At 36.0% G+C, this 72,089-nt stretch overlaps 2 protein-coding genes across 3 annotated transcripts; one reads left to right on the top strand and one right to left on the bottom strand.

The window, feature by feature from the left end:
- The first annotated feature begins 30,817 nt into the window (after nucleotides 1–30,817).
- Nucleotides 30,818–48,696, top strand: LOC105061075 (calcium/calmodulin-regulated receptor-like kinase 2). 2 transcript variants are annotated; one of them, XM_010945025.4, is made up of 8 exons: nucleotides 30,818–30,998; nucleotides 35,142–35,527; nucleotides 40,462–40,615; nucleotides 42,987–43,113; nucleotides 43,976–44,061; nucleotides 44,144–44,215; nucleotides 46,558–46,761; nucleotides 47,874–48,696. In XM_010945025.4, the coding sequence occupies exons 2-8, from the start codon at nucleotides 35,208–35,210 to the stop codon at nucleotides 48,189–48,191; spliced, it is 1,281 nt and encodes a 426-aa protein (XP_010943327.1). In that variant the 5' UTR covers nucleotides 30,818–30,998; nucleotides 35,142–35,207; the 3' UTR covers nucleotides 48,192–48,696. The 2 variants fall into 2 exon arrangements, with proteins under 2 accessions (XP_010943327.1, XP_073113228.1); XM_073257127.1 differs by lacking the exon at nucleotides 44,144–44,215.
- Nucleotides 48,697–52,413: 3,717 nt separating this feature from the next.
- On the bottom strand, nucleotides 52,414–56,668 carry LOC105061076 (phosphatidylinositol 4-kinase gamma 7). Its single transcript, XM_010945027.4, has 2 exons — nucleotides 56,477–56,668; nucleotides 52,414–55,103 (listed from the first exon to the last, which is right to left on the bottom strand). The coding sequence occupies exon 2, from the start codon at nucleotides 54,824–54,826 to the stop codon at nucleotides 52,877–52,879; it is 1,950 nt and encodes a 649-aa protein (XP_010943329.1). The 5' UTR covers nucleotides 54,827–55,103; nucleotides 56,477–56,668; the 3' UTR covers nucleotides 52,414–52,876.
- Nucleotides 56,669–72,089: the final 15,421 nt, after the last annotated feature.

Below are 72,089 nucleotides of genomic sequence, written 5' to 3'. Positions count from 1 at the left end.
TAGCCGACCCCTTCACTAAAGCCCTGGCAATAAAGGAGTTCGACAACCACAAGTCGAAGATGGGTATTAGATACTGTGCCGAGTGGCTTTAGGACAAGTGGGAGTTGTTGGGAAATGTGTCCCAAAAAGCCAATCGTCAAGCTGTTGACGGTTGAGCAACCAAGTAATATAATTGATTTGTTAATAAATAAAATATATTTGGCATCTTCATCATAAGCTTTCATCTTCTAATGAACTCCGTTGTTATGATGAAGTCCTTAGGACTATTTAGATTCGATAAAGAGAGGATTTATCGATTAGTTCTTAAAACTGTTCACGACCAAATGATAGGCTGTTAATAAGGACGACAGCTTCTATCGAGCATAGGTCGCTGTAGGCCATATGGGTTGGTTGTCCTCTTAACCAAGGAGTGTGGAGACACTGGTATGGCATACAGGTGAGATGTAAGGGTACATCATCATTGAACGTGACCAACTCCAGAGCATTCTGCTGTCGAGAATGTTTCTGATGGGATATAGGTATAAGTGTCCCTTAGACTTGAGATCGCCTCAGTGACTTGCAAGCAACTCACTGTGCTTTGGTACTGGACTAACTGAATTTCTAATTCAGGGACGGAAGGCTTCTGGGCATAGTCAAGTACTTGCGAAGTCAGAGTGTGATCGAGATGGGATTGACCACTCCAAGAGTTGGAGAAGAATGAGTTGCTGTATTTCAATTTAGCAAAACCTTGGCCAGGGTAATCCATCAGATGGATTTGATATTTTGAAATACAATGTGGACAACCTGATCAGAGTTGACAGTTGAGCTCTGGGGTGTCCTATGATCATTTTGGTCAAGGGGATGAATTATATGAAAACTATATCCGCATGGGTTCTAAGGATGTTGTTCTACACATTCGACCTATCCGAACGTCGGGTACCATTGCTAGATGGTCACTTCGATTGGTATAGGAATTTGTTTCTATGCTACGGGCTTAGGTTCGGACCTATGAGGTCACACACATTAGAGTTCATGATCCGATCGGATGGTTGATCAACGATTAAGAATCATTATAGGGTTAAATAATCAATACGATTGACATTTAACCCAGTGCAAGTGTTGCAGGAGGATCGATTAGCAATTTGATTGCTAATTGGCTTAATTTGATTAAGCCAATGGGCTGAGATTAAGTCTAATTAAATATGATTTAATTAGATTTGGTTTGGGCTTGATTGGATCAAGTCCAATTGGTTTATTGGATAAGCCAAGTGCAAGGAAAGACTAGTCCTAGTTCAACTAGGACTTGGGTCAATCTAATTTCTAATTTGATTAGAAAATTAAATCAGATTTAAATCTAATTTAATCTGATTAAATTAGGTTCTTAATTAGGTTAAGACCTATTTTAATTGGGTTGATCAAATTTTGATTTGATTTGGTTGGGGAAACCAAATTAAAACAAGTTATGAGACAGAATCCTAGTAGGACTAGGATTCCACCTTGCGCCACATAAACCTTCTCCACGCCCTCTCTCTTATTCAACACCAATCTCCACTTATTCTGTGTGACAAAAGCCCTCTCCCAGATCTCTCCCACGTTCACAAAAGGTCTCCTCTCTTCTTTCTTACATGGAAGGTGATTTGGATCAAATCTAAAAGGAATAAGTTTGGATTTCGAATTCTATGAGATAGAGTTTTAGAAATCCAAAACTCTTTCAATTTTGCACCGAATTTATCCAAATTTTTTTTGGAATTTTCGTGGCTTTTAGGGTTTACATTGTACACCCTTTTCTGGTGATCTATGCAGGAAAATATGGAGGAGGTGCTCAAGAGTTGGGCGTCCCTTAACTTGCCATGTTTGGATAAGCCTTGACTAGGTGTTTGACCTAGACAAGGACTCTATCATATCTCTCTATATAAGACGAGTTTCTTCATGAAATTTTAAGGAGAGATAGATATTTGAGAGGCCTTTCTGCCATCCAAAAATCATAGAGAAATACCTTTGGGTCATGGAGATATAAAAGACGCAAGTTTGGGTGTCTAGAGAAAAAAATGTGAAGAAGAAGAGGGTCTTCTTCTAGGGTTTTTATTTTCATATCTTTCCTCCTTCCATCTTGAGTTTTCCGAGAGCGTCTCAGATCTGAAACTCCTCCTTCTACTTTCCATCTTTGGAAGAGTCCAAATCAAGAAGAAGGAGGCACCTGATCAACCATCAAAGAAGGATCAGCGCAGTACTAGCATACTGTGCTGATTTCCTGAAGCAGGACTTCTGATCGAGATTCGTGGGCTCGTGTGGACGACTCCTAGAGGCCGGACGCGTGTGCGGCTTGCAACATCATCCTTAAGCCCAGATCAGCGAGGTTAGAGTGTCTAACTTGCAAGGTAATAGATCTGATCTATTATTTAATACATACATTAGATGTAGCTAGTATAGAAACATGTTGATATGATCAACATGTAGTTCATACTATATTTATATATATTTTAATTTTTGATTTAATGCTATGTAATAATCATGTAATAGGATCTTAGATCTAGGGATTTTCTGATCTTAGAAAATAAATTTTGATTTATTTTAGTCTTCCGCTGTATGATCTTGAAAAAGTTTCAAGATCTAACCCTGAAACCCTAGATCTGGTTCCTACACGAAAGTCCTCCAATGACTATGACTTTCATACTGTCTAATCTCTCTCTCAGCGCATCCTAGATGAACCAATTTTTTTTCAGTTCAAAATACCACAGATGGAGCCATACAATGGCTTTACCGATCCGATCGACTATCTGGAGAGCTATAAGGCTCTCATGATGATTTAGGAGGCAACCGATGCCCTCTTATGCATGGACTTTCCAGTAACTATGCAGAAAGCTGCTCGAGCCTGATATTCTGGACTTCAGTCAGAGAGCATTAACTCCTTTGAGCAGCTTGAGCATTTTTTTGTGGCCCACTTCAGCACTAGCCGAAGACCGTCACGGACATCAAACAATCTCTTCTCAATCAAGCAAGGTGAGATAGAGACATTAAGAGATTTTGTGGCCCACTTTAATGCGGCCACACTTGAGGTCAGGGATCTCAATGAAAACATAGCTAAATCAGCAATGGAGAGGGGTCTGAGAGGATCTAGATTCACATATTCTCTAGATAAGACTCTCTCTCAGACCTATACTAAACTTCTGGAGCACGCGCACAAATACATTCACACGGATGAAGTAGCTTCTGACCGACGTCAGATAGATAAAAAAGGTCAGAAGAAGAAACAAAAAAAAGTAAAACTCTGATCGAATCAAGTAAGCCGACTATCAATAAGCGAGCTTCACCTCGACGACGGAGTCTGAAGCCGAATAACTATAGCAGATATGACTTCTATACTCTTCTTTCTGCTCTCCGTGCACAGATTCTGATGGAGATCGAAGGAGAGAAGTACTTACGACACCTTCCACCAATGAAAGTGCCATCGAGGAGCTGAGATAGGAAGAAGTACTGTCGATTTCATTGTGATCACGGTTATGATACTAGATAGTGTATCTAGCTCATGGACGAGATAGAGGTCCTGATTTGATGAGGTTATCTCGAAAAGTTTCGACGAGATCACCCGATTCAATCTCCCACTGACCAACAATCTCAGCCACAAGCTGGGGAGACACTCAATAATCGACCAATGGTAGGAGTAATCAATATGATCTCTGGGTGACAGAAGAACTGGAGGAAACTTTTGAAGAAGAGTCGGCGAAGAAACGATGACTCGACAATGTAATTATTTTTTTGAAAGAAGATATTCGGAGAATTCAAACTTCTCATAATGATGCTGTCATTGTCTCAGTAATGATAGCAAACTATGATGTAAAAAAAAAATTTAGTGGATAATGGAAGCTCGACGGATGTTTTATTTTACTTAACTTTCTTTCGAATGCGACTACTGACTGATCGACTCAGGAGAGTCTCGACGTCATTAATCGATTTTACTAGGGACACGATTACTGTGGAAGGAGAAATTACTCTCCCATTAACCACAGGAACTGAACCATAGTAGAGTACTATTCTCGTGACATTCATGATTATCCGAGTTTCCTTGGCTTATAATGCCATACTTGGATGATCTGGACTTAATGCTCTGAAAGTAGTAGTCTTGATATATCATCTGCTAGTCCGATTTTTAATAAAAAATAGAATCAGAGAGATGTGGAGAGGTCAACAACTTATCCGATGTTGCTTTCTAGTTTTCACACAAAATAATCAACCTGAAAACTTTTTGTCCGTTGATAAATTGGACTAAAGAAAGAAGAAAGGGGTAAACTAGCCAAACAATTGGTTTCCATCCCACTAAAAGAAAAAGACCTTAAGAAGACAGTCCAAATTGGATCGCAGCTGTTTGATCCGGAGCGGCAGCAGCTAATAAATCTACTCAGAGTAAATATCGATATTTTTGCTTGGTTGACTACTGACATGCCAAGCATTTCTTCGAAGGTAATAACTCATCAGCTAAATATTGACCCAAAGGTTAAGCCAGTAAAATAAAATAAAAGACCTTTTATCCTTGAAAGGCAGAAGGTCATCGATGAAGAAATCGACAAGCTTCTTGTAGCTAGCTTCATTAGAGAAGCAAATTATTCTGATTGGCTCATCAATATAGTAATGGTAAGAAAAGCTAATGAAAAGTGGAGGATCTGCATCGACTATACGAATCTGAATGAAGCTTGTCCGAAGGACAGTTTTTCTCTGTCGAAAATTGATCAACTGATTGATGTAACTTTTGGACATTGACTTCTGATCTTCAGGGATGTCTTTGCCAGTTATAATCAAATTCGGATGGCACCTAAAGACGAGGAGCACACAGCCTTCATAACCGATAAAGGCATCTACTGTTATAAAGTAATGCTATTCGGTTTAAAAAATATCGGAGTGACTTACCAACGGCTAGTCAACAAGATATTCAAGATGTAAATTGGGCGAAATATGAAAGTCTATATAGATGATATGCTAGTAAAAAGCCCTCAAACTACTGATCATGTTCGAGATTCGGAAGAAGCTTTCAGTACACTTCAATGACATCAGATGAAGTTAAATCCGACTAAGTGTGCATTCAGAGTAATTTCTAAGAAGTTCTTCGGATTCCTTATATCACAATGAGGAATTGAGGTCAATCTCGAAAAAATAAAGGCTATCATCAACATGAAGCATCCAAGCTTCAAGAAAGAGATACCAGCTTAATGGAAGGATCACCGTACTTAGTTGATTCATATCAAGATCGACAAAAAGATGCTTATCTTTCTTCAAGATCTTGAGACAAGCAAATGACTTTATATGGTCAGATGAATATCGACAATCTTTTGAAGATCTAAAAAGATATTTGGCATCTCTATCGCTACTCACAAAATCAAAGGTTAGAGAAATATTGTATCTCTACTTGACGACTTCGACGGAGGCTGTTAGTTCGATACTTGTCCAAGAGAATGAAAATCAAATTCAATGACCAATCTACTATACTAGAAGGTGCTTCACAATACTGAAGTAAGATATTCAAGTACGGAGAAGATGATCTATGCTCTAATCATATCATCACAATGACTTCGTCCATACTTTCAAGCACATTCTATCATCGTCTTGATAGATCAACCGCTGAAGATAATTTTATACCAACCTGATATTTCAGATCGAATGATAAAGTGAGCAATAAAACTCAATAAATTTGATATCCAATATCACCTATGCCTATCGATGAAGACACAAGTTTTGACTGACTTCATCGTCGAGTGTATAATATCTGATAATAATCCTGAGGATGAATCTAACGACAAAATAAAGCAAGCTATGACTCCCAAGCCTGACTTAACATCGGTATGGGTGCTACATATTGATGAAGTATCTAATGCACAAGGCAATGGAGCTGGTCTCATTTTCACCAATTTCGAAGGAGTTATAACTGAATATGCCCTTCGATTCAATTTTAAAGCTTCGAATAATCAAGCCGAATATGAAGCACTCTTAGTCGGCTTAAAGATTGTCAAGGAGCTCGATATTGATAGCCTGAAGGTCTTCACTGACTCAGTTGATTGTTGGGCAGGTCAAGGGTGAATTTGAAGCTCGAGACCCCATTATGATGAAGTATCTTTAGAAGATGAAAGATCTAACATCAACCCTGAAATATTTTGAGATCTTTCACATCTCAAAGATAGAAAATGCTCAAGCCAATGCACTTTCGCGACTCACAATCACTTCTTTCAACTCGCTAGGTCGGACATTCGTCGAATGTCTTGAATAGTCGAGTATTGATAAAGTCGAAGAAGTGCTACAAATTACTGATGAACCAAGCTAGATGAATCCGATTATCCAATACTTGACTGATGGAACTCTACCTATAGATTTTTCAGAAGCCAAACGACTCAGATGGATGGCCTCGCAATATATTTTGATGAATGGTCAACTATATAAGAGGTCGTTCTTTCTTTCCTTACTGAAGTATTTGGGACCGACAGATGCCAACTATGAACTCAAAAAAATTTACGAAGGAATTTATGAAAATCACTTGGGGGTAAATCTTTGGCTTACATAGTCTTACAATAAGAATATTATTGGCCTACCATGAAGAAAGATGCAGTTGAACTTGTCTGAAGGTGTGAACCATAACCCTTCACACAATGGACGATTGACATACTTGGTCCTTTCCCCCCGACATCTAGTCAGAGAAAGTTCATAGTGATCGCTATCGATTACTTTATCAAATGGATGTAAGCTGAACCTCTAGTATAAATCACTGAAAGTAAGATGGAAGACTTCATTCAAAAATCAATCATATACAGATTCAGTCTACTACATACCATCATCACTAATAATGGTTGACAATTCGACAACCAGAACTTCAAAGAGTTTTGTGTGAAATTTTACATTACATACAAACTCACATCAGTCGGCCATCCACAATCCAACGGTGAAGTGGAAGTGACGAACCGAATAGTTTCATATGGACTTAAAATCAGACTGAATGAAGCTAAAGACCTCTAGGTGGAATAACTATATCTGATCTTATGGACATATTGAATGACTCCACACATACCAACAGGAGAATCACCATTCAATCTGGCCTATGGAACAGAAGCGATGATTCCACTTGAGATCAGACTACCATCAATAAGGATAGGACAATACAGTGAGCTGAGCAATTCAGAATGTCGAAGAGTCGATCTAGATCAACTTTTAGAAGTCCGACAGTAAGCTCGAGTTTGAATGGTGGCATATCGACAAAGGATAGCCTGATATTATAATGTAAAAGTTAAATCGAAAGTCTTCTATCTATGAGACCTGATACTAAGAAAAGCAAAAGTCTCAAAACCTCTGGATCAGAAAAAATTATCTCCGAATTGAGAAGGACCTTATAGAATAACCAAGACACTTAAACTAGATGCATATCGATTGAAAACTTGAGGGAATAGCTATTCCTGAAATATGGAATGCTGACAACTTAAAGATGTATTATCAATAAAATTATTCGCATATATAGTATATAGAATAAAATATTAAATTTCAGAATCATAAAAATTTCAACCAACTATAAAGTAATAATAGATTGATAGATGGACGGTCAATTTTTATCGACTATATTTTGATTTTTCACTGTAAAAATCGATACATCGACTATATCTCGATTTTTACTGTAAAAACTGACATATCAACTGTATCTCGGTACCGACTATATTTTAATTTTTCACTGTAAAAGTCGACTCTAATCGAACGACTATTGATGACGACTTAGTTTTAACTAAGTGGAATGCTATGCCAATACGATCCAAGTCAAATTAGAACTCTACCGACTTGATTATGGTCAATCGAAAGATATTCGACTTGCCACCATTTATCAGATAACTAGACATACTGACTTGACCATGATCGATCAAAAGATATTCGACTTATTATCATTTATCCTAATACCTAAAAGGTATGTCAATTAATATTTGACTAACGGACGATTCTATAATTACTACCGAATATTTGACTTGTTGATCGATGTTTAACTATCTGACTATGATTCTACAATAATGAAAGTATACACAAGGAAAGAAAGAATCTGCACTTAAAAAAATTTTCTTTCATTCATTGAAAAAAAATTATAAAATTAGACCGAAATTTGATTACAAAAAGAAAGTGAAAATGTTACATCGATCATCAATTGTTGTCTTCGTCTCCTTGGCCCGACGCAGCTTCGGTGACTGGAATAGCTTCTAGTGCAGTCGGTGCTTCATCTTCAGTCGGCGCAGCCCCTTCTTCAGTAGCTTCACCTTTCGGGGTAGGATGAATGATGCAGCTTAAGTTCAGATCTTGGTATAACTTTTCGATCATATCTCGACCGTCTTCGTACTCGACGCAGTAAGAGGTGAACCCACCTTCGAAGATTTTTTCCTTGAATTCTTTCGAGTTCTTGAAGTTCTCGATGGCTTGGTTCAGAGCTTCCCTTGCTGACTCTGCTTCAGCTTTTGCCAACTCCGTGTCAACTCTTGCGGAGGTCGACTCAGCATCAGCCAATGTCAGGATGGCCCGATGCCTTTCGCATTCGGCTTCAAGCTCGTCAATGCATCCATCCCTCTCTCACTGGAGCCGATGGATGGAGTGCTTCTTGCTCTTGATCTGTGACTCAAGAGACAAGATATTCTGGCAAGCCGACTTAAGTTCGACTCCGGAGGAATGTAGATCGACGGTCAAATATGAGACTTCTTTTTGAAGCTTTGCCTCCCGCTCAGTCACCGTTTGGAGTTGTTCGAGAGCAGTCATCTTCTCAGTGTTGACGATCGCCACTTTGTCCATCCAGGACCGACGAAAGTCAGCAATCTTTCGATAGCCGATCTCTAGGTCGTGCATGTTGTGTGCCCACTGAAAGCAGAAGATGAATCAAGTCAGATAAAAAAAAAGATATATTGAAGAACTTATCCGAGTATCATCGGATAGAAGGAAGAAAACATCTCAGCTACTATCCAGTTCTTCCTGTTCTCCCCATCAGTCGGGAGAAGAGTAGCTTGGATGAGCCGCTTGGTCAATGTCGGATTGGCCAAGGCCAACTCACCCTCAAAAATTCTGATGTCAAAAAGAACAGGATGGCTCGCCGATGATCCATTGTCTGCCGAAGTCATCGGTGCCTTCTCCCGATCTCCTGTTGGCAGCCTTGCACTCGAGAATGTAGAGAAGTCGATGCTCGACTGTGCCCGAGAATATTTCACTGTCGGGACATCTGGAGTAGCCGTGGATTGTTCTGGCTCAGTCGTGACTTTCACCTCGGTCCGAACTTTTGCTGATGGAGCTGTTGACGGTATTGCTATAGCCCCATCTCCTCCTACTGCCCCATCTTCAGTGGACGACACCTCAGGGAGCATTGTCGGGGCCGACAATGCCAAAATTGGCTCAAAAACTGACTCCAACAGAATGTCAGATTCCCTCGTCGGTGCAGATGGAGTAACTAGCCGACCATTCTTCGACGGTCGGGAGGATCCAACTTCAGATACTGCCTTTTTTTTTGACAGCATGCTAATGAATATCGACAGTCGACACTCGTGCCCTCAGCTGCATAGCTACAATCAGAACAAAAAAATCAGTACAGTTAGAAACAAACAAAAATAAAAAATAAAAGTGGTCAACTATGCTATACCTAAAGAGGTGACTGAACTAAGGTCGGCATTGTAGAGAGTTTGTTCGGTCATTAGCTCTCACTGTGGTGGAACTGTCATGTCCTTCAGTCGGTAGAAATCTTCTCGATCATCGACCTCCATCTGACTATTCTCGTTGGGGCCGATCCTTAGATCACCCCAGTACGAAGGAAAGTTCTAGGAAAAAAGAGAAGAAACAAAGAAAAATTGGTTCTTCCATCCATGAATGGACAATTGAAGATCGGTAATGAAATAGAGGCATTTTCTCAGATTGAAAAACCACCAACCCTTGGCCTTAGGACGAGGACAAAGGACAAAAAAAGTTCGAAAGAGAGAAAGATGAAGCTCAGTCGGTATGAGTCGACATAATAAAGCAAAATTGATGATCAGCCAGATGGAATTCAGAGTCAGCTGAGCAGGACAGAGACCATAATAGTCAAGAAGATTCCAGACAAACTCCAAAATCGAGAATCGAAGATCGACCCGAAGGTCTTTAACATAAAATACGACCTGACCTGGAAGAGGAGAGTTAATCCGACTGTCTGTACTAGGAGCAAAGAGCTGATACTGCTTCGAAATATGATATTGCTCCCGAAGTCGTTCAACATGGGGCCTGGATAAAGAAGAAGCCTCCATTTTCGGATCCGAAGGAGAGTCGTCGGTCGGATTCCCCGACCGACTATCCCAAGAAGAAGAAGCCCTAGCCATAAAGATGGAAAACTAGAGAAGAAAATCCTAAAATGAAAATCCAAAGGGGAGAAGGACCCAAGGATGAGAAAACTTGATCTGAAGCAAAAAAGGGGTACCCTGGAGCTCCTAGCACTGGGGCAACTCTCCGACAGAACCTTCCACTGCAGAGGATGGGGACAAATGCAAAGTAAAAGTTGACTAAAAGCGACCTCATATATATAGGATCCCTCAACGGTCCAGATAAAATTGGCCAAATCTGATCTTCTCAGATGTCGACACGTGGCAACATCTAGATCGATCATTGGTCGGACGGTTCGACGCACCTACTTCTGATCAAGCCACCTCACCATTATCCGTGTGAACAGCGTCGACCCAATAATGTTTGGACACATGACCAAAATCTACTAGTTAAAATCAAATCGTCTGGATGTCCTGGACGTCGAATTATCTTATCGAAATGACAGTCCAATAAAGGCCAGCAGCTGAATCAGAGCTCGAGGCAACATGTGACAACTCCTTTCGTCCAACGTGATAGACCATGTGATAATATACACATTGGACCATCTTGGACTTGAGAGTGGGGGGCAACTGTTGGGACCATTCAACCGACCTCCGACTCCGACTCTACATCGATCTTATGAACATATTACTCTGACTAACAATCAGTTTACCGACCGACAGTCGGTAATTATCAACCAACAATGGACAACTCATTTAACCTCCAACCAAAGACTATCGGCATATCAGAGTTACCGACCGATGCTCATTCGAATCTTCAGGAATACCAACTTGCCACTATTACTGACATATAGTCGACCTATCTTCTCAACACACCTAACCATTATAAATGGTTATTGACTACGTATCACAGTCATTAGTGGGCATAAATAACCCATTAACTCCATAATTATGGTCTGATAATTTAGCGTCATAAAAAGCGGGACCATGTGCTCGACGGTTACATCAGAATCATTTATAACAGGAGGAGATAAATGAACAGCACGGATAAGATAATTTTAGGCTGAGACTCTGTTATTTCAAAAACTCATTATCTGCTGTTCACCACTTTTCATTAATTTAAGCATCGAAGGATTCTCGCCGAATATAATTCTGATCTGGGAGGATTTTATTTTGCAGGTGTTCTTCACCGACGACAGGAGATTGACCGATAGGGGATTGGCCGCAACATATTCCAATGTCAATCTTTTTTTTAAAATATCTTTGGACATACATTTTCTTAGTTGCTCAAACAAATAGAATGTTCTTGATAAAGATATTTAGGATTGGTAAGAGCACAAAAAATTGACAAAATTCCAGTGAAGGTGCATCCTTTGTTGGTGATATTGCATTTTCCAAATGATCTTCACACTTCTGACAGAATTTTTTTGAAGTGATATAATTTAGCGATTGGCATGGATTTCTTTTTTTTGGAAAAAAAAATCTTGTATATGTGATAGAAGAAGATACGTGCTTGATTCAAAAAAAAAAATGCTCTACTTCGTGCTAGATGTCGTGGTGTGTGCATGCACGCATACACGCACGCACACACAAGTGCACGCGCGCACACACAATCTTGATATGAAATCGGGATTCCTGCAGATCCAAATAAAAGAAGAAGACCATTACAAAATGGCTTCACAATTCCATTTAGATATTATGAATGGAATGTAATGCTTTTTAAATTAAAAATACAAGCAAAAGATGCTTACACTTATAAACATCAGTTGATCATGTTTTAGCAGATCTTTATAACCAATACAAGTATTCATAGACACTAATCATCCTAAAACACTAAGTAAATACAAAGTAATTGGAAGATGGGCAATAGACATTGTGGTGGTGGAATAGAGGTTAAATATTGGATAGAAAATAGGATGAGAGAAAGGTTGTCATGGAGAAGGGGTGGTTGGAAGGTTTGGATGAATGGCGGTATGCTGAGGTTTGGATGAAAGGTGGTATTATGGTGGTATGAAGGTATTATGGTGGAATAAGTGATATCAGAAGAGAGAGGAAGATGATTCAGTGATGCAGTGCAGGCAAGAGAGAGAGAGAGTAGAGAAGCGGACTAAGAGAGAGATCGAGTGAAGTGGAGCCATTGATGGGTGGCGGGGGGGAGTCGAGCTATTTTATAGACATGCAATGGAGGGCTCCTCCAAATTTGAAATTCTTAAGTCTGGGACTTCAAATGGTTTGAAGTCTTCACTATTATGGATGTCACTTTAGGTTGTTTGAAAAAAAATCTTATTATAGCTATCATTTCTGGTTGTCCAGAATTCTATTGTAGATGTTGCATAGAATCTTGTACAGCTCATTATTTGGTTGAGCTGGATTTATATGTTTGTCTTTGATTTGACCATTGTTCCTGTTTTGGAATATGGTTAGTTTTGCGTGGTTGTCACATCTTGCCAGTTGGTATCCCATCAATTATTTGATAGGAATTTGGCTTCAATGTTGCTATTGTTGTTGGTTTTGTGGGTATGTTATGTTTCTTTTTCTTTTTTGTGAATTTGCCACGATCAATCATTTGGCTTCAGATCATATTTTGAGAAATCCTCTATGTTAGATAGGTTGGTGATGTCTTCATCTTCTCCGTGCTTGAGGGGTGAATAACATCATTCCTATTGGCGAGGAAGATTGTCCTAACAAGTTTTTACTATTCTGTATATAGGGTGCTGGAGAATTTTGATAATACATTTCTTCATATATACATCATATTAAGAGGCTAAGGAGATTCTTGAATCATTTTGAGTATAGTTTTGTAGAACTCTATTTGGTGATCATATATATGGTATTAGAGCCAGTTTATTGAGGTAGACAAGAGAATAATGGAGAAATAATATTTTTCTCCTATCCGACTCCAAGTCGCATAGCCAATTTTTTGAGCTAGTTTATTGGCCATGTTTGGCATAAGCCGTTAATAGTCCAGGGGGAACATGCATTATTTCAAAATAAATTTTTGATCAAGATCTCATTCAACGTGCTCATCCTTTAGAGATGAAATCATTAATAGAGAAGATATTAATATGAAAAATATTTTAAAAATTGATAATTAATCTATTCCAAAAGTCTCAAAAAGCACGATCTATAAGCATAGAAGTTTCAAAATCATTTCAGATTATACAATCAGAGCTATTGAGCAAATAGTTTCACTAATGAATGAGCATGAAGTTATTTCATTATTGTCTGAAGAAATAATCAAAGCTCAAAAATCTAAATATGAGTTTAACTGTATATGATTGGTTCAAGTAGCAATCAAATCATTAGTTAGATATAGAACCAATATAGCCATAGTACTATGTCTTAGAGATGGTATATTGGCAAACTTTTATAACTCACTCCTGGGCATGATTGAGATGAGCCTGTATGATAGACTGATTTATTTTAACTGCAACCCCAATATATACAACCATCAAATAAATTACAAATATCATGAAAGCCTTAGAGCTAAATACCAAACTACATGGTTCAAAATGTTGTCAGCATCTTATGGCCTATAACAATTATTTATAGGGTATATTATAAGGCAACAAACACTCTGAATCATATAGGTACAAAAAACAAAAAAATCATAGGAAGAACAACTTATTTCCAAACAGACTCAAATACGGAATATATTCATATCCCAAAAATGTTGGTGTTGCCTAACAGGACAACCCAAGAAAGAGGAGGGGGGGTGAATTAAATTGTTAATTTTTTTTTTAAATTTAAGATAATATATGCTGTGCAGAAATATAAGTAAATAGCAAATGCAATGATTAACTGAGCTAAAACTAAATGCAAAAAGGAAAGGAGATCACAACCACACAAACACAACAAGTTTACAGTGGTTCAGTGTACCTCAAGCACCTACATCCACTCTCGAAGCCACCTCTTGAAAATTTTCACTATAATCAACCTTATTACAGTGTGTTTATTTTCACTGGACTCACAAACAAATTCAATTGATTTTAGCTCAGGTCAACCAATCAAAATCCTTACAAGTCTTGTCCCAAGGCTTCTCAAACTAATTCTAGTTTGATATAAATTTATCCTTTCAAATTTCAACCCTAGCTAAAACTATTATAGTAAATTAGAAATTGAAAACAGAATGACAAAAAAACCCTTAAGGAAGGTTGGATTGTTGTCATTGAAGCACGGTGGTTGGAGACTTGAATATCAGCAATCAATGCTCTTTGTTCCTCTTCTTTAATGCTCTAAAATATTAAGAGGAATGTAGTTGGAAGTTGGTGGACACTCTTGATTAGCTTTGAATGTAGATTTCTCTCTTTTAGTAATGAATAATTTTTTTCTCTCTTTCCTTAGCTTTTTTTTATCTCTTGATGATTTCCTCCAACCTTTGAGTGATTTGGACTTGAAACTAGCTATTTGTGACAGTTGGAGGTAGAAAATAGCATTAGAAGTTTTTTTTGATCAAAAAATCATGTCTGAAAAACTATCCATTGAGGCTGTCAGACATCATCGAGTCGGCTTGAATTGACCTCAAGTCAGCTCAGATAGTACTTTTCAAAATTTCAACATTCTGTTCGACTGAGAGAGCTAGCTCGGATCACTCTTCAAACTGATTCGACAGCTTCCTCCAAAAATCGACGTTCTATTTTTCTGAGAGAGCTGGTTCGGATCTGTCCTCGAGCTAGCTCGGCTTGCATTTCTAAAAAATCAACTTTCTGTCAATCTGAGAGAGCTAGCTCAGTTCCAATTTCGAACTAGCTCGGCTCGTAGAACCAAAAAATGGCCTTTCTGTCATCTTGAGAGAGCTGACTCGGATCTACCTCGAGTCGATTCGGCTGCATGCCAAGCCAAAACTTTGGAGACGTACAATGCCAGAGCTGGCTCAATTTCTAATAGAGTCGGCTCAACTTCCTCCAAGTGATTTTTTTTATGCCAAGGCTCTCCAAACTCGATTTTTCTTAACTCAAATGATTTTCAATTAAATTTAGGGTCTCCAAATAGCTTTTTTCTTCTGTAAAAATATTCTTTGCCATACTTGAAAGAATATTAGTATCAAAATATGCTCTAATATTTTGTGATCATCAAAATCATTTTCGATGGCAACAGTTAGTATAGGACCAAATCAATCTCCCTGAAGATTGGCTCCTAGAAAAAGTAGCTCCAGCTCTTCATATAGAAAACAGTATTGTAGAAGCAATTACTATACATCCAGATGAAGATGTGGCAATAAGATTCCAAAGGCTAAATCTCAAAGACAGTAGTAGAAAAATGAGTTCTACTATTCTGTAAGGAGTCTCTCGTAGGAATTTATGCTCCTTGATTGCATAACCAGGATGTCTAAAGTAAATATGTAAGGAGTGAGAAACATGCAAAATGTATCGCAACCATACTATATTAAGACACACAATAGCCAAAATAGATCCTCGCCTGCTATACATGGATGTCCTCTTTTATCACCCACATATTCTCAGATAACAAAAAATCAAAATCCAAAATTATATGCTATTTCAAAAGAATTTGAAATAGATAAAGATAGATTAAAAAAATTATTCAGAAAAAAAAAGAGAAAAAAAGGAACATAGTTTTTCGAAACCTTTAGAAAAACCCAAAAGACAAAAATACAAGAAGATTATTATAGTTTGATTAAGAGAACTCAAGCCCATGCTAATTTCTTTGAATGTTTGAAATATACACACAAAAAAAATAATATACAAAATTCATTCATAAAAGAAATAGATATAATAAAAAATAGGATAATAGTTTCATGGTAAGATGGAAGGGCATGAATTCTCTACCATGCATGCGATGCAGTGCATGGAATGGTGCATCGCACACACTGTCCATCACACGATAGATGGCTACACGCAGGTGTGCACAGTCATGTGTGCTGTGCACCGTATCGTGTGCTGCACAATAGAGGATCCACAGTCAAGATGGAAAGGATAGGGTTATTGAAACCATCCACCCACCTTTATAGAAAATCAAAATTTCTGTAAAAAACATATAAGTAACAACCTCACATTTCTTTTTTAGTAAAATGGGGTATTCATATAATACGAGTATGAATATAATCCAAAAGATCAGAAAGAAGAATGTCTCGAAAATCAAATGGCAAAATAATAAAATCCAGTCTACTGCCCCCCCGACGTGATCGACAACAAAACTCACCATCCAGTTCGCTGTGCTATTCATCCCATGGTAGACGTGTCTAACATCCACAGGGGCACACTTAGTCAACAAATAATGAATGTCATGGACAAGAGGGCTAGAGACAGTGGTCCTCCCCCCCCCCGACAGTGAATCCAGCTCACCATCATGGTCGAGTCCCCCCACCATTGATAAGTCCACCATGAGAACAAGCCTCACATAGGAGATACCCTCCCAAGCAGTATGCAACTTAGCACCAGGGACAGTAAATCTGAGAAGATGGACCCCACCAGCTACAATGAAGCGAGAATCAAGGTCTCTGATCACAAAACCAGCATTGTCGTAGTAACTAGACATGTTGCCTTCGAAGTTGACCTTGAGAAAGGATAGAGGTGGGGGCTCCCAAGTAATCAACACCGTGCGGCATGCTCTAAGAGCAGATGGAGAGTCCCAGGAGTCCCGACTCCTTAGGGTCAGCCTAGCCGATGACACATCCAAAATCTCAACAGCCTGGGCTAAGGCCCTCTCTAGCATGAATTTTGCTGATAGCCATCTCACCTAAAATAGCCCTATGTTCCAAGCCAGCCAAATCTGGTAAGTAACATAAGCTGCTCTGGTGCCCAAAGATCTCATAGTGTCAACCTTCATGCTCTATGCAAAGTCTCCAAGAAAGCAATGTTGGTCTGCTCCCTAAGAGTCACCACTAGCAAGAGCCTGACTAATTACCACACTTGGACTATCCATAAGCAAAAGAATAGGATGTGGTACGTTATGTCATCCTCTAATCCATAGCAAGGACAAATTGGTGGAATATTCATCCCACGGGCCCTTAGAAGAGCTCTAATAGGAATGCAACCTTCCAGATAAAGAGGCAAATCATCGGGTGGACACTAATCCTCTAAATCTAAGCACCGTTAAGCCTTTGAAGCTCTCCTATAAAGTTCATAAAGGTACTTGGCTGCCACCTCACCTTTTAAGATCAAGATGGAACCACAAGAATCTTCGATGGGAAGAGATATTAAAAATATTATCGAACAAAATAATTTTACAAATTAAAATCTTAAAATGATAGGTGATCAATTAATCAGGATAAAAAATAAAAATTGGTCAACTAGATGAAACACTAATTTTCAAACCACATGAAATCCCTCAAAAATATGTACCACAATTAACAAAACCAGATATAGTGAGAGAAATAGATAAATGGCATTCAAAATAAGAAATACTACAAGACTTAATAATCTAGGATACTATTGAGCAATCCTCAAAAAAAAATCAATAGCCATTTTAGATCAAACAAGTGAAAGTGAAAGTAAAATAGAGAAAATAGTAAATAATATGGAAAAATTAAAAGTAAATAAAAATATAAAATTAGAAAGATTGGTAAGAATTATTATTATTATAGACTGACTCCTTCAGATATACTTTTTGAAGAAAAATCTTAATTTAGGCAGTTATATTATTTTAAAAATATAGACAGAATGATAGAAGACCACATTCTTAATCTTTTTCAAGAAATGACAATGGCCAGCACTACTTATAAAATAACATAAAATGCTTCAAATCATGCAATAGCCCAAGCTTTGGTTGCTTTATTTACTAGATAACTTAAAATATAGTGGGATCATTATTTAGAAGATCTCGATAGAGAACATATTCTTATTGCAGTCAAAAGATCTATAGAAGGAAAAAATATAAAAGGTGAAGATGGTTTAGATATTCAAGATACAGTGACAACTTTGATCATTGCCATAGCTAAATACTTTTTAGGTGATCCCTCAAAATTAAAAGATAGAACATTTAAAATCTTAGCAAAACTAAAATTATAAAATTTTAGATGGTATAAAAATATTTTTCTTACCAAAGTCATGACTAGAAGTAACAGCAATCAAAGTTTTTTGAAGAAAGTTTATTGTAGGACTTCTAACAGTATTTGCTAAAAAAATTAAGACAAAACTTAGAGATCAAAATAATGAAAAATACCTTATGACCAACTCACTTATGGAGATTTAATTAATATCATCAATAATGAAGGACTACTCCTTTGTAATAACCTTAAGTTAAAATAATAAATTAAAAAAGAACTGATAACAAGTAGAAAGGAATGAGGATTATTATGTGAATAATCCAGAAACAATCCTTTACGAAAATCCTCAAAATATAAAAGTATAAATAGATATAAATCTTATAAAGGCCATCTAATAAAAAGAAAACCTCTGTCCAACCGATTTTATAAAAAAAAAAAGAGATTTAAAGAAAAAAAGCAAGAAAAAAAAATCTAAAAAAAACATAAAACTCCAATCTGTATGAAAGATAAAGACATTACCAAAATAACTATAAATTAAAAATAAAAATAAAATAAAATAAAAATAAATGAATTAAATCTTAAGGAATCACTCAAAAAATAACCAGTAAAATTACACCTCAATTTGGAAACAGAAAATGAATCGAAAGAAATTTTTAAGAATTTTATAATATATAAAGTAAACATCTTCTGAGAATAGGTCAAAAAAATAAGTACATCTAATAATTTTTAAAATTTATAATTATATTTTTAATATTTTAATCAATTTTACAGCCTAATTCATGTCGTTAAACAATCCATTAATATTAACTGAAATCTGATTACTGTACCATTATAAATATTTGAAATGACTAAACTAATCTTGAATAAAGGATTAAAAAAATTCTTCCTACTTCCTCCGCCTCCTCGGCATCCTCCGTCCCTTCTGCCCATAGCGTCACCGCCAGCCCCTCCCTTCCCAGCGGGGGCTTCTCATGGTGGCCGTCGTAATTGTTTCCATACTTCCCTCACGAATTTCTCTTGCTTCTCTTCTTCACAGTCTCGACATTTCAAGTGATGCGGATGCGGCAGGCGAGCATTTGGCTTCTTTTCCTGAGAAGGTGTATGCCGCCATCATGTCTAGCTCTGGTGCCGATCGGCATCTGAAGAGCACTCTTGATTCGCTCGGCATGCAACCGACCACTAAGCTGCTGAGTGATGTTATCAAAAGGCTTCGCTACGAGAAAAAATTAGCTTTCAGGTTCTCTCATGGGCGGGCCATCAAGAAGGGTCCGCCCATCAAGAAGGGTACACGCACGAGCTTCCCGCATATAACGATATGATCGACATATTGTCGATTACGAGATATGCGGTAATTTTGGGGTGGTTTGTGATATTCTGGATTACGAACAAGAAGAACACGGTGCCCATTGATGCTCTCCAATATACCCTGGCAAGCTTCTGACTCATCTCCAAAAATTCGTGAAGAAGAAAAGAATACAACAAAAGACCCCTCCAGATGTAGATGCATTTAACTTGCCACTGCCGCCGGTCTCCCCCTCCGCACCCTCCTCTACACCTTCCCTCCAAGCACCTCCAGCCTCCCCCGGCATTGAGAACATCAGCGCCCTCGCCCCCTCCGAATGCCACAAAATCGATGCCGCTTCTCTTCTCACCCGCCACCGACCACGACCGCCTCCTCAGCGTCCACCGCCCCGATGTCGTCGTCGCCAACACCCACTTTCTCTGGATCACCACCATCGCACCCTCCTCCGCTACCTCCCCCACCTCGCCTCGGCTTTTCCTCTCTCGCCCTCTCTCTTTGCTCTTATGTGAAGCCGGAGCAGTTGAAGGCAATTACAGGGTTCCCATGGATTTTTTTTAATAATGGATGGTAATTTCGTCATTTTATATTTTTAAAACGATTTAAATAGCGCTGCTATATTTCAAAGGTGTAAGCCTAGACTTTGAAAAATAATGGTTGAAACTATAATAAATATAAATTTTAAAATAATTTTATAATTTATTTTAATATATATAAAATAAATTTTAATTTAAATAAAATTTACATGATAATGAGAAAGAACAAAATTTGTTATTAGATTTTATAGATAAATTAGAAGATCCAAAAGAGGATATCTATTAAAACTAAAAGGATTAAAGGGAAAGAAAGTCGGAAAAACATCAGTTCAAAATATAAGTAAACTAAAAGACATATTCAAAAAATTTAATCAGTCTATAAGTAAAACAATTATTCTGCAAGACTTGTAGCAAGAAATTAATCAACTAAGAGTAGAGACAACACAAATTAAAAACCCAATAAGATAGATGAAAAATTCAAAAGAAATATAAGACTTAAATAAGAAGATCAAAATTTTCTTCAAATATTATGACAAGTAACATTACAAAAATGATATGTAAATATTATAATAATAATAAATGATGATTTTAAATTAAAAATAATAGCTCTAATTGATTTGGGTGCTGATTTAAATTACATACAAGGAGGATTGATCTCCACAAAATACTTTGAAAAAACTAAGAAAAAAAGTAATACTGCAAGTGGATCAAGATTAAAAATTACTTTCAAATTGAGAAATGCTTATATGTGTAATCAAAGCACATGTTTAAAATCATCTTTTACTTTAGTAAAAGGTTTAGTCAAATCATTTATCTTAGGAACTCTGTATTGTACTGGAATAAAATATTGTATTTGAATTTGTCGACAAATCTCATCTAAAGGACATAAACATTGTAAGAAACTTATCTATGACTCAAACAATTAACCAAATCTTAAGAAAACAAAATCATTTAGATTTTTAAAAGAAGAATTGTAATAAAAAAAATTGAATAGCAATTAAAAAATCCTGCAATATTACAAAAAGTCCCTAAGTCTTAAACAAAAGATTGAAGAAAGTATTCGTTCATATATCCAAAATGCTTTTTGGAATAGAAAAAGGCATATAGTAGAATGTATGAAAAAGATTTCAATGAAAAATAAATTGCTACCAAAACTAGACTGATCCAAATAAACCAAGAATTATTAGAATTCTATAAAATATAAATTAATGATTTGCTTTCAAAAGGACTAATTAGAAAAAGCAAATCTCTTTAAAGTTGTACAACTTTCTATATTCAAAAGAATGCTGAGCTTGGAGAAAAAACTCCAAGACTTGTAATAAACTATAAGCCCCTTAATAAAGCCTTGCAATGGATCAGATATCCACTGCCAAGTAAAAAGGATTTGCTAAACAGAATTTATAATATAAAAATATATTCAAAATTTGATATAAAATCTGGATTTCAGCAAATCTAGATTGCTGAAAAGGATAAATATAAAATGGCATTTATAGTTTCATTTGGACTATATGAATGGAATGTCATATCTTTTGGTCTGAAAATGCTCCGTCAGAATTTCAAAAGATCATGAACAAAATATTCATGCCCTATACAAGATTTTCAATTATTTATATATTGATGATATATTAATCCTTTCTTCATCGATGGATCAACATTTTAGATATTTACAAATATTTTTAGAAATAATTTGCCAAAATAGATTAGTGGTATCAAAATCTAAATTAAACCTATTCCAAAAAAGAATTAGATTCTTAGGTCATAATATTTATCAGAGAACAATTATACCAATCCAAAGGTCAACCGATTTTGTTGACAAATTTCTAGATGAAATAATTAATAAAAAGCAATTGCAAAGATTCTTAGGTAGTTTAAACTATATTTCATACTTCTACCAAAACATAGGAATCATTGCAAACCTCTACATGAAAGGTTAAGCAAAAGAAATCCACCAAGGATAAAAGAACATACAAAAATAGTCCAAATTATTAAAAGACAAATTAAATCTTTGCCGTGTTTACATTTAATAGACCCAAAAACTTTTAAAATAATAGAGACTGATGCCTCTAATAAAAGCTACAGAGGTATCCTTAAATAAAAGAAAAACAATGTTGAACAATTGGTCCAATTTACCTTTAGTAATTAGAATCTAATCCAGTAAAATTATTCTACAATCAAAAAAAGAAATTTATCCAGTATCTTATGTATTTCAAAATTTTAAACTGATTTATTAAATCAAAAGGTTTTACTTTGGGTTAATTGTAAATCTACAAAAGATGTTAAAAAAACTGGCTTCAAAATAAATTTTTGCAAGATGGTAAGCAATTCTATCAATCTTTGATTTCGACATTGAATACATTAAAGGAGAAAAAATTCCTTCTTAATTTTTTTCCATAAATTTTTTGCAAAGAAAGTAATCTCAAATGCCACATAAAAAGTCAAACCTTCCAATTACACCCCCCCCCCCCTCAAAAAAAAAAAAAAAAAATCTAAGATCTCTTACGCCTAAGCCTCCAAATCCATTGGCCAAGATTTAGTGAAAACCAAAATCTCTCAGCCAAAACCATCTCATCAAGCCAATCTTCTTCAAAACCAAAAATCTTGATATGGTATGAAATGGTTATAGGAGGAGAAGAACAACAACAAGAATAAGAAAAACAAAAATCAATGATCTCCTTTGAGCAAATGGCTGAACTAGCTAAAACTAATCTCATCTTCTTGGGATTAGAAATTTTTCAAAAAGCTGTTGCAAAAATTAAAAGTAAAAAACTATAACACATGAATTTAAAACAAAAATAAATTATTGAAATTTTTGAACCAACACCTCTTCAACAAAAAAATCAAAAAATCTTTCTCAAAATACTTTGAAAAGAAACCAATTTAGATTATTTTAATAATTAAAGATGAATATTGTGCTCAAAATCCTTGGTTGGTTGTCAAAAATCTTTCCATCTAGATGGCACTACCAACCCAAGGATTTTTAAAAAAACTCAAAAATGTTATAAATTTATCTTAGTAGATACTGACTCGATTGTTGTAAAGCATTACAAAGATAAAAATGATGAGTCTTTAATCACTCACTCTATCGGCCAAATTTTTCAAGTCTTATCTCCATCTGCATGGGGAGATAATTCAAATAAGTCTAGAAAACTCTCCTAAAATTTTGGTCTTCAATATTTCAATTATTAGGATTATCAAAATGCTTGGTACTTAGCCTTTCTTTTCCAAAACCAAAATCGTCATCACTCCTAACTCTTTTACTTTAAGAATGGAGTCAATTTTTTATTTTTCTTATTAGTTCTTCAATTGGTGCGAATATTATGGACCCATCAATGAAATCCTCCCATCCTCTGGAAGGCCTTAGGCCATCAGCAAAAGATATCTCTTTCGATAAGCAATCAAAAATTTTTAATTCTACTGAATTTCTTTTTCCAATTCTTCTTAGCATGGATAGCATGCTGGGAATATAATTGCATTCCAAACTCCCCTCTTCCTCCTTTAGGAAGAAGATTCAAAATCAAATGGTGGCAAAAATTTAATCTTAAAACAGCAATAAAATTAAAAATCTTAGAATGATTCTCAAACCATTTGTAATACTCTACATCAATAATGGAACCAGTAAAATTTTTAAAGCACAAAGCTTCTTTGAGCTCCATACTTGCAATAATAAAATCAAAAGAGGAATATAAGAAATTCTTCTTAGAAACTCTTTCTAAGCTTGACAGCAAAGAAAAAGACAATAAAAGCCATCAAAGATTGTCCTCCACTGATTGTACAGAAAATAATGAAGATGACCACTTTAGTATTCTTTCTGCTAGGGGTGTACACGGTCTGATTTGATCTAATTTGAAGATATTTTTAAATCAAATTAGTAAATTACGGTTTGTCAATTTTACAATCCAAATCAAACCATTTTATCACTCAAACTAAATAAGACCAGATTGATGAACTATGGTTTGGTCTGATTTGATTAATGGTTTGACATATTGCGACACGGAAGATAAAAATTTTTGAGAAAGAAAAATATTCTAACCAAATAAAGATTGAAATGAGTAGGATAGCTTTCGAACCAATATATAGCTTTCTGAAATTATTAAAAGTGAAGATTATGCCTATAGTCAACCAAAAGTTAAGCTCTATTCTAGGACTATGTGTTAGTATATATATACACACATGTTACGGTTTACAGTTTGGTTTGGTCTAATATTTTTGCAAAATTAGATCAGATTGTTAAACCATTTTATATGAAAATCATAAACCAAACCAAACCATTTTAGTTTTCAAACCAGACCATATTGACAAAAATAATTTAATTTGGTTTGATTTAATGATTTGAACTATTTAGTGAACATCCTTACTTCCTGCAATTCAATAATTAAAAGAAGTATAGTTGATAAGAATTGAATGACTGACAAGACAACACTATCATCAGAAATAGACAAGACAAGATAACATTATCAAAACTAGTGAAAGTTGATTCTCTAGTGTCAACGCACATTTATTCTAGCTCATCACTCTATATCTGGCTTGCACTCTATATTTAGTTTCTCTCTTTGTTTGGCAACTCTATATTTGGTTTCTCTCCTTACTTAGTATGTAATTGAGATGCTCCTTTTTCATCTCTTGTAATAACTATAATAGCTGGCCTAGGACAACCACAATTATAATCTATATGTACTCTTATTGGAGGTTAATGAAAAATAAGTAAGAAAAAATTATCTTCAACAAAAAAATTATCTTCATCATGGTATCAGAGCCTTGAAGCTCTAACAAGCATCCCTTATTCTTCCTCCTTCGATGCTCTCTTATGGCCATCGATTCATCTATCTCCACCTCCTCCAGTCTCTCTCCTCCTCCACCAAACACAATGACCCCTCTCACCTTCCCATCGATGCAGTATTTTCTATTCATCAAGTTGAATGCATCCAACTTTTTGATCTGGAGAAAGCAAATTACTCCCTTCTTAAAGGGTCAAGGCCTGTTTGGGTTCCTCGATGACTCTCACCCATAGCCCACCGATCCTATTACCGCTACTGTTTGGCAATAACAAGATGTCCAACTTGTAAGCTTTCTCATTGCTTTGTTATCTGATGACTTGGTTCCTCTTCTTCTTGATAAGAGACTAGTTTTGAGTGCTGGAGCACTCTTCATGGAGCCTATGGTTCAACATTTTCTATCCGGCTCATGTCTCTGCACCTAGAGTTGCAGAATCTTTATTAAAAATCAGATGAGACGATCACTTCTCTTCTCTGACGTATAAAAATTATGGCTAATGAACTTGTTGCATCTAGTAATGCCCTCAAACTAATCAAATTTAATCTCCATGTGCTGCGTGCTCGATACGATGACCTACAAAATGAGGTCCCTAGTATTCTCAACCGAAACACCCCTCAGACATATAGCAAACTTCATGGGCTCTTACTTAGCCATGAAAGTATGTAGGCATTTAGAAAATTAATCATTACTGATGCCACCCCATCTACCAATCCAACCGCTAATACTGTTCGGCAGTCCCCCCATTCCTCTAGTAAACCTAGGTTCTCTATTGGTCATGGCTTTACTCGAGGTTGTGGGGGCGTGGCCGATTTGATTGAGGTCATGATCGTTTTGGTCCACCTGGTGGTCATGGTTCTCAATGGCATTCCTTTTACAATCGTAGCAACCATTTTAATGACATCTATTTCTATCGCCCTCAGTAGCCCTATCTACACTTCCTCTCTCCACAACCTAATACCAATTTCTCATATTCATCGTACCCAAATCCAAAATCATCTTATCATCATCCTAATTAGCCACTTCTCCCTATACCTCACCTCCACCACCCTCACCAAGTACCTCGATACAGGCACATCTCACCATATCACTCCTGACATTCATTCTATATCTTCCTATGATCAGTACACTAGTTCTGATTAGGTGCATGTAAGCAATAATTAAGGGGTTATATATATTACATATTGGTCATAGTTCTTTTTCTTCTTCCCACTCTTCTCTTTCTTTTCAATTATCTAATATCTTACACGTCTCTTCTATTTCCAAAAATTTACTTTTCATATAACAGTTTGCGAAAGACAATAATATCTTTTTTGAATTTCATCCATATCATTTTTTTGTGAAGGATCGAACCACCAAGTCCACAATGTTATCCGGTCTGAGTAAAGAAGAATTATATACTCTCCATTCCCATCCTTCTTTTTTGTCTGCATATGTTCACGTAGTTAAGAGCACCACTCTTGATGATTGGCACAACCATTTGGGCCATCCCCATTATCACTTGCTTCACTCTATGGTGAAGATCAATAAACTTTCCTATAAATCTGCACATCTTTGTCCTCTTTGTCCCTTGTGTCAGTTAAGCAAATCTAGTAAGTTGCATTTATCTTCATCCCATCGTCACAGTCAATTTTCATTAGATCTTATTTATAGTAATATTTGGGATACTTTTCTTACTCTATCTTTGTTAGGACACTACTACTACTTAATTTTTGCTGATGATCCAAGCAAATTCATTTGGTTTTATCCATTAATGCATAAATCTAATGTATTCTCTACTTTCTTATAATTTCAAGCTTTTGCTCAATGGCATTTCTCTCGTACTATCAAATCAATTTAAATTGACTGAGGAGGAAAGTTTCGCTCTCTTTCTCATTTTTTAGTAAAATTGACATTATTCATCGTGTGGCTGGATTGTGATAGAATGGCATCTGATATTCACACCTCTCTCTCTGCCTATACGCTTGTTTCAAAGACCTAGGCGATTTAAGCCCCTTCTTCCCTTCCATTTTTCGTTCTCCGCCTATTCACCGTCGAACCTCGCCCTTTCTCCACCCGTTCACCGTCGATCCTCGCTCCAACCGCTCCGATCGATCTCCGACGATCTCACCATGCCAGTAAGCTCCTCTTCCTTCTTCTCTCCCTCTTCCCCCTCTTCTCTCTTCCCCCTCTTCTCTCCCTCTTCCCCCTCTTATACTATATTAGTTGTACAAAAAAAATAATTATTAAAATTATCCAATATTTAACCATTCAACATCATTTAACTATTCAGTATTATTCTTTCATACAAAGAAGATATATTCATACCATAAATCAAAAACTACTACAAAAAATATAGTACTACATCATCACACCACACAACATATATATACCACATAATATATACAACAAGAAACTACTACATTATCGCACCACAGAAGATATAAAATCTGATAATCTAATCTTTCAGATCAACTTGAATAGTAGGACGATAGCAACGAGCAGATGAGGATGGACAAGCAGATGAGAATGGCCTAGAGGAGGATGGCTGACTAGGAGGAGGCTGACTGGGAGGAAGCTGATTGGATTGATCACTTGAAAGATTTGAAACAAGAATATTCATCTGTTGATCGATCCGGACAATATTCTGTAAAACTGTAGCCAATCTAGTAGAGAGAATATTTTGTCTTGCTATTCCACCTGATTCTCTCTCTATCGCACTCTGGAGTACTCTAAGAGTGCAGATAATCTCGCCTAGCTGATGTTGCATATCTATATGAGACGAACATCTCTCTAATTCTTCGATACGATAGACTAAATTATAAATATCCAATTTTATATCCTGCACTGCTGAAATAAGATTATCCAATTTTTGCTCGAACGAAGAAGAACTATGTATCCCGCTAGGATCCATACGTACAGTGCTCTCTCCTGAAGATGATGACTGAAGAATAAATACAACCTCTCGAGCGATTGCACTAACTATATCTGGAGTCATCCTCATTTGCTCAACAGGTTCCATACTCTTTATAGACCTAGAAGGTCTTGCTTCACTCCTCCTCTTGGAAGAATGTTCTGCTTCACTCCTAGGTCTTTCTTCCTCAGCTAAAATATTTTCGTCCACATATTCTCTCCTTCCATCCTTTCTAGTCTACTCACCATCAATTTTAAACCAATGCATTCTGTGTAGGGCTCCTTCATTGATTTTGCTACCTCTATCTAATTTTATTGATTGTTCACCCTGAATTCTTACTGAAACATGGGTTAACATCATGGCATAAGGTAGAGACGTCTGTGCCCTACCCACCATTTCTTGCATAACCTTGATTATCATTCTTGGAAGGTTGAGTGAGATACATTTGACTACATGATACATAATTGCTAAATTTCTCTCTGTTACAATATCAAATCCTCTAGCCCGAGATTGTATAATCCAGTAAATAATTATATGGAGTAGTTTCATTTCAATATTTAGGTATCTTCCATGAATTCTCTGAAATTAACCATGATCCTTAACTCCAATAACAGTTTCTACTCTTGTAGTTCTATCCTTCTACTATCCCGCAACTCATCTATGGTTGGAAGTTTTAAAATTTCTCCTAGTATTTCATCATCCAAATAAATTTTTTTTTCCTTAACTAAAGATAATATGGTATATTCTTCAAATAAAATATTCTCATAAAATTCTCTAACTAATTTCATAAATATTGGGGCTTCAGCAGTGCAGATAAATTTTCATCCCATGGCTGTAATTAAGTTTGCAATCTCAAATCTCTCCGAATCTAAAAAGTTCATATCAACAATACGGCTGGAGAGAATATTTTTATCACTTACTGAAGTTCTCGGAAGAGGTGATCTTGAAGGAGGAGTTCTTGGGGGAGGTGACGGTGCTTCGCTTGCTTCTCTTCTCCTTCCCCTTCTACTTTCTTCTCTCCTTTTGCTTTTTTTATTTCTGCTTTCACTTCTGCTTGCTCTTTGACGTTGGGGAAGACGAATCTTCGGAGCCATTGGCCGAGAAGGAGATGGAAGAAAGTTTTTAACTTGAGAAGGAGATTTTTCGTTTGGATTTAAGACGTAAGTGGAGATGGTTGTGAAGATGAGAGCTAGGGATTCTGAGAGGAACGGAAGGAAAAGAAGATGAAGAAGTGGATATTCTGAACTAATTCGATGATTTAGAAATATATAAAAATGATGAAAAAAGCCTAAAATAAGATCAGATGTAGTCGCCTAAAATCAGAAAACAACCCAGATGTAGGCGCCTACATCCTGGCTCACTCCTATTAGGTCACAGGTGGGTCACGAGAATTTTAGGTCAGATCACGAAAATTTTAGATCAGGTCACGGCATCCGGGTGCCAAGCAAGTCATGGGTACCTGCAACATGCAAGCGTAAGTGCACATCAGAACGGTGCTGGTTGGACATTAGCGACATCCTTAGAGATGAGTGATTACCGATCCAATTAGGTCACAAGCATCTGCTCACACAGTGCACATCCATGATGATGATTGGACATCCTGGAGATCATCTCCCTCTCCCTATAGTAGGTCGCCCTAGGGCGGCTCTGTCTGATCACATTTGATCATCGAACCACGACCTCCAATCGGATCCGACCGGAGGATGAGAGCGATCCAATCAGAGGATGACCCGATTCGATTGGAGGATGACCAAATCCGACCGGAGGATGAGAGCTGAGAGGATTTGATTGGAGGACGATTGGATCCGATCGGATGATGAGAGTTGGGAGGATCCGGATCCGATCGGAGGATGAGAGCTGGAAGGATTCGACCGAAGAACGATCGAATCCGATCGAAGGATAAGAGCTGGGAGGATCCGGATCCGACCAAAGAATGAGAGCTGGGAGGATCCGACCGGAGGATGAGAGCTGGGAGGATCCGGATCCGACCAGAGGATAAGAGCTGGGAGGATCCGATCGGAGGACGACCAGATCCGACTGGAAGATATCGGAGGATGAGAGCTGGGAGGATCCGAATCCGACCAAAGGATGAGAGCTAGAAAGATCTGACCGGAGGATGACTGGATCCAATCAGAGGATGAGAACTGAGAGGATCCGGATCCGACCAGAGGATGAGAGCTGGGAGGATCTGATCGAAGGACGGTCGGATCCGATCGGAGGATAAGAGGTGAGAGGATCCTCACAAAGTTGCCGTATAGTAAGGTGGCTTTATGAGTCGCCCTTTGATATGGCAACTCTTAGAGCGGGTTGGATGGCGACTTTCTTTCGAACAGCATCTTCGTAAATACATTTTGAAGAATATTATTTTCATAAATTATCTTAAAATTAACAATAAATCAGTAAAAAATCTGATTTGGACCGGTATAAATCGGTACGGTATCGGTATGGAAATGGTATGGATTGATTTTTTTTTTTTTGGCTATTGGATAGATTTTTTTTTTTGACTATTGGATAGATTTTTTTTGAATGGAAGGGGGTGTTATGCCATTTTAAATGGTGCTTTTTTCAAATGATGCTTTCAAAAATACTATTTGAAATGACGTTTTAAAAAACATCATTATAAATAATAATTTTTTTTTTGATCTTTTGATTCTATAAGAATGGAGGGAGAAAATACCGTGGAGCGAAGAAATGCCATTCCAATAGCATTTTCTATCAAAAAAACATCATTTGAGTTTACGTTTTATGATTTTATATTATTTCTATAAATAAATTAAAAAATATATTAATTTTATAATTTTTTTAATATTATTTAAATAAAAAACTTCAAAAACTCTCTATATTTTTTTCTCTTAAGCCAAATTTAAACTGTCCAAAAAAAAAAAAAAAAAAAAAAAAAAAAAAAAAAGAAAAAGCCAAGTTTAAACTGGCACACTAGTCGTCATGGACCCCCAGGCGGCAATAATATATTCGTCGAACCATCTTTACTAAAACTGAACCCCTCAATAAAACCAAAGAAATGGAGCATCCTTCCGAAACCCCGGTCCGAAGAAAGTTGGAAACCAAACGGAAAAGGAACATGTCACGCGTATTATCGTACCGCACTTGATTGAGGATTTCTGCGTGGATGTCTCATCCCACTCTTGACTCCTTCTGTGTCTGGACTCCTCTCTCTGGTTGTAACAGCGACGACCCTCACATTCCCTCTGTCGAAGGAGAAGGAGAGGGCCATTTTAATGGAGATATAGAGGCTTTGTATTAGTTTGGAGGAATCGCAACGGGAGCTGGCGTTTTCCCGGGTCGAAAGGTATTCTTTTTGGCGATTTATGTGGAGATTTTGTTTTTGTTATTGTTTTTTTTGCTTGGATATGATTGTTTTATATCTATTTGATGGCTGATGTTCTTGTTATTTTGGATTGGATGGTGAATCAGGATGATGATTTTTTTTTTTTTTGGGTGGGTGGGGGGTTACGGTGGGTTTCGTAGGAGTTTTAGATAGGTTACTGATTGGATTGGGATTGATGGGGTCTTGCCTTTGGTATTGATCGGAGAACGATTTAAGAGGTCTGATTATTATGATTCATTAGATTTAGGCTAGGGGAATTTTAAACAGTTTTACGCGCTGTAAAATATTTTTTTAATGATGAAAATTGCCTTATTTATCAAAAAAAAGATGACAAAAATTGTCTTCTTTCCATCAGTGATTTTTGAAAAGAAATGGCTGATTTTTGGTGATCCTTTTCTTAATGGATTTAATGGTGCTGTAAATCACTAGAACGGTCGGTTTTTGGATGGTTATTTGTTATGTATATGCGAGTCAATTCAACGATTTCTTCTCTTCTTTCTTATCATTGCCAAAAAAGTGGTTTTCATTTTTTTTAAATGCAATTGGTTGTTAGAGACATGTGAGAAGGAGGATTTTTGTTGCAAAAGTGTTGGTGCTGAGGAGGCTTGTCTTCCATGGAACTGTCGAATGTGCATTTTAGCCACCTAAGTTAGAACTATTTATGCAATTTTTAAGCATTTTCTTCTGAGTAAGTTTGATTAAATTTTACAATGTGCTTAAAGCTAAATTACCATTTTTTTATCTTTTGGGTGGAACATATGGAAAACAAAGTGATTAGAAATGTTTATAGTGGCTGTAGACAGATGGAATGACAACCGGAAGCAGTTAAAAGTTTATTGCTATAACTACCATAATTGACAAGTTTCAAAGTGTGTATGGAAAATGGTATGGGAGGTTAAAGGTTTGAGCAGACACATTTATTTCAAGAAACTGTCAATGTCGAGGAAACATAGAGAAGATATGAAATCTATGTATATGGAAAAATTCAACTATTCAAGTGCTTATATAAAATTGGAGTTGGGTACTCGAAGGTAGATGATGGTAACGACTGTAGCATCTTTTTGCTTCTTTTATTTGTTTGTTGGACCCAAGTTAATTTTAGCTTTATTACTGGACTCCATTTGGGCCCATATGTTTGGCACAACTTTTGTGACTATGCACTTGAAAAATGTCTGCTTGTCATGGAGGCATTTTAGATCAGCAGTGTCATGCTGGCTACATACTTAAATAAGGAAATATATATGTGCATAGCCGGGTAGAATTGATTGTACCTCCGCAATCTATTTTACCTTTCTTCTTTTTGTCATCCCCCTCCTCCATTTATACAAGACAGCTTACTGGAATACTGAAAGACTTTGGTTGAGGGAGCTTACAAAAAAATTGCTGAAATTATCCATTCAAATGTGAACTTAACCTATAGATAGAGCAACCAGATTAATTGTCTAAAGGGATGAGGAATTGGATGATTATTGTTTCACATGGGGGTTAGGGATTTAGGGTTTGTTGAGATTTCAAGGGCTACAATTAGAGAAATAAAGGATTCTCCAATTTTCTGGAATTCATCAGAAAGAGCAAAATATTTCTGATGATATTAATTTTTTTTTCGCAGTGTCAGTTTTCAAATGATATTTATTCATTTTTTAAGCATAAATTATTATTTCCCCTCTTTTGACCTATATTGGTCAAAATTATCAGAAGTGCAACATGTATAGACATATTTTGGCTGTGCAAACTGAGATTGAAACTTTGTTTGAAATATCCAGATGTAGACAAAGTAGACAATATAGGCTTGATCATTCAGTTAATGATGAATCATGAAATGCAAGATGTGTACAAGAACTTGCTTTATACCTCTTGTAATCTCTGAGTTGAATTCTGATGAGAGTCATACGCATCTTTTTTTGGACTAGCTTAATGTTTTTACCTCTAAAAGGTATACTAGTGTTATTGGTCTGTCTCTTGCTCATCATGTGCTCCTACTAGATGTCTAGGGTAGTTTGTGGACTCTAATTGTCATGGATTGGTGCCAACAGCCATATGTAGAATGTAAAGACAGGTTACAGAATGTAGAATGTATAACCGTGGTATGGCTGTGGATAACTGCATGTGCAAGTGGATAGGCTAATGATAGCACCATGCATAAGCTGTTCTACATGGACCTGAGTACAAGTGTTGGATTGTTGTTATGGGTCTATGTGGTGGATCCTTCTATTCTTCAAGGACTTATTTGGCTCCTGGGAAGAATTTTTCTCTCACTAGAATGTTTTTTCTAGGAAGTTGATGCTTGGATATATGATGCCTGAGAAAATAGTTTTTGCATGTTTGGTTGCCCATGGGAAGGTGATATATTTCAGAGTAGCTTATGTTTGGTTCATCTAGTTTTCTAGAAAAGTTGTATAGAATACCTAGTATGCCCTTAATTAAGGGAAAGGCATTGCCCCATTCCATCTAAAAGCTTAAGAGAACTTTTGGAAAAAAAAAAAAAAAACAATCCTTTGTTGGTGGGAAAGTGACTTTCTCTTATCCCATATGGGTTTTCTTTCCCATGAATTGTAGGAATCTTATTCCCATGGGAAAGCTACTTTTCCATCTTGCTTCTTTGAAAAATCCAACTAAACATGAGATATTTTTCCATTTTCCCATTGATCACACTTTCTCCCCTCTTCCTGTGAACCAAACAAGTCCCAAGATTATCTTCTTCTGGACCCATACCTAAATGTCATACCAATACCCATTTCTAAGTGTACAATGTGGATACCTTAGGTAAATTGAAGGGTCTGGATAATAATTCTCATCACTATTCATTTCAAGAGAAGTCAAATTTGATAAACTATGCGTTTGCTTTATTTATTTACGCATACATTTTTGCTCTAAGTCATGGGAAACTTCTGCTAGATATATCTAATCTCATATCTTCACCTACTTTTGATTTAAGGTAACGTCACTCTCCTTTGCTCCTAATTCCACTTATACTATCATGATATCATCAGCATCAGCTTCATCTTTACTAGATTAGTACTCTTTTTTACGTTTTGTCCCTTCTTGAGTGAACCTTCTAGATACATGTGATTCAGGTAATACTTTTACAAAATTTAATTTTCTGCAGATGCTTCCACTGCACCTGCATCCTTTTCAACAAACCAGATTTCTCCTACTTATGCTCTACACTATCCAGTGCATTGGCTTTTTGTAAACTTGGATCTCCAATGTCAATAATGTAGGATTTGTTGGCTTGACCAATTTCATGCATCTGTTGCAGGCTTCACTTATTCTAAAATTAAACTTGCAATATTCACTAACACACAAGATATTCAGTGCAAACACACATACATATGTATGTACTATGTACATAACTTACAGTTGCAGTTGGACTGTCCATTTGTGATTCCTGCATGGTTTGTGGAAGTTGGCAATTTATTTCAGTTTTAGGATGTTGTTTAGTCTCTTGTCACTGGAAACTGTCTTCGATCATACATGACCTAGATCACTGTTAAGCAGAATGTTTTTGAACACATGACTTACTAATTAATCAATATAATAAAACATACTAGCTATTATCCATTTGAAAGCACAGGAACATACACACATATAATACTACAGTTGCAGTCGGATTGTTCATTTGTAAGTGCCTGCATGGTCTGTGGAATTTGGCAATATATTTCAGTTTTAGGATCAGTCCCTTATCAGTGGAAACAGTCTTCTGTCATACATAACCTAGATCACTGTTTAAGCAAAATGTTGATGAACCTGCGACTCACTAATTAATCAATATAATATTATGTAACTGGTTATCGTCTATTTGAAAGCACATGTACATACCTACCTACATACATACATAATATTACAGTTGCACTTGGATTGTTCATTTGTGAGTGACTCCAGTATGGAACATGGAAGTTGGCATTTTATTTCAGTTTTAGGATGTTGTTTAGTCTCTTAGCGGTAGAAACTGTCTTCTGTCATGCATAACCTAGATTACTGTTAATCAGAATGTTTTTGAACATGTGACTTACTAATTAATCAATATAATAAAACATAACTGGTTATTATCGAAAGCACATGAACATATGATTATAACTGATATCAATATGTATGTTTTGACAGAAAACTCGACATCCTGTTAGCCCTTCAAAATGTTCTCGCCCTTCGACCATCAAAAGGGATCAAGGAATGGGAAACCGAACTGATATCATTGTTACTGGGGTCTCTGTTGGTGTGGCCATTGGGATCTTGGTTGCATTTTGTGCATACATTGCCATCAGGTTTTATAGAAAGCATTCTCATGTCCGGCAGCAACCAAATGAGCTTAGTGCAGCATCTCTGCCCATACGTGCAAATGGCATTGGTACAAGCATTGATTCTAGTGCATCACTGTCAGTTTCTGATGTCTTGCATCAGACGGGGAATAGAAACACTTACTGGGGTCAACGAGGGCACCAAAACAAAGATCTATTTGTTTCTATATCAGGAATTCCAAGATACTCATACAAGTATATCTTTTACTGGATACTTATATTTTAGTGAATGACTACTCAAATATGTGCCAGCAATAGCAAGTTATGGACATATGCCTTGTGACTATGAGTTATTAGATGCTTAAATTTTCTTTTATTGTTAGATGCATGCTTTAGTGCGGTGGAATGGGCATTACAAATATGAGTTCTTGAATCTTGAGTGTGAACCACATGGACTAAAACTTTTCTTGAATCGCATGCTGATTCTTTTTCTTTTTTGGAAAAATAAACCTTTTTCTATTTACCAATTAACCAAAGAGAAAGATGTTCCAAGTTGTATAGATAATATCTTTGTCATAAATGCATGCAAAATATTTAAGTAGATTAAAGGCAACCTTAAGAAATTAATAGAGGACTTTGAGAGAGAGAAGATGATGCCAAAGCTCTTAGATCTCCTTAAATATGTGGGTTGTTCTGACAATGTTTTTTATACTTATTTTGAGCATGACTGTTGTATAGAAGTCCTTAGCTGTTAAGGTTGGCTTTCACAAGATGGTTATTGATTTTTGAAGTGCCAAAAGTGCCCCTAGGGAGCTTGTGGGAATCCAAATTTTATAACGAAAATATAACTTGCATTCAAATTTTTCTTTACTTTATATTTTAGTCAAGGGTCTTCTACCATTCTTGTTTCCTTAGGATAATCCAAGTGTTTTGCCTATTCATTCGAATTAGAACTTCCCCATATGATAATATACGAGAACACCAACACTAGCCACAATTTTAATGAGGTTGGTTGGGGTGATTGCAGATGAATCCACAAGGGGCATGGACGAAGGATGTGTGGGGAGAGAGAGAGAGAGAGGAGGAGGAGGAGGAGTGTGGTGATTGTGTCATACCTATTTTGTCTATCCTCACATGGCTAGGGTGTCTGTGTAAGATAGAAAAAGGATGGGGAAAGAGCCGATGGCCTAGACAGTGGCCTCAGAGGCAATGGAGTTGGGGGAGGGGGGGTGAATCAATAGCAAGCCGGTGATAGAGACATGACAGTCAGGGGCAAAGGTGGGGGAGGTGGTGGAATAAGGGCATATGTGAGAGAGCTGAAGGCTGAATGGATAGGATTGGTGAAGAGAGTTTCAGGCAGGAGAGGGATGGATTGATAATTATGTATATGATATCAAATGATATAAATCATATTTTCTCCAAAAGCTTGGGCTGGATCAGACCATGCCTGTCTACATTTGAGTCAGAATGAGACTGGCCTGAAAATTATTCGGGCCTTAAAACTGAAAGGGCCTGACTTATTGAGCTGAAATCCAGGTCAAGCAAGCTGAACTGAGAATGCTTGGGTCTAATAGTCACTATGATGCACCCATCTAAGCACAAATTTAGTATCATTTAATTTTGTGCTCTCCATTGCAATGATTCAACATGTTGACAACAGAAATTCTATGCTTTTTAGATGGTGCTGTTCCTGTGGTAGTTACTTGTTAGTAATCTTTCCTAATAGTGAGTATAATGCATGGATTAAAGGACAAATTTATTATAATTTAATTTTGTTCTCTCCATTGTGATGATTCAACAAGTCGACCACTGCAATCCTATGCTTATTCAATGGTGCTGTTTCTGTGGTAATTACTTTTTAGTTCTCTTTTAATTGTTATCTTCATAGTAAACCTCTCAAATGTATGAAGTCAATACTGAAATTTTTAAAACCTAACCTCTAGGTTGTTTTCTTTATCTTTTCAGTTATCTTGACTTTTGTGGTTCAACTCTAGTCATAACTTGTAACACAATTCTGTTGGAGTTCTCCAGCAAATGTGTGAGTTTAGCTTTTCTATATAACCATGCCTTATCATAAAGTTTTCTACTAAGATTCCTACTTTCCTAGTTCAATGTGGACTTAATTACCAATCCTATAGGAAACTAAAAAGTGGCCTTAAATTGTAGTTTTCACTTTAATACCCTAGCCTAGCCTGCGTTTGCCTATAGGACCCTATCACGCCATCATCTGTTGTTGCTTTAAAGTCTAAATCCTCTTTTCTTCTAGTTATCCTGCACCAGATTCATAACAGAATCAAGGTCTGTTTTGTGCATCAATATAGAGTTATATTTAAAAGGGTCATGGCTCTGACTTAAATGATGGAAAGACTTGGCTAGGGAATTAGGAGAAAAGAATGTGCATTAAGCTAAAAGTGGATTCTGAGGGAAAATACTTGTTGGAGGCAAAAGGGGGACAACTGTGTAGTTGAAGAGAAGGGATAGATGTAAATGTTACTTACAAAATAAGAAAACTTCAGGATTAAATCCAATAATATGTTTTCTATGAAATTTATGGTCCTAGACTGATGAAGACCTAAGAATTCTATGACAAATGGTGCAATCATCATTAATCAAATTGACTGGGGATGGCTTTAAGTAGAAAGATAAGGGATGGTTCTATTGCTTAGAGAAACAATTTAGTATGTATAAGTCAAGAAACTGGTTAATTAAGTGTTGACTCTGGTAGATGGTCTACTTACCACTAGGTTTGTAACACTTAATGTGGGCTGTAAATTATAAGGATACTGGACTCCGCTGAAAAGGGTGATTTAGGGCCTAATGTGGAAAGGTATCTGTAAGTCTCTTGCACGTTATAGTATTAGAAGCCTCGATTTTGTGTTCTCTACTTCATTACATGATTGTTATTAACAAGCAAAGTGGTGCTATGGTATCATAATTCGTATTAAATTTTGGTAGTGAAGGATGGGTTGAGCCTAACTTGAGATTTATATTTATTGGAAATTTGGAATGGCTTAAGCTACAAGCAGATAAAGATATTTATGTTGTGCTTCTGTTAATCTGAGGCTACCACTATATACCTGCCCTGCTGGACCATGTTCACAATTGAGATGCACCAGTACATGAAGGTGTACACGTCTATTGATAGATTCATATTTTGATGCATTAAGTTATGTTATATTGTTATGATTCAATATAGGCCAACATAGGTTTCCAATTTTTATTAATTTATAGAAATCTGCGACAACAAATCATCTCAGATATTTATGTTGCATGCTGTTGAACATGTGATTTTTGAAATTTCAAGTATTTTGTCATACACGTTATTATCACACAACTACATTTCCATGTTAACAACATGAGTAAGCTGAAAACTAGTTAAAGTCTTGTGCATATTGTTGAAACTAGGGAAGTTCATCTTTCGATGATATTTGCGGAAACTTACAATCATAATACCTTTATTTTGGACCTTCAGTTGAATGTGAAAAGATGACTTTTTTAAGAATTGCTTCCAACCTGCATTGTACCATCCCATACCAGGTAGTACGGGAAATATCAGTATCATACTGGTATGCCATACCGCCCTATACCGATATTACTGTACCATATCAAACTGCATACCAATACTACAATAGGAATTTACCGGTACGGCGTTCGGTACCGAGACGGCGAATCTTATTATGGATTGTGCATTCAAACCCTAAAACACATGCAAAAAAAAAAACTATATATGTGGATAGACCAGATTGTTATCCATGGTAACAAGGTTGTTTAGGATTAGTTGGACAAAGTTGAAGACAAGAAAGCATGGACAAGCTGGTTTTGCCGTATATCGATCTGCATATATTCAAATTGCTTCTATATGCAAAGATCCAACATTGACGGTGCAAAGTTGTACAACCTATGTATTGTGCTGAAAAATTTGCCATCATGGTATGTAACATAGATAAAGTAAAAAGAAGATGGTCTGTTTTATCCTTCACAAGGACTAAAATATCATGCTTGTTTCAGTTAAAAGCCAACATTGCACACTGCCACGTCATATCATGTCTACAATTAGCATATGATGGTTCAGAAAGACAACACAATTGTATAAAAAAAGTTTTCTTTCAAATATTAAGAAAAAAAACTGTATTTAATCCTCCTTAGGCATAGACCAATTTTAACTTATTTATACTAGTATGTATACATGTTTTTGAAAGATTAAGATGTTTTTTTTAACTATTTCTTAGCAATCTAGGACCATAAATCATCCAAGATACTGTGATGATTTTTGTTTAACTTGTTTATCGCATGGTTTCAAGTCATTTTATCATTACAACCTCATATTATGTAACTATATGCATACTTAATGAGAGAAATAAACTCAAAATTCCTGACAGGAACTGCTTTGGGTTTTGTATAAACGCACATGTTTACAGCAGAAGAGGTGTTGTATACACAATTTGGTACTATAAGAAGTTCATATACTGATACTGCTTTGGGAAGCTCCTGATGTAGGTTGTCTGCTAGCCTTAGCTTCTAACTTTTGGTCCGATGTGCAACAACAATCTTTTGTTGTTAGTGAATCCAATCGAAAGATTCATTCTTCAAATCTAGAAGGGGAAAAATGGTCGATTAGGAAGAATTCCAGATAGTCTTGAATAGAAATAAGGCTATTCAAGATGGTAGGGTAAGGGTCTAAAAGAGGTCAGTGTGCAAGCTCATATGACAAGATACCAGTCTGCATTGTTGCATATTGCTTCAACCTGCAGCTGTACAAGCTGGCATAGCTGTATGCATCCTTGTGCCATCAATAATTTCCCAGAGTGATACATATCATGCGGCACAATATGATTGGACATTTTAAGTTATATACAATAGAAGCTACTTTCAGACAAAATAACTGCTGTTAGAATGAGAATAACGCAGATTCTGTATTTCCAATCTTGAATCATGATGAGTTATTAAGACAATGTAATCTTAATCCTTATCTAGTCAAAACATTTTAATCAACTTAACTTTCTTTGTGAAATGAGACATAATTATAAGAATAATTTAAATTTTGTTATTGTTGTCTCTTGTGAAAGTGCAAATCTGCATTTATTTTTCAACATTATAAGATGCCTAGAATAACAAATATTCTCCATGGATTTGTGGTATGTATAGTTGTTTAATCTGTGGATAATAATATAATGCATTCTGTCATCTAGGGACATTCAGAAAGCCACACAGAACTTTACAACTATTTTAGGACAGGGATCTTTTGGTCCTGTCTATAAAGCTGTAATGCCTACAAGCGAAGTGGTAGCTGTAAAGGTTCTTGCAGTTAATTCAAGGCAAGGAGAGAGAGAATTCCAGACAGAGGTGCACTACTTTACTATTTTGCTTGACAAGCCACTTTTGGATCTTAGTGAGAATGTTTAAGAAAGCCAGAAAGTAAATTGTCCAAAAGCTTCATTTTAATTTCAAAAAGATTGCTCATAGCGAATTAGCAAATCAATAGCAACCTGTTCTTATCTGTTGAATATATTCTATCTTGGAGAAAGAGGGATGCCTGCATGCCTGTTAACTTGCTTAACATTGGCAAACATCAAATATTAAAGCTTCATTTTTCTTTTTTTTTCTTTTTTTTTTTTTGCCACATTACTTCACATAGCAAATGGCATTGTTGACTTTGAAATCTGAAGCAGTCCATTGCTAGCTTATCTTCAGTGCTAAGTTCACATTGTGAGGAATTTTTCCTCCTATAAAGGATAGTCATAGTGATGCTCCCTTTTACATATCAATGTTATTTACATAATCTCCTAGGTCAACAAGGACAAAATTTTGAAAAAATGAACAGATTGTTACTTAACATCTTCAAATTGTTTCATGATAAAAAAAAAACTCTATTTTACAAATATTAAACTTTGAGTTCTAATGAAGCCATATATTAGATATCTTAAAAGTTTCCTAGTTTGAAGGTGTTAGTACTTGTAACTGGACTGCTACGTTCTTACATGCAGGAACAAAATATGGTTGAAAGTAAACATTGCAGCCCAACAAAAAAAGTTAAACATTGCCATATACTTGATGCATGAAATTTATGATGGGCCTTAATGTTCTAAGACATTATGGCCAATCCTTCAGCTTGCTACCTGGTTGATAAGACATTCATCACCTATACTTCATGGGAAGCTTATGGTACACTCATGCTACCTAAGTTTCCCCCTCTTCTTCTTTCACAAAAATGTATTGGATGTGTATGCTTTGTGCAACAATAAGATTGAGGAAGAGGGATGTTGGATAAACCATTTAGTTTGGTACCTGTTTAAAATGTATTCTAATATGCTAAAAAATACAGGATAACTAGTCTACCTTCTAAGACAAACTTGTGGCAAAAGAATAAGAAAAAGCATGTCATAGTACACAAGGCTCTCACCACCATAGGGTCTAGGGCATTATAATATGCACAAATTTATGGCTGAACTTAAAGTTTCTCTTCAGCGTCCAAACTTAATTGGTTACATTATATTATTTGTTTCAGCCAATAAAATCTGTTAGTTAGATGTTGAGAATGTCTTTCTCCATATCCATGCAAGCATGGACCAGGAGTTGATTGCCCGGTCCATGGTGCACACATTGCCCCTGCGTGATGAAGTGTATTGCTTCACTCTGTAGCACAATGCGTGACCCTACAATGTGATCATGGACATTGATCTCCCTTGAGCTAATTTGCAGTATCAGGAGGAAAAGATGCAAATATACGTCATCATACCTTCTAGTTTTCTCCAAAGAAGTGAAGGTTTGCACACTTCAAAATAAGGGTCAAGAATTACAGTAGAAGTAGAAAATTTTAGGTTAGCTCAGACACAAAACATTCAACTTTGTAATAAATGTTGTTTTAATGATAAAAAATTTAGGAAAAAGTTATTTATTGCCTCAGTTCCAAAATAAATCAACATAACCAAAAGCCACAGATGGTAAAATCTAGTTTTATAGGAACTCAGAGGAGAAACTAAAGGGTTATCTCACCCATATATCTAGGCCCTTCATTGTGTTAGGAATCTCTATCATTCAAGTTTCGCGATGCATTTTGATAATTCAGTCATGTAAAATCCTGAGAATTTATTGATGGCTTTGGCTTCTTTATGTCTGTTCGCTGGAAGTAGTTTGATGTTACATGATCTTTATTTCACAAATGCAGTAATTACAGCATGGATATGTTACAGAGAACAAGAAAGTGTAGCTCATATTTATTCAATGGCAAAGTTAGCAAGAAGTAATTTGTGAAATAAAACGACAGTTAAAAAAATACTTTATAATAACACTATCATGGATTAGTTGTGATATGTTTCAATTTGAGAACAATGACCTCAAAATCTCTTGAGAATATGGAAATGGTCATAAATGAACTAATCAGCACAAAAAGACACATTGCACGCTTTTTAGTAGTAACTTTTTCAAATGTTTTATGACTTGTAATTCAGTTTAGATTAGCCCATTGAGTTCAGAGGTTTATTCAAAGCTTTCCTCTCTTCCTTTTTTTATACCAATTACCAAGAAATATGGATATTACTGAAATGTGGTAAGCGATTAAATAAACCTTCTTTATCGTGAAACCTGTTCATTACTTAATAATGTTTTGACGGTTTAATAACTTAGTCATGTTCTTTATAATTTAATACTAATTGAGCCTGTCAAGTTCTAAGTTTTGATCATAACTTTCCTCTCTTTAATCCTTGTCCATGTGTAGGTAGTTTTACTTAGTAGGTTGCACCACAGGAATCTTGTGAATTTGGTTGGATATTGTGTAGATAAAAGTCAGCGCATACTTGTCTATGAATTCATGAGTAATGGAAATTTGGCGAATCTCTTATATGGTAAGTTTATTATTATATCTTAAAATGTCATGAGCTACTGTTTGTTGACCTGCATGCATTACTAGAGTAAATTGTTAAAATCAAGCTTTTTCTTCTACAATATCTAACATCTCCGATGGTCAACTGATCAAGCTGAACATTTGGGTTTGTAATTGCTGTATATCAGTGGTTCTAAACTCTCATGATCTTATACTGTATATGACAACTGGAGAATGGTGCATAAGCTTGTTAACCGTCAGTAAACAATATGGAGATATGCTACAATGCCATGCTACATTTTAACCATGGGCGTTCAACCATGATATAGTTGTTCGTGAGAGAAAGGGAGGGAGGGAGAGAGAAGTGCCAAAAAAATTTAAAACCCTTGGCAACCTACATTTGTGTTGGCAATGATTATGAAACATAAAACATACAAATACTAGCAAAATTTTAGCATCTCAATATCAAGATGCAATTTTAATGACTACTAAAACCTAAATAGAAAAGAAAACTCATGTTGTCTGTGACTTAGTAGAGACTGCATTAATGATTAAGTTTTTTTTAAAAAAAATTAAATCAAAGTATTGGCATGTGATCTGATCAGTGTAAAAGAGGTTGTCAACTAGTTGAGTTGGTATTCTCTTGGTGTGGATATGAGACCTACGTCTGATCCCATCCTCACCTGATTTTTAGTTGGGCTTCAGAAGTAAAAGGCTGATGGATTTGAATAGTTTTTCATGGAATGGATTGACCATGTTTTTGCTGTAGAAGTTCATGACTGTGATACTTTACTGTTTAAAGTTAATTAATCATGTACTATTTTCTTTTTTTTTATTGTTGTGTAACTTTGAACTAGAAATAATGGTCTATCTTGTGTTCTTAGGTGACGGTCCTCATATATTGAGCTGGGAAGAAAGACTACAAATTGCGCTTGATGTTTCACATGGAATTGAGTATCTTCATGAAGGGGTATACTGGATATCTCTTATTTTCATATTGCAAGCTGTAAATTATATGCTCCAATTAATCATGATAATGGTTCTTGAAATAGGCTGTCCCGCCTGTCATTCATCGGGATTTAAAGTCAGCTAATATACTCTTAGACAAGTCAATGAGAGCCAAGGTGAGACAATATGCAACGGTTGTTGCATTGAGCATTTTCTGCTTTTTATGCTTAACTGCTTGGTGTTCCATTTGTATGAGTGGAGTGCACATGTTATCTTATAATTCTTGTATGTCATGTGATCAGCACTATGCATCTCACACCGTAACTACTCCTTGCCAACAGACCTTGTGACATCAAGATTGTTCTCCACTTACATGATCTCAAGGGATGGCCTTGCATAACTTTGGTCATTTTTGCGATGAATAAGAGTGGTGCCTTAGCAGTTACGCAGCACTCTAGAATAAGCAAAAACTGATCAGGATAGATAATTATTCACTATCTGCTAAAATGTTATTTTTGCTGGTATATACGTACTAAGTATTCCCAAGATTAGAAAGTTATTTTATCTGATAATAAGAATTTCAATAAAAGAAAATTACAATTTTTGCTACTATATGCATTACTGCATATTTAGCAGGGTTCTAGTTTTGCTAGCTAGAACAACATGAAGTTGTTTTCTTTACTTTTCTGGTGAAACTGATGAGGGGTAACTTTTCCCTACTTAAATGATCAGAGCATGTGCATCGCATCAGCTATAGGACTACATAATGAAGATTATGAGTAACTCCAGAATTACCCCATCTCTGTATATTTGCATGTGTCAACACACAGTACCAATCTACCTAAAGACTTGACATTTTCAGCAATACTCCATCCATTGCCTGTTTAATGTATCCATCCATCTGTGTGATGTTGGAGCAAAAAATAGAAAAATAGAAAATCTTCTAATGGGAAGCAGGACGAATGTACAGTGAGCCTTTAGGAGATACATCCATCTGTGTGATGTTGGAGCAAAAAGGAGAAAAATTGAAAATCTTCTAATGGGAAGCAGGATGAATGTACAGTAAGCCTTTAGGATACCGTGAAGCCCAATATTTGATCATGTCACTAGCGTCTACAAAATTGTCTGGTTCAAATTTTTGCTTTTTGTTGTGCTAGACTTGCTTTTATAGACTAGCGCGTGTCAAAATACATTATAAAGACTAATTGTCTGGTTCAAATTTTTGCTTTTTGTTGTGCTAGACTTGCTTTTGTAGACTAGTGCGTGTCGAAATACATTATAAAGACTCGAACTCGCACCACTTGGAAGCGACGCTGAGTGACCAACCACCACAACGGTTGTTTGTTTTTTGTTTAAAGTAAAACTCCATTTTCTTTTATTTTTGAAAATATGCAACATGTGATTTAAGGTCAATCTTAATGAAAAAAAATTAATTGGTGTTGATTAAAATATTTATGTACTTGATCTCAGGTATGGTTTCATGCAGGAATCTTTTACATGATAGATGCTCTAGACCCATTTATTCACATCACTCTTTGATCTCAGAGGGTGCATGTGGATCAAGTCATGCTCATGTGCTGTAGACTTGTTTTAATTCACAATTTGGGCTCCATCCTGAGCCTACATTTGTTAATTTTGAGACAGCAGGTTCAGGTCTAGATCAATCAGGTTGAGTACAGAAATTTATTAGTCAAGAACTGCCTTGTCTTTTGAATGATTTACCCTGGATCTAGTCAGTCCGACTAGATTGGGGCTGAGTTTTGTATATTTAGACTCACAGTTCTAGGTTAAGTTCGAACAGTGTCCAGCCTTGGTTGACCTACTCATAACTAACTTGTCCTGCATTCCTTCATGTCTTATATTCTCAATCATCACACTTTCTTTATTCATCAATTATCGCCATGAACTTTGATGATGGAAAATACCTCTTGATCAAATTATGTCCCTTCTTTTCTTTCTGAATTGCATATGTTGAACATCAGAGCCTTTGAACAATGTCTAGCTTTGGTTGACCTACTGATAACCAGTGCTTGTCCCACATCATTTCAGGTCTTGTCTACTCAATCAGTACACTTTCTTTATCATTCATCCCCTGAACTTTGATCATGGAAAATACCTCTTGGTCAGTGTACATCTATGGCTATGTTGAATTGCATATGTTAAGGACTATGGTGTTCCTTAACTTCTTTCTGAATTGCGTATGTTGAATGCCAAAGCCTTCGACGTGTGGCGATATTTAAGAATTAAGACAATACTTTTCTTTCCTCTTTTCCAGAGGAAAATAATAGTTGTTTTATATTTCTTGGTTGAAATGCCATAACACATCATTATAGTATGTTTTCATTCATCCACTACTCAAATTGTTTGTAGGTCCAGTTGTTCATATGCAGATAGTGCAATGTAATGATTTCATCCCACAAATCTTTGAGAATCCGGTTAAAGTTCTGATAAAATTTTGTACCTTTTTATTCTGCGCCCATTTCATGTATCTAATCATTGGTGATACCAATGTATTCAGGTTGCTGATTTTGGGCTGTCCAAGGAGGAGGTTTTTGATGGCAGAAAGTCAGGTCTTAAGGGCACATACGGCTATATGGATCCTGAATATATGTCAACAAACAAGTTGACAAAGAAGAGTGACATATATAGCTTTGGCATAATACTGTTTGAACTCATAACAGCCATAAATCCACAACAAGGTCTAATGGAGTACATCAATCTTGTAAGTTTCTCTTGGAGATTCAGTTTCCATAACTATCACTACTTTACTTTTATTCTGGTTATATTTATCAAACATTATATTTCATACCTGGGTATGCTGCTGAAGGACAAACATGTCTCAACCACTTCCACTTGACTTTGACTGGATGTCCATCATGAGCGACTACCATGAGGCCCTGATATGAGTTGTCTATAACATAGAGGTAGATATCATTAGTATCTCAAGCATTGGTTTGTATATAATTGCAGGCCTATGTTTCTCCTGAAAAACCTTTAGTTAGATGGTCTGTTAAACTCTCAGAAAGCAACTGGATGCATACTATTGTTGGGATTAGTGGCTTCTCTTGCCATGTCGGAAACAAAAAGAATCCAACTAGAACTCTGATGTGTCTCATAGGGAGAGCGGGAAGAGTGCCACTCTATTTCTATTCCATAGGCCTCACATATGGGGAAAGCTGGGGTGGGGCCTCTTGGGATTCCTGTAATGATAGAAGAGTGGCTTTTCTTGAGTTATAAAAAGGGGCCGTAGTGGCTGTCCATTGTAGAGAGGAGAGAGGAGAAAGAGAAGTAGAAGAATAGAGGAAGAGAATAGGAAGGGAGAGGAGGAGAGATCAAGGTGAACAGAAAATTATTTTCGGTCTCGATATATTGGGACGTGCTTCTCCTTTAGATTTCTTGGCAAGATCTCTTCTTGTATCTCTCTTTTATTTTCCCTTTGTTATTACCAAGTGCTGTATTCTGTTTATGATAGTGGATCTCTCGCTCCCCCAGTGAACATAGCCCAAATTTTGGGTGAGCCGCAATAAATCCAGGTGACACTGATACTGTTCACATATAGGTTATATGCTTGAATGTGTGAGCCATAACCATAAACTGCACCAGATTGTGTGACGACACCTGCTAGCTGTGAAAGTCCAAAGTACAGATTAATTAGAACTCATAGAATGTCATTCTGGGGAAATTTTCTTGATTTCATTGCCTTTGTTTGGCTAGGACAAGCAGTGGATCATGCATATCATGATTCTGTATTTATAATTAGCATTCAATGTAGTTCTATTAGTTGGTATATAAGTGGTGTTTTTCTATTCACTGTTCAAGCTTCTTGCATTTCAGGCAGCAATTGATAGTGACGGGAAACCTGATTGGGATGAGATACTTGATAGGAAGCTTGTGGGTAAGAGCAATCCTGTAGAGGTCAGGCTTCTTGCTGACATTGCTTACAGGTGCTTGCACAAGATCGCAAGGAAGCGCCCCTCGATAGCAGACGTAACTCAGGCTATTGCAAAAATAAGACAGTGGCACCTCACCAGGGAAGATACTGTGGCTTCTTCAGTAACCGATGTATCTGGAATTTTAAAGAGGTTAGAGCTTCAGCAACTGGAGCTAAGCACCATGACTAGCATGAAAGAGTATCCATCCCCGAAAGCATAATATGGTATTCAGATTGCTTTCTTCTTATGGAGTACAGGCCCTGATGATCAGCATGGTTTTACAGATCCTCTATCTTCTGGCCATTTTTGCCTGTGGGTAGGTTATCTAGTTGGTTTTCCAATTACCGGCATCCTTGAAGTGGATCCTGCAAGGCTAATTGCTGAGGTGCACAAGTATTTAATTGAGAATGCAGATGAACAGGCAATGTATCTTGTTTTTCATATAGAACAAGAAATCACTTTACACATGAAATTGCTACCTCTGTTGTGTATAGTAATGCTTTATCTTGCGATGCTTGTGCCACAATCAAACTGTCATTTTCTTGATTATTTACCTCCAGTGTGGACTTCCTGATTGTAATTTGTGCACAAGATCATTGTCTAGGGGGATAACAGACTTTAAGGTAGCAACATCCGAGCCTTCCATGCAATAGCCACTAGTGTCTCAAACCTGCAATGGTAAATTCTTGAGAACAAATGGAGAAAACTGAAATTTCATTGTTGAATTTGTCCTCATGTTTTATCTTTCATAATATGTTTCAGGTCTACTCTGTAATGTTGGTGAAACTGTTCCATGACAATGGCATGATTCAAGTTTAATGGCTCATAAATTTTTGCTGATCCATGTTGTTGAAACTGAGCATGAAATCGGTATATCCAAGTACTATTGATGCATGAAACATAATTGATTTGAAGCATGTTACCCAGTTACCTCATGGAGGCTTGATGTGGCATTTGTGCTTGTCGTGCATGCTTGTGGATAAAAATAGATGTACTGATACGTATCTGAACTTATAGAAAGGGTACTGAACCATAATTTAATCTAGCCTAAGAGTATCCATTAGAACATCAAGCAGTGACAAAAGGAGATGTTCTTTTTTTATGATGGTAAGGGGAAAGAAGTAAATGGTAAATACGCAATTGTGACATGATCAATGATGTTTTGAGTATGCATGGTGAGTCTAAGACAGGACAAGGACTGACTAACATTATTTAAGGTGGTTTAATCATTTGTGAGTTTTTTTTTTTCGTTGAAGAGAAAAGTGACCAAGACACAACTTGATTTTTGTTTACTGATGTATTAGAACTCAGGTGTAGGCCTGCATAGAAGTTTCCTTTTTTTTTTTCTTTGTTGAAGAGAAAAGTGACCAAGACACAACTTGATTTTTGTTTGCTGATGTATGTGAACTCAGGTATAGGCCTGCATAGAACTGGCATTGATGCGGTAAAAGATTTCTCGAAGAGTTGCAGTTTTGAAATATCAACTTTTGACATGGAACCATAGCAAAAGAGATTCACATCTATAAAAATCGTATTCGTATTACTTGGCACATAGAGGAGTGTGGGCATAAACTACTTGATTTCATATTAATTAGAAATTTTCAGTAAAGTGAATGACGATTATCTCAATCGTACTATGAACGCACCAGCTAGTTTGTTCTCTTCCTTTTTATCCTTTCTTCCTTAGGTACGGGGTTAGGCGACTAAGAGTAGTTGAAGTTTTTCCAAAATAAAATATTGAAATCAACTATGATTACTATTAAGTAAAAATTTAGTTCCAAAAATTTTAGCTGATCCACATGGAGCACAACGCAGCTAAAATAATTAAAAAAATTACTGACAGGCAAATAATTGAAATTCTTAACCTCCAATAAATCGAAATACTATGTTGCGTTAAAAGACCACTGTATCCAAAAGTTTCAGTTGCTAGAAAATAAATCAACAACGTGTTGATGGCTACTTTGTCTATTGTTAAATCCGTAAGATTTTGTCAATTGTGAATTTACCAACTATCAACTTGTCATGTTAAATTTAATCTGAGGAAAAAAAAAATCTATGAAAATGTCATTAGAAAAAAAGAGAACCAAGATAGTCCCTTGCTCATTTTAGCAATGGAGGGCCCAAATCACCCACCACCGATCATGCATCAGTACTAAGGATGGGAAATGTGTCATTCTCTTCTCAACCATCCATTGTTGGCTGATTCATAGCCATTGGGTGATTAAAAATTGAACCCTCCCGTTATTGGCCAACATTCCGGTACACAATGCGACCCGATGCCCAAAAAATAGCTCCCGTTGTCCCATGGATGCAATCTCTCTCGAAATGCAGGCCGCGTACTTCAAAAACTAGTAAACAAACTACACTGACATCGAACTGGCTGTGGACTCCACCCACAGAAACTAGCATTTCCATGGCCAATCTTGGAACCAATTCACTTCCAATCCTTGCAACACACACAGCTTCTAGTTAGCTCGCATCCTTCAGCTATCATCTGCCATTGATCACCATGGTCAGCATCAACGTCATTGGTCTTCATATGGTTAAGAACTAAACTCCAAAACAGAAAAGCGAGATATCACCCAATCCATGCAGCAGCCAGGACCACCCAAAGAGCATTCCATGGGCGCTTCTTGCGGTACATGATACACAGAAGCCCCTGGTTTGGGTGCACAGTTTCCTCCTTTGTTTGGTTGCTCTGGGTCTCTGGCATGCAAAGCTGCTGCAACTGAAAGCGGACTCGTCAACCAACCTCCTCTTATCCGGATAAGGAACACACAACATCACCGCGGTGTCCTTTTGACTCATCCGCTATCATGCTCCCACGTTACGCCCATACTGAGACTACGGTCCAAACCATGCATCACAATTTTTAACTTATACTCCAGTTATTTTATTGATGATAATAATCTCTAGAAAGGACGTGGGAGAGGGCCCTTTACGCCCATATGGCGCCACCCACGTCATCGACTGTGTTTTTATATATGGTTGGGAATCAGATAAAAAAATATATACATCAAGTTCGAACATCACATGATGAGGGAACACTCGCTCGTTGCATAGCGTATAGCAATACTTGGGATGTGCAATTTAAGCCTGATGATGCCGGCAATGTTGATAGAGATTTTAAATGGAATAGAAAAAAGGATTAATTTAATGGAAACAAACAAAATGTTTGGTGACAGAAGTGAGAGCTTGGTGATACTCGTCAGACAAGGAAATGCAAAATGAGAATAATTTACGAGGAAGAAATAAGCAGTAGAAGGCTAAGAACTCGCCAGGAGGAGGGAATGGGGCACATGGATCATAAGATGTATGACTCAGTTGTTCCAGCAGAATTAGACAGTTGGTTTCTGATCTCTTTTTTTCTCACTTTTTTAATTATATGGATCTCTACCATAAAAACCAACATCACCAGCTCAGCACAAATGGACGGGATGATCCAAAAATTTCCACATGATTTTAAATTTTCTACCATTAAAATTTTCTAAAAAAATCTAAAGCTTTAAAATGTTACTATTCAAACAATTAAACAAAGCTACCCAAAACCAAGTGATTACTTTGGAGCTATATTTGTTGAGAAGGAAAATTAGGCTTTGACATAGATATGGAAATGAATGAATCCCATTTCAACCCTCCCAAACCCAAGCCATACTCTTCCAATTATTCATCCGTTCATAACAGAGAAGATAGCCATTCCAAATCTGTCTCCCATTCCAATTCATTTCAATTAACCACGTTCGCTCTTGATGTAAATGAGAGATGCAATCACACAAACCAAAAAAGGTAACCTTCAGGGCAAGCACTTGCACATAAGGGTGCTTGAAGGCATAGAAAGAAAAGGAAGAATCATTAGGCACCAAGCAATACAAGTACATCAGTTGACGTTTTGATCAAATTTCCAATAAGAGCAAGAAGCCATCGGACAGTATAAAGCAGCAAAAGCTTTTTCCAAGCATGATATTAGCAACTCAACTACGAGAAATTCCAAGCATTAACTTCCGACCACAATCAGCCACCCAAGGTCGCATCCATCAACTTCGTAGACAAGGATCTGGTTCAAAAGTAGCCCGTGATTCCGCACTTTACACGATCATCGCCAAGGAAGGCTTCAGGAAGACTATTTAGGGTACAAGAAACAATGTCCAGAGAGAGCTAGTTGCAACTCATACTGAAGCAGGTTTCAATAATTCAGGAAGACTATTTAGGGTACAAGAAACAATGTCCAGAGAGAGCTAGTTGCAACTCATACTGAAGCAGGAGAAACCTTTGAACAAATGGCATTCTGATCGACTTCATGCAGGACAAACATCACAGGAATGATACAACATCCAGAAAGTTAAAAACTGAAGGGAAACAAAAGCTGGTACTCAAGCCCGCACTAGGAACAAGGCAGCTTGCAAGCTAAGAACCATCAAACGTAAAGCATTCTAACCACATCATGATCTCAAACCCTGGAGGAATAGAATCATCTAATGAACACACAAGAATGTCTCCCAACAACAGTCGCTCCTGGTATAGGCCTCCATATATGTTCAAAATAACAGACAACAAGGGCATCCTAAAGATATAAAAGCAGATGTACAGACATTTTCTAAGTGTTTATTTTTAATAACCATCGTCTAATAAAGGCATAAAATGATAGGAAAAGAACAAGATAGCCAATCACACTCGCCTCCTCCACGTAACTGATATTTAACAAAGAGCTGAAAGATATATACATAAGCGCGACCACCTCCACCTCATCCCTTAACACATATCACCCTCTTGTCAGTCCCAAACCATGATGGTCTTATTCTTAAAACCCCCTTCTCCATTCTTTACAGCTACCAGTAAGGGCACAACAAATAACAACTGCAACAGAACGGACAGCCATCGTCCCTATTCTCTTGATCTATCTCCTACTCAAAACTGGCAAGAAGTGCCTAGCCTCTGCCTCTGCCTCTGGCCAGCAGCTCCAGACTTCCGGTCACGGAATGCTCCATGCAGCAGCTCCTGGAATTTCTCAAGGAACATCCCCCACTCTTCCTCCCCCATGTCTGACAGTTTCACAAAGCTCATGCTTGCAGGCAACTGCTCATTTGCACTCCTCCTGCTCCCACTCTGAAGTCCACTAGCACCACCACTATTGTTAGTCCTAACTGTAGTATCATTCCCTTTTGGAACACCATCCAGATACCGCTGGGTTTTGTCGGTAAGGCTCACGCCCTTCAATGATGTGGACAACTTTGAAACCTTTGGAAACTGATTGCTAGCAGGCAGGAAGCAAGTAACTTCTTCCACACTGTTCTTTTCACCGTCATCATTGCTTTCCTCCTCCAAGCTCTCCTCTAGTTTCGACAGCAGGTTTCTGGAACTTCCCCCCTTCAACCCAAAATAGTATGATGGTGGTGTTTTTGGCACCACCAGACCACTATCTTCACAATCAATGTCAAACTGGATTACATCTTCATCTACTGGTTCAGCTTCTGAAGAAAATACATCTCTTTCAGCTACCAATTTCCGTGCCTCAATGCATACAACCTCGAGCTCACTAGGCTCTTCTTCCATACACCTGAACTCCCTGCTCATCATCTCACCAATCTCTGCGAGACAAAGCCCAAATGCCACAGCTTCCTTGAGGAAAATTGTGGAAAGGACCAAAACCCGGAGGCATGCTTCACGGATCATAGGCAGCTTCATCCGAAGCATGTCAGAATCTCTAACAGGATCAAGATTAGCAATGTACTCAAGTTCATCGTCAGAGAAAGGTACTGATGCCTGTGGCCAGTGGATCCATTCAAAATAAGGATCCTCCAAGCTCTCTGGCAGGCAGAGTCCATGATCTATTGGAATGAGTTCTGTCTGAGCTCCAAATCTACCAGCTCCATCTACAAGCTTCCTCACCAGAAGGTTCCCTGCATGCCTGTCTGTGTTGAAGATTCTAATATCAAGTATACCAATCCTGTGCACTGCTGCAACAGGAAAGCTAGAGGTCCCATGATCACTAGCATCAAAATCATGAGAGATAAACTGCTGAAATGATGCAATCTTGCTGACAGCTTGAGACTTTTTGTCATGAGCCTTACCATTCGCACCATTGACCCCATCGTTGACATGGAACACTGCGTGGGTTATCTTGACTAAGACTGTTGGAGGAACATTGGCAAAGTGATCATAGTCCAGGAGGTATGCAGCAACCTCCCTAAACCCTGTCTCACCAACACGCACAGACTTTTTCAGGCCTGGTTGTCCAAGGGCTTTCCCAATGAAACCTTTTGGATTGTTAGGTGCAAATGGTTCCTCATCCGTAGGCTTCACGATGGCGATGCTCTCACCTCTGCTATTTCTGAAGTAGTAGGCACCCCCAAGCCCACCATGAACAGGGATGGGGTCAACACCACTTTTAATAGCCTTCACTGCATCCTTGACCAGCTGTTTTGTTCGAGAACAGTGGCTTGAGCACCCCAAGATTTCAATTGGACCACTCCGATCTCTCTGCTGGAGGTCCTTTCCAGTGGGAGAGAGACATGGGGTGGAGGAACTCCTGTGAAGGAAATTCCTAGTGAGAAGTAACGGGCAATTCTGAACCCCAGTAAGATCATTCTTCAACACACGATCACCAAATGTGAGTGAGCTCTCCTCGGTAGGCACATTGAGGGCTACCTGCAACCTCCTCTTCACAGTGTGGACATTGTCTCCACGATCCAATTCAATACCCAATACACAGCCAGTGTCAGTTTGGACGAACACACGTCTCCTCCCTGCAGGCTTTCCCTCACTTTTCTTGTTCCCATGGTATTCACTGCTGTGGGCGCGATTCAAGACTGCAACTGCCATCTGGGTCTGGACAGGGCTATCCAAGTTAGGAGACATGGTATTCACTGTCCGAGGCAGCAGAGGCTCCTCTTCTTCCTTTTCCTCTCTCTTGTGCCCACGCCAAACACCAAGGCTGATGCGGTCACAAAGAGAGGAAGATGTGGAGCACAATTGATCATGTAGCAACTACAAGGTTATCAAATAGTGACCGTTGGCCTCACGACAGAAGAAGCAGAAAGCAAGTGGTGAAGGAAGTATGGGTGGAGATGGCGCGCCTCCCCTACAACGGGGAAGCCATCTTTTCAGAAGATGGATGAATCAAATGAACGGAACGCTGTAGAAGAAAAGTGGTTAATCATTATAATTATTAGCAACCCAAAATTTATACCTCATGATACATCGAATCATCAACATTTACAGTCTTGCTAGTTTACACAATATAATTTAAATAATTAATACAGCAGTTTTTTTACAAAAAAGTTTTGCTTTTTCATGAAATGAAAAGTGGTGTTAGCGGACGAAGGAAAAAGGAAGGGAAGCGATGAGGAGAGAGTATAAGGGAGACGAAGAAAGAAACATCAAAGAAAAGAAAATCATAAAAAAAAGAAACAAAAAAACATCTTTTTAACTTCATTTCTATGGCTACAAAGCCAGTAAAGGAGAGACAGGAAACAGGTCGAATATTAATTACACAGCATGAATCACTTGTGGATTTATCAACAAGATTTAAAGGAGAAAAAGGAAAACTCTATCCATTAATGATGTTTTTTGGTATGTAATCCATTAATGATCTAAAATAGTACAAAGGCTCTGATGCAAAAGAAATCCTCCTTTAGTTCAAACCTCCATGGTAAAGTAAGGCAACACGCCAAAAAAGAAAAGATGCAAAACCTGACAAACTATCATACCATAAACAGATCAAGGACGCAATTATCTGTTGCATATTCTACTAATAATCCAGAAAAAAATATCATAAATCACGACATGAAAGAATTTTAGGGGCGGGAGGGAAGAGAGAGGGAGAGAAGAAGAAGAGGGGGTGGCCGAGAGCGCTCTACTGATGCCTGATATCGTTGTAGAAGAACCATATTAAACTGTTAACAGATAAATGTTAAACATTCACCAAATAACTACGAAGAATCACAATTATTTCAAAAAAAAAAAAAAACGAGATTTCCACAAAGTCATACAAAAAAGAATGAAAAGAATAAATTTCCAGTGATTGTATCGAAAAAAGAAAAAAAAATTGTGCACAAAAAATTAAAGAGAAATTCATGCACATTTTCTACATCATTTCCAAATGCCTGGATCACTAACCTTCGTTTGCTTGCGGACCAACATGACGAAATACCTTTTTGCGAAGGAAAAAATGAAGGTTTCGGAAGGAGATGAACGTATTTATAAGATTAACAGATTTTCTGAGTAATCCCTCAAACTAATCACTGAATCACGTTTCAAACTCAACGAATCAAATCATCCCCTACCATTACCTCCCGTGAATCAAATTAACGCCATAAAAACCCTTACAGAGTCGTAAATAATCCTCAAAATCGCCAAACAATTCACGAAAATCAACAATCTAGCAGTCACTGCCCTTCCAGTACGATCGGAAGAAAAAAATACGAAATGATTCCATAAAGAACTCGCTCTTGGACCGATTCCAGTTGAATAGAAGTAAACTCTAGACTGACTCCGAATCCAACTCACCAGAGTCTCGGATCTGGTCAGGAAGCAGGCCAAGCTCGCCCGGCAGAACGCCGTCCGCCTCCCCGCCCCCGGAGAGACGACGACCGACGGCGCAGATCCGATCACGCGCAGACACAACAGCTCAGATTCTCCTCCGAATCCCCCCCACCCTCCCCTTCCTCTCTCTCTCTCTCTCTCTCTCGCGTTCGCTTTCTCTCCTTCACTCTCTCCGAATCTTCTCCCCTTTTTAACTCCCCCGGCGACCATCGGGGTTAAAAATACTAACCGTGGTTAAATCACGATCTCCGTTTATTTCTTAATTTATCATATTCATTTATTTCCCTCTCTCCCCCTCTCTCTCTCTCTTGCAGTTTTCCGATTCGAAGTCTCCAGAAGAGGGCATGGAGACCGTCCGATGGGCGGGAGACGAGATCTCGAGCCATCCGATCTCCGCAACACGTTTTCCGTACTCCGAGATGTGATGGGACGGTGACGTGGATGATGGTCATTGGCTCGTATTCGGTGCCGTTACCGTCAAACCGGGGAAAAGTCACTTAACGGCCGCTTGCCGGCGTGGGAGGGGCAGCGGTACTGGCCTTGGGATTTCCGTGCGATCCGAGATCTGAGCTTCCGGACGAATTGCCCATCGTTGGTGTCCAAATAACAGAAATGGCCCCATCCTGCCAAGCCGTCCAAGCTGACCATCCAATTGGCGCATCTTCCGCCAGATGGACGGTGTGATTGGAACTCCATCAGACTAAGGTGCCTGTAAGGCTGATTTTGTAATTATGCGTTACTTCGAGGTCGACTCCGGCGGTCTTTGTTCATCTGGAGTTAGGAGCCATTGACGTTTTCCTTTCTCGTTAAAATGATCAAGAATGGGAATATTTATTCTGGCAAGTCAGGAGCAAAATTGTAAGGTCGCTGGGAACAACCCACCCTGGTGATAGTTGAATCTGATCGTCCGTTGAATAGACCTGCACCTAGAGTCCCCGTCGATCATTGGACCAGTACTAATATGGTTGACATAATAGTAAGTTATGCTCATGATAACTTAAAAATATCCATTAAAAATCTTCCCGTGCCGTTTTTTTTTTTGATTATCACAAGCAACTTAATATAGAAACCCAAGTATCATATGAAATAGAACTTCTCTTCCTAACAGAGTCCATCCATGACTTTAAAAAAAAAAAAAAAAATCAGATATGTACTTAATGTTGTATGTCCATCCACATCCTCTCTTCTTCCTCATCAAATCTCTCTCTATCCATCTATAAGCCTTTCGTCATTTCTGAGATATATTTAAGAATTTATTTTTTATAGATAAATATCATGAAAAAATTGATCAACTTTTTCATTGACCAATTTACTCATGTTCTCACACTTTTTAAGATGGATAAATTACTTTCCCATGGATAGCATTTATCCATTAAATGGAAGAAAATCTTATCCACCTATGGGATGGCTAAATTATTTTTTCATCAGCCAAAAAAATAACCTTTTAAATTCATTCCGAACATACCCTTAACATTATAATAATAATATAATATAATATAATATATCATAATATAATATAATATATTATATTATACTATATTATTATATATATAATAATATTATATAATATTATAATATATTATAATATAATAATATAAATATTATATTATATTATATTATATACTATATATTATAATATTTATATAATACTATAATAATAATATGTAATAATAAAATAAAATAATATATTAATATATATGATAATATAGTAATATAATAATATAGTATAATTATATTATATTATATTATATTATACTATATTATTATAATATATTATAAGATAATATATCATATTATACTATTATATATAATAATATTTATATAGTAAAGGATATTATGAAAAATATGGATAGATTTTAGCAACTTATCTAGAAAACTAGTAATGCAAAAGAATATAGACAATAAATTTTTAAATTATTTTTTAATATATTAAAAATATGGATAAATTATTTTTCTATCTAAATATTATCTAAAAAATATTTATCCAAAAAGATACAAATTTTTTGATAAATCTGTTATCCTCAAAGGAACAGACCCTTAAGATTCTTTAATTCATACCCAACAACGACTTATATACTGACACATAGTTTCTAGAACCTGAAATTCATCATTATACAGTAAATGGCCAGCCAATACACATTTTGTATGTTAGTTATACAATAACCTAATACATACTTTTAGACAACTTGATGCATAGTTTTCAAAATATCATGTTTGCTAGTACACAATACATAGCCAAACAATGTATAATCGCTAGTTTAATGATATATACTGTAGGCTTCTTTTATATATATTCAGCGACAATCCATATACATCCCTATATAAATCGATATATTATTTTTAGAATATGATATTCATGCATATAATCTATAGACAGATAATGCATATCTAGCAAATTAGTTATCCAGTAACTTGATACATATCTCGGAAAAGAGAAAAATATTAATGAGGAAGGAGAGAAGATGTGGGTAGACAGATAGTCTCAATCCTTTATATGGTGACTTTTCTTTAAGTTATGAAATGAATAGACTTTGAAAGTAAAAAACAAAAGTTTTTTCCTAATGCGGCTGTTGGATTTTTTAAAAAGAAAAACTAGCTCTATATGATTTTCTCTACATAAAAGATTTTTATTCGGCTATCAATCCTTTTATATAAATTAAGAAGGAAGAACATGTTGGGACTAAAACAGTTATAAATGGATAAAGATTTTTCTATGGCACTCTTTTATTATTTTTTATAAGAGAGATATAAAGATCCTAACTATCCATTAATAAGAGTAGTTAGGATAATTTCATTTAACATGTTAACAGATCAATTGCCTACTATCCATTGCTCGGCCTCATCCGACTTAGATGCCCTCCCTACTCCTCTTCCTCCTCCATCTTCGACCCACCCTTTCTCCTCCTCCATCTTCAACCAGCCCTTTCTCCTCCTCTCCTTCATCTTCGACCTACCCCTCTTCCTCCTCCTCCCTTCATCTTTGACCCACCCCTCTTCTTCCTCCTCCAAGCTCCATAATAAGAAACAAAAATCACATACGACGGGCACTAGAGAAAAAATTATAGGATGGGCTTCATTATTTGACATTTCTTTCTTAACACAAATCTTAAAGAATAAACTTAAAAGTCAAAGATTTTTTTTTACTAATGGAGTTGTCGGTTTCTTGACTAAAAAAATATGACATTCTCTTTTTTTCTTTATTTTCAACATATACTTTTTACTGGTACATACTATATGGCCACTAACATTAATTATCAAGTAAGTTGATATACACCTCCAAATAAATCAATATATAATTTTTAAAATATAGAGTTCATCATACACAGTATACGACTAGATGATACATACATAGAAAATCAATCTTTTAACAATCTAATACATACCTCCAAGCAACAATTGATATATAATTTTTGGAGCATTATGTTTATAGTATATATTATTGAAGCCACCAATTTAATCTTATTGCTGAAAGTTAGCCCCAACCAACTGATAACCCATGTAAGGAAGATCATGAAAATAATTCAACATGATTTTCTCAATTGCCTTAATATTGTAGCCACTAATTCAGTTTTATCTCTTGCTAAAAATTAACCCCAACCAATTGATAACCCATGTAAGAAAGATCATGAAAATAATTGACGTGATTTCCTCAATTGTCTTGATTTGTTTCCATTTTGTCCTCATATTTTCTATGTATATGGTTATATAAAAATAGTATAAATAGTGACATGTATTAATCAAAATCAAGTGAAGGAAATTCATCAAAAATCTATGTTCTTATTTTTTTTCTTTATGGTATCATAGCCACACAAAGGCATGAAGACCTCTTCCCTTCAAAATCCAATCATGGCTACAACACACCAAAATATCCTTTTCCCTCAAACATCAGCATTGCAAATTTTATAATGCTAAAATTAAATGATAATAATTACTTGCTGTGAGAAATATATGTTTTGTCTCTAATTGAAAGTTAGGACCTTCTTGATTTCCTGACTAGTGAAACACCACCTTTATCATAATTTCTTAATCAGGAAGATGATCAAAAGATCTATAATCCATATTACACTTCATGGGTATATATGGACAGATGAACTTGTGAAGTCATAGATGGCTGGAGCTCTCTCAGAAGGTGTCTTTAGACATGCAGTCGGCCTCATAACCACTACATAGGTTTGGAAAGTACTAACCGAACACTGCACTCAAAATTCAATTGCTCATGATTTGATCTCCTAGCTCAACTCCAGCACATCGAAAAAGTGAATAAGCCTCTTGCTGCCTATCTTCATGAATTCAAATCTATATATGATCAATTCAATGCAATTGATAGATCTGTGTTCGATGCTAACAAAGTTTTCAGATTACTCAAAGGGCTCAGGGATAGCTAAGACAATAATGCTCATGCCACCAATCCTAACATATGCCTAAATTGCTCCACAACTTCAAAACTATGAGTTGAGAAACAAAAAGACTATCAACCCCCAATCCCTCCCTTGCGTTCTTCACTCTATGTAATCGAGGCAACACCAGAGACAAAGATGCCCCAACTACTTTCCATTCATATGGACATGGACACTTTCAATTCATATGGACATGGATTTTCTCAAACCAGCTAAGATGAAAGAATTTTTTTCTTCATCCCACACTTAGCTGAACGGCACCCCAAACTAATGCAATCAGCCTCCAGCTATCCTTATATGCCATATATGTAAGAAAAAGAAGGATGAAGTACTTAAATGCTGGCATCGGTTTAACAACAGTCATTAGAGTGATGATTTACCTCAAGATCTAACTACTTTATACATCTCCGATTCTCATGATGATGAATGGCATCCTGACACCAGAGCAAATGCCTATATCACTGACAAACTAGGTACTCTTACCAATTTGATTCCTTATCATGGTTTCAATAATGTAATGGTAGTAAATAACGAGTCACTCAAAATTACTCATATTGGTATGGGTCATATTTCGATTCAAAATATCCTTATTGTGCCACAAATAAAAAAGGGTCTCCTATCCATCTCATGGCTAATAGAGGATTATCCTTGCTATTTTGTATTTGACGATATTGATTTTTCTATTAAGGATTCTAAGACTCACCAGATACTGATTTCGAAAATTAATTGCCATCGATTATACAACAATAAAGATCCACAATTGGCTACATTTTTTTCTCAACGGTGTAAATCGGTAGATGAGTATATCTGGTATCATTGATTGGAGCACCTAAATAGCCAAATACTACAATATTTATAGAGTAATCATTTGATTTCATTTAATAAGTCGACTAGTTACTTCTGTACTAGTTGTCTGATCAATAAGAGTGCAAAGTTATCTTTTTTTTGTTAGATTCTTGAAGTTATTTTCTATTGAAAAAAATACATTATGATCAATGGGGTCCTACTCCGATTTCTTCTATGCAACAATTTTGTTATTATATGATGTTTGTTAATGATTTCTCGCATACTATTGGCTTTATCCATTGAAGCAAAAAAGTAAATTCTTTGCTATATTCTTATCTTTTCAAAAATTAGTTGAAAATCAATATAACCAAAAGATTAAGATATTTCAATCCGATGGAAGTGGAGAGTTATCTAATAATGCTTTTAATGATCATCTAGTTAGTTATAGTATATGCCATCATCTTACCCAAGTATATCAGAACAAAATGATGTCGCTAAGAGAAAGCACCGTCATATTGTTGAATTAGGGCTTGCTGTACTCTTTGAAGCCTCCATGCCTCTTCATTATTGAGCGGAGGTTTTCTCCATTGTTAATTTTTTGATCAACCAACTCCCCTCCAGTACCTCCTTGAACATGCGCAGCCCATATACTAATTTTTTTAACAAGGAGTCTGATTTTTTTCATACTATAAATTTTCAACTCATGCTGTTATCCATATCTCTACAACTATGTTGCTAATAAATTTGATAAATGCTCTTTGCCATGTGTATTTTTGGGGTATAGTGAGAAGCATAAGCAATATCGGTGTCTTCATCATTTCACCAGTCAAGTCTATATCTTGCGGCATGTTATTTTTTATTAGAACATTTTTTTCTTCAAAGATACTCCACACGATGAAATTTCGTACTCACCATAGACTGGCTCTGACCAAGCACAAAAACTAGCTCGCCTATTCAATGAAATATCATGTAATTCCATAGCTCCAATCACAACATTAAATAAAAATCCCATACAATCAAATGAGCTTTCTATGTAGCTCAACCACAATCTCTCTCCCACAATTATTATCAATATGCCACATGGTGCTCCTTCATGCACTAATGATGAGCCCTTAAGTGATGCACCTCCCTCTACTGCCCATGACTCCACTCAAGCATCATCTCTGTTATTGCCTTCTAATCGAATGCTCTCTACTTCATCATCCCACCCTATGGTGACTTGTTCTAAAGTCGATATTCATGAACCCAACACCAAATATGCGAATATTGCTCTATCGTCAGTTTCCTCTGAAACTCAGAGTGTTGCTTCTACTCTTAAACATTATGGCTGAAAAAGAGCTATAATTGAGGAATTAAATACACTTGCTCTAAACAAGACTTGAGATCTTATGCCATGCCCTTCGAACATAAATGTGGTTAGTTGTAAATGGATTTTTAAAACTAAACTCAATACGGATGCATCCTCAACCAATTAAAAGCCCGTCTTGTTGCTAAGGGCTTAAGCCAAGAAGAGAAGATCGATTTTCTTAAGACATTCAGTCCAATCATTAAATCGGGTACTATTCGTATTGTTCTCACTGTTGCAATGTTCGAGATTGACCTATCCGTCAATTTGACATCAAAAATAGCTTCTAACATGGTCATCTCGATGTTCTGATCTATATAAAATAACCTCCTGAGTTTCGAGATCCTACATGTCTCCATCACGTTTGTCTGGCGAGCTCTGTATGACCTCAAACGAGCCCCTCGAGCTTGGTTCGATAAATTTATTGACTTTCTTATTAGCTACACCTTGTTTTAGAGTACTACTGATCCGTTTCTCTTCGTATTTTGACATAGCAGTCATATATATGATATTTTTGCTCCTATATGTTGATGATATAATTTTGATGGGTGACTCTTCCTCTCTTCTTGATCAGCTCATTATTGCTTTTAGCAAGACATTCTTTATGAAAGATCTTGACCTACTCCATTATTTTTTAGGTATTGAAGTTTCTCAATTTTGAGATAAACTTTTCTTATCTCAATGAAAGTATACTTCTAAACTCCTTAACCATACCTCTATTGGGCAGTGCAAGCCAATTGTAACGCCTCTAGCTACAAAAATACCTCTTATGAAGAATGAGGACTAACCCTATATTGATCCATCCCTTTATCGCAGTCTTGTGGGAGCTTTACCGTACCTAATACCTCACCTTAATGCGATCGAATCTCTCTCTCTCATCGTTAACATGGCCTGTCAATACATACATTTTTCCACTCTTGCTGATTTTTAGATGGTTAAAGGCATATTACGTTATGTCCATGACACATTGCATCTTGGGTTACATGTTCTCTCAAAAAGTAGCCTCGATTTATTTGCATTTACAGATGCAGACTGGGCTAGATGCAAAGAAACTCGATGGTCGACTACATATATATTATATCTTTCTCTGGTCCAATTGTATCTCGTAGAGTGCCAAGAAATAACCTATGATAATACAATCTACTACCAAAGCCGAATATAGGGCTCTTGCCTCAGCTACTGTGGAACTCATTTAAATTTTCTATATCCTCCACGACTTAAGTATACTGTAGCCTCGTGCATCTCTCCTATTCTCTAATAATATCTTTGCTCTTTACTTAACCATGAATCCTGTCTTTCATCCTAGGATGAAACATATCGAGATCGACTATCACTTATTAGGAAAAATGTCCCTTTGGGTCTATCATTACTCATTATGTTCCTTCATCACTTCAGTTGGCAAACATCTTCGCTAAGCCTCTTGCTCGATATAACTTTATGGCATTACGACACAAACTGGCCTTTGGACTCTCTAGACATTTAATTTGTGGGGAAGTATTGAAGCCATTAATTCAGCCTTATCTCTTACTAAAAATCAGTCTTAACCAATTGACAACCCATATAAAGAAGATCGCGAACATAACTCAACATGATTTCCTCAGTTACCTTGATATTGAAGCCACAAATTCAATTTTATCTCTTGTTGAAAGTCAATCCCAACTAGTTGGCAACTCATGCAAGGATGAAAATAATCCGACATGATTTTCTTAACTATCTTCATTTGTTTTTACTTTTCTTCATATTTTTTACATATTCGGTTATGTAAAAATAGTATATATAGTGTCGTATATTAATCAAAATCAAGTAAAGGAAATTCACCAAAAATCTATGTTCTTATTTTTTTTCTTTACTCACTGCATGGCTTCATGATATACATTCATTGACTTTCTAATACATACCACAAGCTTATTTGATACACACTCAATATTGATCCAAGATACATGTATAGATAAATTGATACATAATTTTTAGGTGTGTATCACAGAAGCTTGCAGTATATATCAAAATATCAATCAGTGTATATCATCATATTATATAGTATGTATTGGTGAACATACTATTCTGAAGACTATGTATCAGTTTGCTTAAAGATGTGTATAGGTTTACTAGATGACTAATTTGTTAAGTGTGTATCACTTGATCATATACTATATTGATGAATTTTATATTTTAAGATTATATATTGATTTATCTAAAAGTGTATATCGAATCATTGTTAGGTATATATCAAAGAAGCTTACAATATGTATCAAAAAATCGATAAATGTGTATTACCATACCATATCACTACAACAAAATAGGATTTTAGTGATGAAAAAAATTTATCACTAATAGTCAATTTTCATCGCTAATAATTATTAGTGACAAAAATTTTATCGCTAATATTTAGTCACAAATAATACCATCATTAATAATTTTTTATGATAATTTTTTTTTATCATAAATAATAAATATTATCGATGAAAAATTTTTATCGTTAAAAAAATTATTTTTTTTAAAAACTATTTATGATGAAAAATTTTAGTCATAAAAAAGATAGTTTGTGACAAAATTAATTATTTACAATAAATTTTATTTGTCACTATTAATTTAATTAAAAATTTTTATGAAAATAAATTTAAAAAAGTATTAATGACATAAACTTTTCATTACCAATATAGCAATTTTTGATAAAAATTTTCATTGCTAATAAATATTAAATTAACAGCGATAAAAATATTTTCATCACTATTAATTTAAATAAAAATTTTTATAAAAATCAAATTTTAAAAAAAATTTAGCAATGTAAATTCTTCATCGTAAATATGATTATTTATGATGAAAATATTTTCATCACTATTAATTTAATTAAAAATTTTTATAAAAATTAAATTTAGAAAAATATTAGTGAGTAAATTTTTCATCACAAATATAATTATTTATGATGAAATATTTTTATCATTATTAATTTAATTAAAATTTTTTATAAAAATTAAATTTAAAAAAATATTAACAACGTAAATTTTACATCACAAATATTTCAAATTTTGACATATATTTTTGTCACTATTAATTTAATATAAAATTTTATTATTTTTAAATTTATTAAAAAAATTTATTTACGATCAATTTTTCATCACTAATATATTTTTTTGTGACCAATATTTCATCAAAAATAATTCTATCGCTAATAATTTATAGATATTTTTTTAAAAAATAATTTATGTGTATATATATATTTAATTTATATTTATAATATTTTTTATAAATTAAAAATAAAAAATTTATATAATAAATTTATAAATAAATTTTATCATTTTATTATACTAAATTAAAATTATAAGAAGTCTAAAATAAAAATAAAAAGCTACACAAATAGATCGTTAAGTATTGATATCTGCAGAAGAAAAACGGATTGAGGAAAGGGAGTGCTCGAATGAGCTTGGACCGGCCTACTGCTGCCTCATCAGCTGCATCATCTGCTCCATCTGCATCATCTACTCCATTTGCATCATCTAGAGCTACTGGTATTCGTCGATGCGTGCAGTCAACTCATCAGCTCGCTGCTTAATCTGTCTCTGCACCTCTTCTAGTTGAGCATCGCAGGCAGCATGGATATCAGTCCTGGCTGAGCATGAGGATGAGAGAGCAGTGATCCCATACCCTACATCCCTAACATAACAACATCTCGTACCAAGCATCTAATCACAGATCTCATCATCTGTGGATACGGTCGAGTCCTTAAGGGTAGACTGGAATCTGATATCTATCATACGGCCTTAAAAATTAAAGTTATAGCTATTTTAATTTCATACTGAAAATCTAATTGCGAATGAAAAAAATAATTAAAAAAATTTACAAAGAGCTCCTGGCTCTCTGTCGTCCACTCTCTTGACCGTCGCTGGTGGGTCCGCTGGTAGATATCAATCCTATCAGAAAGCACGCCACTCTCAGCATCTCTCTGTAATTTGAGAAAAATTAATTAAAAAATTTTTAAATAGCTAGAGAATTATATATTAATTAAAAATTACTTACCATTTGCTCCATGTGACGAGCGAATAACTTTGAACCCCCACAATATAGTACGATTTGTCTAGTCTGATTTACGGTGTTCTGGACACATCTTCTCGTACAGTTAGTAGTCAAATTAGTAGATAACAAACTGAATTTAAGAATAAATGATTCAATCATTAAATTATAAAAAAAAAAATTTTGGATGTGTAATCTGATATGTCGGATCCTCGTAATGCCGACATATGATAGTCCAATCATCCATAGTGATGCTGTCATAGGACCACTGTCGTGCTGCCTCTACCTCATGATCTTGCATCACATAGTACCAATGCTGATGGATGTGGTGGCGATAGTCTTTAAAATATAAAGATAAATGAGCGTCCACAGCTCGCCGCACACGATTCTCCTCAAAATCAATAATATCAAAAATACCCTGTCAATAACAAATATTAGAAGAATACTGTGCTAAATAAATATTCACAGTATAATTTATTTTACCAGTAACTGGGTATAAAAAATCTCTTTCTGAGTCGGTACAACGTGATGCCAATCGAAAAACATCACGGGGGCATAGCTGTGGCATATGATGCCCAGCTCGGTTTGCCACGGCTCGCACTATCCCCTAATGGGCCTGGTACAGCTGGATGGTATCTCGATATGGAGACGCTGTCCTAGATGCTCGCATCTCCAATGCTCTAGAGCGAGATTTTTCGATGGATCTCGCCCTCGCCTCACTACTGGTGGAGACTGATCTGAAATAATAATAAATAAATCATTAGTACAATAGCTATCTAAATAAAAAAAATCAAATTTTATTATATAAAAAGTATAATAATACCACTCGGATCCGCCTCACTCGAATCCATCTCACTAGGATCTGCCAGTGCAGGACCCTCTGACGATGAAGCTGGTGCGGCAGTAAAAATCAATGAAAGTGCCTCAGCCTCTGAGGTAGACAGCGAACGCGAATATCGTCGTCTGTCTCTTGGTGCCATACCTACAATTCTTGACATATAAATAAATATAATATTGAACAATAATAATGAAAAATAAATTATATTTTAATGAATAGAATTATATCACATACCGTTATTAGTCGATATTTTATTTCATTATTGTGAAAATTTCGACAATATCTCTCCATGGTTCTTCAAGTATACGATGTAAATATGATGCCTATGCACCCTATCCACCATATACCTAGAGAACAGTGGACATATAACTACTGAGTATCACATAATGAAATAAAATATCAACTATTAACAATAATAAAATTATTATTTTTTCAAAAAATCTGAATACAGGACATCCAAGAGTCGATCTCGATCAAGATCGACTCTTGAACGAAAATCTACAGCTCAATACAATTTAATTACCATCTCTGAACATATATTCAAAGATGGATTTCTAATTTATCAAAAAAGAATAACTCTGCATTGAAATTTTTTCATCAAAAATTTCAGTAGAGTTTTTTCTAAAATAAAAATATTTTTTATATTTAATTATAATAAGTAAAAATATATAAAATAGTATATAAAATAATTAAATTATAATAAACAACAGTAATGTGCATTGTGCTAGTGGAACAAAAAAAATTTATAAATTTCAGCAGTAATACTAAAAAATTTCTAATCCCGAGGACTCGATGATTTTTTATTTTTTTTAAAATATTTTTTATCTAAAGATAATAAATAATTTTTTACTTTTTAAAAAAATATTTTTTCATCAAAAATTTCAGTAGAGTTTTTTCTAAAATAAAAATATTTTTTATATTTAATTATAATAAGTAAAAATATATAAAATAGTATATAAAATAATTAAATTGTAATAAACAACAGTAATGTGCATTGTGCTAGTGGAACAAAAAAAAATTTATAAATTTCAGCAGTAACACTAAAAAATTTATGCAATAAATATAAAATAAACTATAAGCAGTTGAGCATGCAAAATAATATTAACGTAAAATAATAATACGAAATCTAATCCTGAGGATCTGATGATTTTTTTATTTTTTTTAAAATATTTTTTATCTAAAAATAATAAATAATTTTTTATTTTTTATAAAAATAATAAATAATTTTTTATTTTTTAAAAAATATTTTTTATCTAAAAATATTTTTTTTAAAATATTTTTTTTCTAAACGAGCTCCAGACTCGGCCTCCCACGGCCTCCGCTCCCATGGCACGGCCCCCATGATCTCCGCTTCTGTGGTGCCGCTGCCGTCACCCACTCCTCGCGAGCCATCCCCCGCGACGCTGCCGCCCTCTCCAACCCCCCGTGACCCGGATCTCAATTCGGATCCTGATCATATCCCGATCTGGATTTCAATCCAAATCAGATCCGTACTAGTGAACATAATATTTTGTAAATTATATATCGATTTGTTTAACAGTGTGCATTTGGTTACTAGATGACTAATTTACTAAGTATGTATGATCTGGTTGTGTACTATATATTGGTGAACTCCATGTTCCTTGAAACTATATATTGATTTATCTGGAGGTATGCATCAACTTACTTGACGATTAATTTACTTGGTATTTATCACTTGATCATATAATATATATCGATAAAAAATATATTATAAAAATAAAAAAGAGAATATTATTTTTTTTATTTTAAATTATAAAACTAACGATTCCGTTAGTAGGAGGAATCTTTGAATTTTAAGTTTTTTTTTTAAATTAATATTAAAAAATATGAAAAATCGAAGATCCAACCAATAAGTTTTTCTCTTGTCTCCGCCCCATATGATTTTTGTTCCATAGTAAGAGTAGAGATTGTGTTGGGAAGGAGGAGGTTGTTCAAAAAAAATGATTCAACTTTGACATAATAATCTTAGATTTTTAAAAAATTATCTCATGGATCATACATGCGATCGATTATTAATATAGATTAATTTTTAATCTTTTATATTGGATTGGATGATCAGAATTTTGATTTTGTTAAAAAATAATTCTATCCTTTGGAGCGTCATAAAAAAAAAAAGAAAAAATCCCAAATGGATAGTTGCGAACGTGGAATGACTAGATTAGGGAGGAATCAATGGGTTTTATCCATTTTATTCTAGGGACTAGGTCAGCATGGTTATCCCTGGAATTTCAAGGGCCTGGGTAGGCCCGGATGGATCCCAGTCACGTCACCCACTTCGCAGCGATCCCAAAGGCAGCGATTCTCGTGGGTGGGCCCGGTCTCGGAATCAGCTCCATTTCCTAACAGGAGAAAGAAAACAAATGCTTGGCAATGATGCAAGTGGTCTTTGATAGTCGTGCTAACAAGATCACTTCCACTCACTCCAACTGCTTCTCCACCGTTCACTTGCTCGTGGGGATGCGTTTCGTTTGGCTTGTGTATTGTGACAGCATTCGTGCATGTAACGGTATCTCATGCATGATTGCACAGCAGAATGATATTTTTGTTGCCATTGGATAGCCAGATGCACTAATCTACTCAGATATTAAACTTTGAGATCCGTGTTCTGGAGAGGGATAAGGTCCAGCCGATATTTGCACTAAGAGTACAAATTATCTTTCACTTACCACACAAAATGGATTGGATGATAGGGTCTATGATATTTAGTTCCTTCTTGGTATTGTGTCTAACAATGCAGAGATGTTGCGAACGGTGGAAAGAAAATGATGCTAAGATAAAAATAATAACAGATTAATATTGGACAATGAACATCCTCTTTGGATGCAAAATTACTCGCTTACATGGTATTAGATTAAAACTTGGCACTCGAAAGGGACTAGAGATCTTTCTTTGTCCAATCTTGTATGACATGTAAAGTTTCTTTAACTGTTGTTAACAATGAGGATGCTAGGCTACTTTATTAGTTGTTGAACATATCTTGTTCTACTCACACTATGTATATGTCTTTTTGGTTTGTTGGATGCCTTAGAAATGGTCCAAATATAAAAGTATAAGTAGTGCGATCGAAGGTCAAATCATAGTGCTATTGAACATATAAGGTGAGATCATCAAGCAACTAGTTCAAAGCACATGTACGAGAGAAACTAAGTCATGAATACTTGAAGCTACGACTATCAGTATACACATCCACCAAATGGGAGCACAAACTATTCATAATATTATCAGTAACAATGACACGAGAATATCATAATTGGTCAAATCCAATAATGCAAAAACAATCTGCATTGTTGTGCAAAGTGTGATCAGGATGATTGGTCTAAATAATACAATTAGGACAAGCAAGACTTACAATATTTGCGATATCTATGGCTAGCAACAACCTATCAAAATAAAGATCCATTTTAAATATTAAATATATATTGGTTGCAGTAGAGCAAGCAAAGTGCATGTGCCTTGCAAGCAATTGAAAAAAAAAAAAAGAAAAAAAGCAAGACCCTACATGAAAAATTACCTCCACTAATTATTAAAGAAAAGGCATAACTTGGTTGGGTATTGGAATAAAAAATAAATAAGGATGCTTTGGCATATTGATTGTTAAACTACAGAAGCTATAATTTTACCAAGTGATATAAAAAAGAGGACTGCATTATTAAATTTCCTTAAACAAAGACTTATGTAACAAGTGGCGACTAAATGTTTGATTTTTTTGTTTATAATAATCTCCTTGATTAACTTTGTCTAAAATCACGAGCCTACCACTAAGGATTGTATAATAAGATCAAGGTTATTTAAGGTCCTTTCTTCATGTCAATAATATACTATCGATCAAACAATATTAGCAACATCCCACATATGGTGCATTGCCATTTGGAAGTACTGTTACATGCTAAAAAACAAGTATCAAGCATGCGCACTTGATAGCTATAGGAGAATAATAGCATAAAACAAGAAATATGAAGTTAATTTGCAACTTACTATAAAAATCTATGCCCAAACCCTATAGATCGGAATGAAAATCCACTCCATCAATTATCATATGCAATATCCAGACCATGTAAAGTAAAAATAAGGAGCTTGAAGATTTCTTACCCCTAATTTAAGTGAGCATTGAAGACAACAATTATTTACAAAATACAAATGTTGTTGCTTAAATGTAAAATAACAACCGATTTTCAAATTATA

The sequence above is a fragment of the Elaeis guineensis genome, chromosome 1 (assembly GCF_000442705.2).
Source record: "Elaeis guineensis isolate ETL-2024a chromosome 1, EG11, whole genome shotgun sequence".
Classification (NCBI taxonomy): domain Eukaryota; kingdom Viridiplantae; phylum Streptophyta; class Magnoliopsida; order Arecales; family Arecaceae; genus Elaeis; species Elaeis guineensis.
The sequence above is the reverse complement of the archived record's forward strand: the minus strand, read 5'-3'. Positions and strand labels throughout refer to the sequence as shown.

What these genes read in the sequence shown, in the direction of transcription:
- LOC105061075 (XM_010945025.4), top strand. Translation starts at nt 35,208, where the DNA reads ATGGGAAACCGAACTGATATCATTGTTACTGGGGTCTCTGTTGGTGTG. An exon ending in ATTCCAAGATACTCATACAA is followed by an intron (nt 35,528 to 40,461) that starts GTATATCTTTTA and finishes TCTGTCATCTAG; the next exon opens with GGACATTCAGAAAGCCACAC. An exon ending in AGAGAGAATTCCAGACAGAG is followed by an intron (nt 40,616 to 42,986) that starts GTGCACTACTTT and finishes GTCCATGTGTAG; the next exon opens with GTAGTTTTACTTAGTAGGTT.
- LOC105061076 (XM_010945027.4), bottom strand. Translation starts at nt 54,826, where the DNA reads ATGTCTCCTAACTTGGATAGCCCTGTCCAGACCCAGATGGCAGTTGCA.